The following is a 70,122-nucleotide window of genomic DNA, read 5'->3' on the forward strand; positions in this document are numbered from 1 at the left end:
TTGATGAAAGAATCATTTAATTCTGCTTCTCAATCTTTAGCTAACTAACTGGGAATAAAATTTTTCCTGAATCCATTTTCTTTTTCTCATATCTGGAAAATGTTAAAAGCTATCTCCACATTTTCCCAGAATTCAATACAAAGTAAAGGAGCCCGATTGATATTTATAGTTGAATTATTTAGAAAAAAGGACAAAAACCTCACGACAGAGTGAAAAATTTACATTTTATGACCTGAAACAAAGAGAAGTGCAGAAGCTACATTTTTACAAACCTCTCCATCAGCAAGAGGCCCAGAGCTCATTTTGCTGATACAGAAGGCCTTCTTCTTTGTGTGAGTGCTGTACACACGCATCACTCTGACACACAAACAGAAAATAAGAAGGAGTAATCCATTACTTACATAAAATCAGTCTGGTTGTCACCATATTATTACTGCACACACATGCATCGAGTAGTCTTAAAAACATTACTTCCTGTTCTACCTGTCACAGCTGAGCGTGGCGACATACTGCCCCTGAGGATCCCAGGTCACCCCCTGCACATAGCTCTTGTGGTCATTCAACATACACAGCTTCTGTCCTAAACACAGAACCAGAAAAAAAAAAAAGAAGAAAAATCATCAACGTGCATCACTGATGTAGCTCGTTTAAATGTTTGCACCATACACAGCTGAGGCCGCACACCTTTGCTGATGTCCCACATAATAGCAGTGTTGTCAACAGATCCAGAAATCATGAAGTTTCCATCTCGTGTCCAGCAGATGTCATACACGTCCTCTAAATGTCCTCTGGGGACAAAACAGAAAATATAACAGTTTCAGTAGATAATTTGGGAAAGTTTTGATCAAACACAGTTGGTTAAAATCAAGCTTTGATACAATTATCAACATTGGAACAAGGTTTAAAACGTCATGAAACATCACAAATAGAGCAAAAAAATAAAAATAAGGTGCAGTCAATCAACAGAGAGGCAGCTTCTTCATCATCGGTCTGCGCTGCAGTCTGCACAGCTGGAAGATGTAAACGTGAAGCTGTCCTAGTTAAGCCACTGCAGTGAGTGTTTGAAGCCAGAATAATTATTACACAGCGGACATCAAGAAAAATATATTTCTAGAAGACAACAACAAAACCATGTGCATCTTTATATAGCAGACAAGTCCACTTTCTGTTCTTATGTACCTGAGTGTTTTGACCACAGACCAGCTCTCTTTGTTGAGCTGAGCATCTTCTTCATCCTGAAACACAGTAGCCTGTTCCGGCTCCTTGGAGTCGTTGAGCTTCCACAGAAGAATAGCTGCATCTGTATGCAAGAAAAAAAAACAAGACACAGGACATGTCTCTGTTCTAAATGTATTAATGAAACAAAAGTAGTGACACAGAAACAAAGAGAACTTTATTTTGCGGGACATACCGTCTCCCCCTGAAGCGAGCAGCTCTCCGTTAGGGCTAAAGCGAACCACGTTGACCGCCTTGCTGTGTCTGGCCAGGTTAGACAAAAACTCCACCGCGGCCTTCCCATCTGGACCTTGCTCCACCCGCCACAGCTGCGTAAACAATTGGGGAAAATGAGGCGAATTCGTCATGAACATTCACAGCTTTCCACTTTGAAAGCCGATGCAATGCCATGAAATAATTAGGAGTTATGACATAGCTCATAACTCCTGGATGCTATTTTTAGTGTGTGCTGGACACTACAAAAGACAATTTTCTTTGGCTTTTGGAGGGTGGAAAGAAGGAAAGCTATTAGCAAGAGCAGACACAAAGAAGAAAGAAAGCACAACATTTAGACAAACTCATAAAAAAATACCTGGAAAATAGTGAAATCCAATGTTAACTTTTTCAGAATTTTCCAGACTGCAGATGCAATGAGACTGAATGCCACTTTGCCTCAAAAATCTGGATTTGCAATGATTCTGCAATTATTTTTTTTGAGCTCACTCCACGGAGTGGTGTTTCATAAAGGAAGAATAGCCACAATATTACTCATTTAAAATATATTTTACTGCCTTTTAACCATGTAGCAGAGACTGATCCTCCCACATACACTCAAAATACCTTTATTTATTCTTTTGTTATAGCTGTAATATGCCAAAAACTTAAAGAGGTATGCAGACTTTTGGACGGCACAGTGCACCATCAACACATTATGAGACTGTTGAACGCATCATGGTTATAGATGAGTGGCAGGCATAAGGAAAAAGTATATTTATCACTGGTACTGTCAGCTTCTGGATCCCACTTAAGATGTCTCTTACCGTTGTTTTAAACAGAAGAGGTTTTGAGCCCTGCTTTTTAATCAAGTATTAAATTGTAACTTCAGCGGATGTTTCCTCTCCACTCACCCTGACTGTGGTGTCCACTCCAGCTGTGGCCAGTCTATGAAAACGTCCCTCTGAGTTGTGCTGGAAGTCCAGACTGTACACCGGCTCCTTGTTGTGCCAGGCTATCTCACAAGTCACCACCTTCATTTTTAACCCCTTTATAGAGGAAACACATGCAACACTAGCTTGTATACAAGAGAGTTTAAATGACTTTGAATATAGTGCAAATAAATAGCGCGTCCATAAACAGCAAAGGTGGACCCTATGTTATAAATTACCCCAAAAAATATATTTTGAAACTGTTACCAGATACTTCAACCGAATGCTAAGGTTAGCTCTTAATGTTAGCACCAAACTGAGCGGGTTATCTAGGCATTTCACTCAAAAGCCAGTCGCCACATACATTACTGTGTTTATCTAACGTTATTAGATGCTATAAAGCATATTGTGACATAGACAAACTCGACCTTTTTCCTCATTAGCTAACTAATATTACTTTTAATGAGTGTGTACTTTACCTCCTCTGTCGTTGAGCAGCAAAAATATTAACAATTTCCCGCGTACGTTTCGCTCAAAACTTCCGGCCAAGCATAGGGGACTGATTGGACGAAAGAGTGGAAGGGGTGGAGTTAGTTTGCAGCTTTTGACAACGGGTCCATTCCTTAACAGTGCGCCGGTGGGTGACACGGGTGGGAGTGGAGATGAAGAGAAGAAGGTGGAGTTTTAGCGTAAACAGCAGGTTATTAAGGAAGAGTATAACTTCTTAGTGCAGAGCACATGTCATCAACTACAACCAGCTTAAAAGAGCAACAGTGTAAATATTAAATTCAGTTCCCTGAGATTATAGGACTTAACTTTATTCCATAGTACTTCGCTTTGGTAGCTAAACAACTCCAACGTTGTTATATGTCACATAATCAAAGTGAGTCATTTAGCTTTTGGATCTGGAGCATCATAGATTTTGACTGAGACATCATTTGATATTTTATGTCGCATATTCCGCACTTTTTTTTTTCACCTCAAATGAGTAATGGTGCACACCCTTTTTTTAATCCATCGTTCATACAGCTGAGCTCCAGAATAAAATTGGATGTCTTTTTAATAAATAATACAGCCATTTCAGAAAGGTACCTTTGGTCTGTTTCATTTACAATATTGCACTGACCTGTTTACACCTGCTTTGTGATGTTTGTATGTCTGCGTGATACCGTGTGTTTGTGTTATGTTGAGCAATACAACATTGCATATTTTTTTATTCTGTATTGATCCACTTGAGAAATACTAGTTGGCTTCAGCTAGTGGTATTCTTCAAAATGGGAAAGACGAGACCAAATACTGTTTATGAAACGTGAGTTTCAATCTTTGAACAGAATCTTTTTTTTTTATTATTTAAATGAATGTGTATGATCCAATATTTGATCCAGTTTTTCTTGCAACTAGAAAAAATAAGAGGCATACAATGACTCTATATGAGTTTTCCTTTTTGGATAGAATTACTAAAATAAAGAAACTTTACAATATTCTAGTTTGCCGAAATGCACTTTAACACACCAGAAAAAAATTTTACTACAAGGAATTATGTTTCTAAAATCTCTTTAGTTGCAATAAACGACATTCAGATTCAGTTCGCCATAGCTCTTAGTTGCAGTTTGAACAAAACCAGCCACAGAAACGTGAAGCTTAAGTTCAATTGGCAATATCCAGAAATGTACTGCAAGGCTTATTGCTGGAACTTCACAATATCTGTCAAAATTAGAGAACAAATGATTTACACAGAACATAGGGAGTATGAAAATAGATTTAACATTATATACATGTTTGGGGAAAAAAAAAAAAAGGAAGTAGTGTGACACTTAGACGGGTCAAAAACAGTAAGCATGAAATAAAATAACTAAAATCTTCCGATTAAAATGTAAAAAACCTCCTTTATTAATTTAAAAGATGCTAAAATTAAGTAAAATCACAAAAAAAAGTGAACGGCTGAAAACCGTTCACTCTGGGTCGTTTTGGCGTGCTTTGTGGAGTGACAACCTGGCTCCTTTTCCCCCTGCAGCGCAAAAACAACCATGTATTCATGACCATTCAGATGAGTTAAGATTCCTGATTTTGCAAGTCTAAGCAGGAGAATCTGGAAGGATTTGTATAAAACTGGTAACGACGACGGATGTCCAGATTTTACACAAGCCAGACTATGAAACAGGAAGACGGTGAGAGGCGCAGGACAGAACGCGACCTTCCATAATTTAGGAACAATGCATGGGAACAAACATCACACAGATTCTCTTTAAAGCAGATCTGTAACTGAGACACACTTAAAAAAAAAAAAAAAAAAGAGATCATAAAATGTGAACATTTTAAATAAATAAACCTCAGACATTCATTTGACTCCCTGAAAATGTTCTTCAGAAGCCCAACAGTTTACAATCCATTTTGGAAACCGGTCAGGTTTGGACCTGTTCCAGATCCGAGAGTCAGCAGGAAGACCTTAATTCAGCGGAGGTGATTTTCCAAACCGAGCGCAGCCTTTCAGCCTGGGAATTAGAAGTCTGTGCCTGTAAGAACCTGCTCGAGGATCTCATCGATGACGTTGCATTCGAAATTAACCTGCGCCAGGTCCAGCGCCGGCACCCGGGAGACGAGGAGGCGGCCGACGTTCTGACGGAGCTCGATCAAGCTGAAAAGAGGAATAGAGGAAAAAACATGAACCAGAGAGAGATTAAGATTCCTGTCTCGGTGGTTTCATAGAAACACATTAGGGGGTTTTCTGCAGTCCTACCAACTGGAGGCGTCTGAGTTTGTGCCAGAGGTGCGGGACCCTGCTGAAGACCGAGCATTTTCTCTTTGCTGCTGCATTCTCAACTTGAGCTCCTCACACTGGGCTGCCAAAGTCGACTTCTCCTCCTCCAGATTATCCAGCTGTCGGAAAAAATAGAGAATTCACATCAGGATAACAAAAATGTACAAATAAAATGTTTGAACTATGAAGTCCCAGTTAAACGACGTTTAACTGAAGTCCTAAAAGGGGTGCAGGTTTTAATGTTTTTATCTTTCTTAATCTTTTTTTTTTTTCAAAATCTTTCTCTTTCTCACTGTTTATTCAATGTCACTTGCTGTTTTTATTTGAATTATGTAAAGCACTTTGAAATGCCTTGCTAGCCAAAATGTGCTATACAAATAAAATTTGATTGATATGAAATGTTTCAGCTTTAGAAATCAAGTGATTTCAGATATTTTTTGTTCTGACTCCTTTATATTTTAATTTATTTGTGTTTGAGCAAAAACACAAATTAATTAAAATATTAGGCGACTTCTATTCTGTTCTCCCCACTCTTCCAGACTCCATGATCTTGATTTCAAAGTAAATGAAAGTTAACATTTCATTTGTAAACTTTCATTTGCACCTTAGAGCAACAGTCCAGTCCTTTTGTCCTAACATCAGGTCTGATATTCCTCAACTGATGTTACTGAATTGAATTACTAGTGTGGGCCATAACATGATATGTCTATATTAATCTACCTTTTATAAAAAAAATTACTTTGGACTTTCTGTCATCCATAATCCATTTGATCAGAAGTACTCTCAAACTATATCCCACTGTGCATAGTGCATCTCTACAAGTTTCACTTTTTGAACTGAATTACTGGAATACATTACCCTTTCAGTGGTACCCTGATTTAGTGAGATGTGCTTTTACCGTCTGGTTGTTCATTTTCAATATGTCACCTTCCTAAAATAATGGCTAAAGTCTTTAGACACTGATCGCTATGTCAGCTCTTTTCTCGTGGCTTTATAGGGAGTTAAAATTATATGCGTAATGTAAAAAGAATATTTTGGATGGCATACTGACCTGAAGGCGCAGTTCTTCTCTTTCCTTGTTCCTCTCGTCTAGTTCATGGACCAAACGGCTGACTTTAAGCGAAATCTCCTCAATGTCATTTTCCTCATCTTGGCCACAGTTTGGATTGCTCTTGCTCTCGTTAGCTGCCAATAAAGCCTCTTTGTCCCTTATTAAATCATTTATTTTCTGTTTGGCCCTCTCAAAAAGGCCCTTGTAGTCTGTCTGAGTGTCAGTCTGGCAGGCTTGGTGTGAGGACTCCTTTACCTTGGCCTGAGGCTGTTGCTGCAGTCGGCTCTGCACATCCTCCAGCTGAGAGGTGAGAAGTTTCAGCTGCTCTCTCAAGGCGTCTCTCTCCTGGGCCGTTTCCTGCATCAGCTCCACGAGCTTATCTTGTTGTTTCTGAACTTCATCGATATTGGGGTACTGCAGAACAGAAGAAGAAGGACCAGCACCTTCATCACTCTCCATATGTGCCGCTCCGTTGCTCAAGGATTCCCCTTGGTGGTTCTGAACCCCGTCACTGCTCTCCAGCTTAATTTCTCTTTCAATGGGCAGATCTGGATTTGACCCGGTCCTACTCGCCGTTTCGTAGCTCCCTTCAGTTTGATTCTGCTGTTCCTTCTTCACTTCTCTTTCAACGGGCAGATCTGGAGTTGAACCACTCCTACTAGCCGTTTCGCCGTTCCCCTCAATCTGAATCTGACTCTGTTGTTCCTCCTTCACTTCAAAAGCGGCGGTCTGGGTGGTGGCGCTGGCCACTGCTGCAGGTGGGCAGGTTTCGGCTTCGGCCGTCGCCTCGGAGGTCTCGTCCACAGCAGCGTCGTCGGTGCACTCTAGCACCATCGGGATTTGATTTTCACTCTCCTCTTTCTCTTGCTTCACTTTCCTTAAAGTACCAATGGGCTGTTTGGGTTTGGGCGTACTTGCAGTTTCCAAGATGACAATGTCATCATCGGTCTCATCTGTGTCGCTGCTGTCAATGCGCACGGATACGGGGGTGTCAGAGGCGCCCGGCTGAAAACCGTTCACTCTGGGTCGTTTTGGCGTGCTTTGTGGAGTGACAACCTGGCTCCTTTTCCCCCTGCAGAGCAAAAACAACCAAGTATTCATGACCATTCATCACTGTGAAATAATCAGTGTCTTGCAAATGTGTTCCCAACCCTCTACCTTTTGCAACCTTTGCTAATTTCATCTTATTTTGGGGACTGACTGTTATAGCCCAACACAAAGTAGAGTATAATTGTGAAACTGAAGAAAACGGTTTTAAAAATAAACACATTCTTAAAATGTGACATGCTGAGTTGTACATTATTAGTTGAACTACGACGTATTGGTTTATTGTGTAAAATCCCAATTACAAAAAAAAAAAAAAAAGAAAAGAAAAAAAAAGAAGAAAAAATACAGTTTGTAGTTGTGGATGTCACAAAAATGTGAGAGAATACATTTTCAGGGCACTGCACCCTCGTACCTCAGGGTTGCTGATGCCGCTGAGAGCGAGCAAACGTTGGTGATCACTAGAGGAGAGTCGCTGCTGGGAGGGCTGCTGGCTGCAGAGGATAGAAAACAAGTTCATCTCAATCACCTTTCTTTTTTTGTTGGTTTGCATTTTGCTAACCTGCTGAAGAAATCATGTCCTTACGAGCTTGTGAAATGTTTGAGGACATCCGCAGGGTGGAATCAGCCCTACTCGTCGGGTAATTAGCAGACTGCAGAGAGAACGACAATATTTTTAAAATCAATCATTTTCTGAAACCACATTTTTTTGTGAAATTTGAATCTAAGTCAGCAGGGAACCTAATATTAAGTTCTGACTTGAAAATATCTGTTTTGTTTTCCAAAAGAACCAAGTAAAATTCTGTTTGACAGAACTTCCTCATGTTACAGGATTTAATCAAAAGGAAATCATGGAAATTCTTTTACAACATTTCTTGCACAAAAACATGTTTAGTTGTTTGCGACATGTTGGCTTCATGCAACAAATCGTTGGTTTTGAGTTGAACTGATAAATGGTGAGCAAAAACTACAAAATGTGCTTTCTACAGTCTGCTTCAATGTGAAGAGATACCTGCTTTACATTCAGGCTGCAAAAGAGCGGGAGAGAGCAAGATTTCCAGCAAATAACATGAATGTTAAATGTGTTACAAAAGGTTCTTTTTAATCTTTCTGAGTACCGAACCCATGTCTGCTATCTGCTAGTTAACATGTTGGATTCGGAAATGCTGGCAGTACTTTGAGTGTTGTTCCTATACCTTCTGATATTGCTTTTTTTTTTTTAAATGGCAGCAGGTCAAAACTTTACCAAAAACAGAATTCTGTGTGAATATCTGGTTGAACTTGGGTGTAAAATTTGAACTTCTTTCAGTATTTTTTCAATTTGAACAGGCTTTTCCCAAAGTTCCTTCTTAAAGCCAGATTCTTCAAACATGTAAGAACATGAAATCCCACAGCCTAATAAAAATCTTCAATCTGTCTTTTGAAGTTTAGGAGAGAAAGATATGCTTAGTCTGTTGCTAACCAGTAAAAATAGGTGACAAACTCAAAGCTCATCCATGTATGTTGTAATGCAATTCTCTTATATCAACTCAAAAATAATAATAAAAGCACTTCAGTTTATCCAAATGCCAAGGCTGAGTTTTAAGCATAAATTGTAAAACTTGACCAGATTCTAAATTTGCTTAAGAGTTTTGGAATTGACAGAAATTTTGCCGGGCGCATTTTCACACCTTTTGCTTTATGGTAACACCTGCACTGAGCCTGGGAGGATTTTCAATGATATCAGAGAAATATTAATTTAAATACTAATAATTTTAAGTAAATTTTTTCAGCCTTTTGACAAAATGACATGCTAGCATCACTCCGATGAGCTCAGGCTGAAGTGTTTATAAGGAAAGCTGATATTCAGTCATTCTGATTAGATTAGAGAAGCAGAATGATTGTTTTTTTTTTTTTGTTAAAATATGGTGAGTCTTGAAACCTTTCTTCTTTTATTAATTATCCAGCTTTGGATCAAAAGGGCTTCAGAGTAAAGGCTGCACCTGAATTAATTTAAGGAGTCATCGAGAACTTCAAGGGAAGAGATTCAGCTGCTTTGAAGAAAAAGAAAATTGGGCATTTAAGACGGTCATCAAGCGTCTTCCTTCAGCTCTGCACTGCTGACGCTCTGGAGCAGCCGGCAGCTGTGTGCGACTTTCCCCTCAGACACGGTGGAAGAAACCTAGCCTGGTGTCCAGCAGGACAGCAAGAAGAACGTCCAAGATAAAAATGGACTCTTTGGAACATCTGCACTGTCCAGAGGAGAAAAGATGAGCACCACCATGACTCTTGTATCATGAGGGATGTAAAGCACCCTGTGTACATACATTTCTTTTCCAAAACACATGCCCATGGATATAAACTGGAACAACGACATTCAGGCAACTTTTCCCAGCAATTCAGGAGCAGCGTTTTTAATACTTGATCTGTTAAAAGGACTTTTAACAGATCAAGTGTTGAACATCAAAATTTCAAGGATTAAATCAAATTTTGGCTCATGACCAACAAAGTACTCAGATCTTAAGTCACGCTGAGAACATCTGGTCACTTTCCAATAATTGGCTAAACAAAATAATGTCACAAAATCTTGGCCATGGAAAAACAAAAATGAGTGACCATCAGTGAGGGGGATGCCAGGGGGATTTGCTGAAATCTTGAAACCAAAATGAGGACAAAGTAAATGCTGAAACTTTTCAGACTTTAAGCTTTTTTCCCCATAATTTTTTTCCTTTTTGAAAAGCATTAAATGTTTATTACTGACACCAAATAAACATTTATCTGAACTGGCTCTCCTTGCGTCAGCCTTGGAATGCTGGCAACCTCGATTTCTCCTGCATGTTATGTAAACAAGACGCTCTGCTCCCACTAACTGGCTCCCTTTCCCACATGACATGTGCGGACCAGAATCGGAGCGTTTCTGCTGAGGCCGGCTGAAACGCTTCCCTCAGCACCCTGTTCCCACATGTTTGAGTGTTGTCTGCAAGTTGCTTTTTTGTGCAAAGATCATTTTGTTTGTTGGTAATTTCACACTGTGTCCTGTTACAAACACATTTCTGTGATATGATTTTTTTCCCTCCTCTTTTATAGTGTTCCTTCCCCCCCTCATCAAATGAAAGGGCAGCGCCTCCCAGGGCTGCCGCCTCAGACACCTGTTTACTCATGTCTTATGTTGTTTGTTTGGTTTTTGTTCTTTTGGATGGGCTGCATTAAAATGTCAATGTCCCCACTGGGGTACTAATAAATTTAATATATCCTATTCAGTTGAGACTTATGTTTGTGAACAAACATAAGTGAAAAACTACATTTCTGTCAGTGTTAAACCACAAATATACGGTAGAAAGCCAATTACTGTATGTCTGTCCCTCGACTTCTTAAATGCAGAAGTTTCCTGCAAAATCTGGTAGTATGAAGCATCCAGCAACACAAAGTGCTAAGAAACCAACTTTATTTATAAATGCCATTTTCTCTGCACTTAAACAGTGCAGAACTCAAGCAATCTCAGGTTTTGCGGGATGCTTAAAGTTGAATAGAAACACAAGAGTAGGACATCTAAATTCACAGAATGCTTCAAATGAATAGAGTCAAAATTACAAACCATAACTTAAGCGTATTTAAATTACGCACCACTTGTTGAAGCTGCCGGGTAAGCTTATTGTGCTGTCGTTTAAAAGCTTTGGACTCTCTATCCAATTTCTCCAAATCCAAATACCGCTCTTCTTCATCCTAGGAGAGAATAGGAATAAATAGTAAACACACTGCTAACCTGGTAATTATATATATATACACATTTAAAGAAGGTAAGCTTCATACCTGTTCAAATTTCTGTCCTTGTTTCTTTTTGTTCTCCCTCTCTCTGTTACAAATAAGATGAAGAAAAAAAATAAACTCATGCTTCTGGTGTCAAACATGTTCACATTATGGATGACATTATGAACAGGCATGGGAGAAACAATGTACACCCTCTTACAGTCCTAGGGTTTTCATGCATCAGGACATAATAAAAGTGATTTGGTCTTCAGCTGCTTCTAAAAATCTTAAAAACAGGCCTGACTATTGGTAGGAATGTTTTACGGGCTGTGCGTTTCGGGCCGTTATCATGCTACTAACCCAGCCATAAACCATCTTCAGTCTCCTTACTGATGGGCAGAGATGTTGAAGTCTAATTGATTTAGAGTGTGGCCACGTGTCTTGGTAACACTTTATTTGGAAGGGTGTCCATAAGACTGACATGGCACTGTCATAAACATGACATAACTCCTGTCGTGAACATAAAGAAGTCTTTATGAATGTTTATGACAGTTGTCATAAAGTGTCATTCAGTAAATAATGACACTTTTAATGCAAAGTTGCTCTAAAAGCTGCATTAAAAGTCCATTAAAAATGCCAACTTTGCATGATTTTGTAAATTACAATAATTTAATGCAAAGTTGGCATTTTTAATGGGCTTTTAATGCCATTTTTAGAGCAACTTTGCATTAAAAGTGTCATTATTTACCGAATGACACTTCATGACCACTGTCATAAACATTTAGGCCTGTCACGATAACAAATTTTGCTGGACGATTAATTGTCTAAAGAAATTATTGCAATAAACAATAATATTGTTTCAAGACCTTTTGACACTGATTTAAAGGAAATGACTAATAATACATGCGATTTCCTGATATTTATTTTCAAAATAACACGTAACACTGAAACTGATAAACTAAATAAACAACCAAAAACAAAAATAAAATGGATTCTCAGTCTCCATTAACAAAAAACATACTTGAATAAAAACTAAACAATATAAAGCCAAAGTGGAAATAAATACTGCATTCAACCAAAAGAGTGCAGATTATGAAGTCTGTATTGCCCTTCAGTAATCTCTAGATTTAAATGGAGAAAACGGGCACATCTGACTACCTAATGCAATAGTTCACACTACACCATTTTTTGCCCCTATTTTCCCCTTATGACAATCTTAAATCGTTGGCCGATCTAACCGATCATCCTGCAGTGTGTGGTGTGTTATGGTAGATTGTCGTGGCTGCTCTGATCTAAATTAGGGGTTTTTCCAGACTGGGAGCTTAACGCTGAATGTGACAGGTAGCCAATCAGAGCGCGGATTCTCCTCCTGCTTTCTGAGGGGAAATAGGAGAAATTACGGAGGGGAATCCCAAACAGCTGACACAGCGCAACCCGAAGTCCAGCGGACATGAGAGATGATATGTGGAAACAATATTAATATTTATTTAACGTTTCGTGCAAAGAATATAGGAATGACAAGGGGAGGAGTTGGAGCCAAATTGGTACCTCAGTTGAAAAACATAGTAGGTTTTCAGCTGTTCTTCGTTAACGTGACATAAATAGGTTATAATGATTTTCATTCAGTCAGGACTTTATGCTGACTCTATAGCCACATGCAACACAGGTAGATTCTAGTAAAGCATTGATTAATGCCTGATTTTAAAATTAGTTAACTGGACTTGCAGCCGTTATTTTGTGCCCATGTGGCTGGACATCACACGGCACGACGAACCCGATCGAACCGTTATACCTAGGATTTCTGTCGGCTAATGTGTCTCTCAGGGTTTGAAAATGGGCCGACAACTCGTGTAATGTGCGCTGGACATTAGACTAAGGAAATGAGGAAGGGAGGGTCAGTGCAGAGCACCGGAGCTGAGCGTTTTTCATTCAACGTCGTCAACAGAAAGAAAAAAAGGCAGGAAGAGACGATAAAGACGATAATTAAAATTATCTCGATAGGTTTTTTTATCGTCCGATTAATTGATTTATCGTTTATCGCGACAGGCCTATAAACATTCATAAAGACTTCTCTATGTTCACGACAGGAGTTATGTCATGTTTATGACATAACTCCTGTCGTGTTATGTCATAACACGACACGACACATAACACGATGTTTTGTTTTACTACAATGTAGCAACAGATCTGTAGCACACACTGAATTTTATGTGCTAATGTTCAACCCTTCTTTACTCTGATGAATGCACACCCCTTCAAATAAAGTGTTACCAGTGCCTTTTATACAGGAAAGGAGTTCAAACAGGTGCAATTCATACAAGTAATGAGTGGAGGATGGGACGGGTTCTTGAGAGCTAGAATAATTTCTGATATAAAAATCACACAACGTGACTTTCTGGATTTTTTAAAATCACAGTTGAGGTGCAACTACAATAACAATCGCAGACCTCTCCATTCTTTGAAAGTGGAGAAACTTGATAAACCTGTTGCATATCAAATATTTATTTTCCCCACTGACAACTCTGGGATTTTTCAGCATAATGTTCAAACTATATTTACTGACTGTTGTTTGTAGGTCTTCCGGTACGACGGCTGATCATCATCGGAGTCCTCAGGCTCTTCTTCTACCTTGCAGCTCCTACACGGTAAAACATACAGAGAGTGTTTAGATGAGACTTTAAGTTGATAAAAATAATTGTATTACCGATCGGCTATCATTCTTGCCAGTCTCTATGCCTTTGTTGCCAAATTATCCTAAGTGAATGCTGCTGCCAATACTGTGTTTTAGCACAGGAAAAAACTGGAGTATTTTCATCAGGAGTGCTTTATTTTAGTAGTAAACAAGAAAACAAACGCAGAAGAGTTTAGATTATGTAATTTATTTCTATGTTTTCATTTAAAATGATCCTAAAAAGCTCTGTTACCTGAACTGTGGATCGGGGTTTAACAAGCAGTACCACTTATCCGGCAGCTTGTTGACGTCGATCCCGTCCGGGAGTTTACGCCACTGCAAACAGCCGTCGCACTGCACCCAGTTCTGATCCGGTCGCTTCCTAAAGAGTCACACTGGTTAAACTAAAACAAATTACAATATTTCACGTCTCTCTCTTGACTGTGTACCAACATGGTATCTTCCACTGGCACGGTGCTGTTTGGGTCTTCTTTGGTCATTCTGTAACGGATCTCGTTCCAGTACTCCTCCAGTTTAGTCCCCAAACTGTTGATGGTTTTTCTGTTCAAATCCAAAAAATAAACCCGACGTATTTTTTGAGAATTCAAGAATACCAAATAAATTTGTAACAGTTTATGATAATCCTGAGTGCATCATTGACATTATTACCTGTACTTATCAGTCTCGTTGAAGCTCTGCTTGTTGTGGGTAGGATCCAGAAAGTTACATTCGATCACCCCGATGACTCCAACACCTTTAATGTTGGCCTGTTGAACGAAAGGATTTAGAAGATTCAAACACAGTTTAACCCAGATATTTACATACATGTAAACAGACATATGGCTTTTTTTAACTTATTGTCTGACAATAAATTAGATTTCTTGGTTTTAATCACTGCTAGAAAATGCTTTTAACTTCAAATCCAGATGTTTGCCTTTGAACTGTGACTTGGGTCTGATGTTTTGGATTTCCTGTCACAAGCAACGGTAACTTTCTGGAGTTTTGGCCCATTCCTTTTGACAAACCTGCTGTTAGTGAGTCAGGGTTGTAGGTCAGTTCCCTTGGACAAGCCTAATCAGATCTTCTCAGATTTTCTATAGGACTGAGATCAAGGCTTTGTGATGCCCATCCCTAAACATTTGACTTTGTTGTCCTTCAGACTTAAGATTATCTTCCATTTGGAAGACCTTGAATCCATGCTTTTTTCAATTTTAGTTTCATCAGACCATATGACAGAGCTCCAAAATTCAAACTCTTTGGTTGTTAACATATGCATTAAAACAAGTTCTTCTCTGCTCACAGAAACCCACAATCTTCCTGAATAATAAGATGGCTGACCATTCCCATGGTGGTTTATACTTGCATAAATTGTTAAAAAAAAAAGGAACATGACACTTTTAAACTTATGGAAAATAGAGCAACCAGGTTTATGGAGGTCCTTATAACTTCTCATTTGATGTCACAGCATCATAGGGCAGTTATATGGCAAGAGTCTTTAAACATCTATCACTTTTTCTTGGAAACTGGCAAATAAAACTTTTTTAAAAATCCTGACTGACCTAAACAAAGAAAAGTTCAGTTTTGGTTTTCAATAAAAAGAAGGTCATAAACAAAACCCACCTTAAGCTGGCAGCCCACACGTTCATATGCTTTGATGAGCCTGTTCTTGTGATACATCATGATACCATACTGGTCTTTACTTTTGGTGTTATACCCAAAAATAATAGGTATGCGTTTGTCCTAGAGTGATAAGGGGAAAAAAAAAAAACTAAATTCAGGAACTATAAGAAAAAAATAACACTTCTAAACTCCTGTCAAATCTCAATTAAAGAAATACCAGAAAATTGGGCTTGTAGTGGTCCTTTCTAATGCAGGCCAGGCTCTTAGCGATGAGCTGAGACTTCACCTTTTGTCCCCGTACCATGACCTGCATGCGTGGCTTCAGGTATAGAATGCTACAATACACCTACAACACAGAGACACAAAGGGAATCAAGGTTTAACAAAGAGGTAATTACCAGGACAAAAAGAAAGAAACAGCAAGAAGCTTGTGGTGAACACCAAGAACTTGGGTAAGCTGTTTATATGAATGCAGTTGACGTTTTAAATTAAGAAGGCAAACGAATTAGTGTAAAAAAAAAAAAAGAGCATTTCATGAAAATAAATTTGATGCCCTGCCCTTTACCGCTTCTTACCCGCAGTGAAATCACACTCTCAGGAACATAAGATGTACTCCTGTTCGAAGGCTGAGATGGATCGCTTAATTCTTCGTAAACCTCTGAGGGAATGCGGATGTCGTATCGATCGCGGTTAAAATCAAACTCTGTTGATCCGGAAGATGTCCTAAAAATAAGACAATGATGAAATGAATGAAAACAGTTTACTCAGTACAAATGAGATACAGGCAATCCAAGAGCTGAGCTCAAGTGAAACAATACACAACCCCCTCCGAGCGAAACCGAGTAAAAGAAGTGAATTCTTCACTGACATACTGCTCTTCTGTCTTCTGTTCAGTGACAGTCACTAAGTGACACTGTGGCTTCATTCAACGCAATGCCCAAAATGTTGCCCACAAATATTTTTTTGAACCGAATATCAACCATGTTCTGATTTGGCAACTGTGTTTGTATTTGAAGAATTGAATGGATTTTGACTACATGCATAAGGACTAAAAGAGATCAGTGAAGACATCCAACTCAACATGTGTTTTATGTGTGAGCTTCCAGCTATTCGTTCTCAAAGTGCATGCAGTCCTGCACTCTGCTCAGATCCACTTAATGTCTGATGTGGATGATAAAAGTGAATTTTAGATGGGGGTTTCTGATTGAGATCAAGGCTTTGTGATGCCCATCCCTAAACATTTGACTTTGTTGTCCTTCAGACTTAAGAAGGACAACAACGGGGTCATTTAACATCACTATGCATACAATGGACATAAATACTAGAGAAATTGTCACTATTTTCTATCGCAGGTTGAAATTGAATGTTAGAAAAACAGATTTGAGACTGAAAACATAAAATCTAAAACTGACAAAAAAATTCTAACTATTAAAAAGTCTAAGAAAAAAAACCGGAAGTGAATTAATTTTTTTTTTAACTGAGAAATTCTTCCAATTCTTATTTTGAACCTATTCTTTCCAATTACAACTTCAGAATGGACATTCAGTTTCAACTAGTTTTTTTAATTATTTTTGCTTTGTCAAATCATAATATTGGACTAAATCTCTAAGTTATTCTTTGCAGGTATAATGTACTAAACCTGCACAGCATGAACGTATAAAAGTGAAAATGAAAATCAGTATTCTGTGGCTCTCGACTAAATATTTAAACTAATGGCATTACAACACATCAAAATGAGTGATTGAGTGATTACCAGGGAAATGTTATCCGAAAGGAGCATTTAGTTACGAGTGTGGTGATCTCATTAAAATATTAAAAATTACAGATTGGGATTCATGTGGAGCACGTGCAGGAACCTACAAACCATCGCATGAAGCTCTACAGGTTGGTGGTTGTGTGTGTGTAGGTGTGTGTGCGTGTGAGTGTGTGGTCTACAAACAGACCTGCGGAGATTCCAGATGATGATCCGGGTGCCTGTTTTAGCTGAGGACAAGGTTGAAGTGATGGCATCGATCTCAGCGAGAAGTTCCTCATGAGACTTAAAAAGGGAGTATTGCAGGATGTCCCTCAGACTTGCTTCTTGTTTTTCTTTGACGGAGAGTGAAGCCACGGTTAAGGAAAACTGATGACAAACCATTCCTCAAAACATTTAGGGGACAACTTTTAAAACGTTCACTGAACGTGGTTAAAGGATATTTCTGTTTGATTTCTTATTTTCAAAGGAAATAATAGGAATAATTATTTGCTTGGCTCCAATCTTCTCCAGGTAGGTTTGAGAAAGCATCCCAATGCACGATATGCTCTTTGACTTGGAGAAGACAATCGCATCTTTGCCGAGACGCATGGATCCGGACTTGAAGCCGTTACCATAGATACCAATGGGCTCCAGTCCATTTACTGCTATCTTGTCGCTGTACCCAAAGCTGAAATAAAGAAGTACAGAAGCTCACTATCATAATTTTCTATTATAATATACTCTCAAAGCAATGCATTACAATGGTTTAACTTCTTAAATAAAAAAAAAAAAAATCTTAATTCTGTATTACATACGAGGTTCCTATACGTCAAGACGTGTCTATTTTCATTTCAACTAGTCGTTGTAGGTATTTAAACAAAAGCTCACTATAAATGTAAAGTACATATTTCTACAAAGGCATTAAATGTTAAACCTAAAAGAAAAACTGAATGAAGGGAAGAAAAACATGGAGGACAGAAAGATCGTAGACACAGAACGTAACTTTTCTTTTAGCAAATAAAGAGGAAATCTAAATATTTTTTATGCTTCTCCAGACCTGAAAAAATACCTCAATTGACAAACTTCTCCAGGCCACTTAGGAACTATACAGCAACTTATAACTCTTTCTAATTTCTAGTCCTTTCTTCACTGAAAACAATTTTTTTTCTTGCAAGTTTGCTATTTTACCCTTGGCTTACCGTTTTGAGATTTCTTTTAGATTAACTCAAGTCCAGGGAGGATTTTCTTTAGCCCCTCTCAAAACATCTTTTCTTTCTATGACCAAACGTCCTTTAATAACTGAATTGTTAATAGCTTGGGGCGAAGAGGCTTGAAAATGGAACATTACTTGAAAACGGAGTAAAGAACAATACCAAAACCCTGGAGATACGTTGCACAAAATGATTATAGATTAAAAGCGATTGCTCTAGAAGCAACATATAAAAATAAATGGTGGTTTTTAATGTTTTCAAAAGCCTACAGAAACATCTGTGGAGTTTGTACCTAAGCATTTTGTGCATAGTTTCATGGTCGAGGCCGTTTCCGTTATCCATGAAGCTCAGGCACACCTCTCCTTTAACCACAGTTTTATCAATCCAGAACTGCTTGGCACTGACATCTGGGTCATAGGCATTGTCTGTCAAGAAAACAGAAACATAAGAAAGCAAAAACTTTATTTAAAGTAGAATAAGTCTGACAGGAGCAACGGATCTCATTTGGGGAAGGATTTTAAACTACATTCTCACAAAACAAAATAAATTATAAGAACGTGCACAGGATACCATGAAAGACTGCTACTTCCAGTGTTCCAGTGGTTTTATGCTTCTGGGTCCTCAAAGGTAGATTCAGAGTTAACAACAGTCACTCTTTAATAACAAAATCTGTTTAATTGGGAGCTCTGCCAGTTTGAACCTGATTTGTGTTCAACTTGTGCTGTTGCCTGCCACCACAACAATTCAAGAAAACTGAAAAACGAGTTACAATATCTTATCTAGATCATCTACAATTTTGAATCTATAACCCTATGGACTGCACTCTATGCCGAGGAAGGAGGATCGGAAACTAGCTTGACTGACAACTTTGAAGCTCCAGCAACATGGACAAAAATGCAGAATCTGAACCTGGTGAGTGAAACTGTGAATTTTGTTTTCCCTCCCCGTTTCATATTTTAATCATGCAAGTCTTTGATTTTTCTAACTTATAGCCTATGATGAGTTAGCATCAGCACAAGTTGGTTATAGTAAACAGTGTTATGCAGTGTTGATTGCATTTTAACACCTTCCTAGAGAAGAAAATCTAATCAAAAGATTTTAAACAAATTTTAGGGGGCTTATGAACATTTCAAATTGCCGGATGAAAAGGTGCTTCAATCAGATGCTCTAAGTGACGTGCAGACAGGATGAAACTGTTACTCAGAAGGGGGTCGTTTAATAAACTGAATTATGGGCTGTGGCTGCAATATGGGCCTCTGTTTTGATAAACAAGAGAAAATTCAAGAAGTATGCGAGGGGTAAAATGTTTGCAGGTGGTTACGTAAATAACAAATGATCTATAAAAAAACACTGTGTAAACAGAAAACACTCTGGTGATGATCAGATGACCTAAATGACTCACCTATGAGTTCAGCGATAGCGCTGAAGGGCCAGGTGTGGCTGGTGGAGTTGGTGTGCAGGAACTTTGGCGAAAGCTGAAAGTGAAACAAACATCTGAGCAAACCTACTAGAGAAATTGTCACTTTTTTCTATCGCAGGTTGAAATTGAATGTTGGAAAAACTGACAAAAAAATTCTATTAAAAAGTCTAAGAAAAAAAATAAACAGAAGTGAATTTAAGTTTTTTTTTTTAAACTGAAATTCTTCCAATTCTTATTTTGAATCTATTCTTTCCAATTGCAACTTCAGAATGGACATTCAGTTTCAACTAGTTTTTTAAATTATTATTTTTGCTTTGTCAAATCATAATATTGGACTAAATCTCCCAAGTTATTCTTTGCAGGTATAATGTACTAAACCTGCACAGCATGAACGTATAAAAGTCAAAATGAAAATCAGTATTCTGTGGCTCTCGATTAAATATTTAAACTAATGGCATTACAACACATCAAAATGATTCTATAGCTCCATGAATAAAAATACATTCAAAATAAACAGTCATAACTTGGGTTTGAATAAGTAAAACTGCAAATATCAGATGTAGTAAGAAAGATGGATGGATATGTATGGATTAAAGGAAAGACAGATCTAAAGACCGATGGATGAAGAGAAAGATGCATAGAAGGATGAACTCAATGATGGACAGCCGGACGGATATCTTAAACACTAACAGGGAATCTTTTCACATATCCAGACCTAGAAAATACCTAAAGCGATGTGTAGAAATCACGTAGCGTGGATATATGCAAAACAAGCTGCAACATTTTCATAGGATCAAGTTAAAACTGAATTGACTCCAAAACAACTCCTCCACAGAGTAATATTCTAGTTTCTTTAAGAATAATTTAAATTTAGCAGCGTAGTGGTGACCCCGTGTCCCCTTCCGCCCCAATTAGCAGTTATCATTGTGCAGTTTTAGGGAAATAAGGGGAAACTTGTCTGGAAACCGAAACTCAGCGCTCTCCGTATCATAACACAGCCACATAAAATTTTCTTAACAGCCTAAAATACTTCCGATTCAGACAAAACATTTATCTGCCGGGTTATTCGTTTTTAAACAGAGATTGTACATTAGTGACCAACTAGCCGCAAACATCACCAGGCAGGACACTACACTGAACACAGCAAGCTTAATTGTTAATATATTGGCATAAATCATATTCCTGCGCACACGAAAGGAGTGTAATGTCTTTATGTGCAAAGTCTTTGGAATCCAACATGAAAAATGTGATGCAAAGTTCGATAAACAAGGAGATAAAGTCTGCTCACCGTACTGAGAGGCACGCCACGGTCTGTTTGTGCCGCCATTTTTGCAGGAACAGGCGACTATGGGCGGAGCTTAGCCTCGCTACTTCATGACATCAGCAGTTCCGGTAAAAACAAAATAGCTAAGCAAATACATTACAACTGTTGAATGAATGAATATATCGTCTGTGTTGTTAACTTGTTAGAGTATAATTCATACAGTTAAATGCACTGTTAAATGTTTCTCAGGATGGAAGCATGTTCAATCACTTCCGGTTTTGTATTTCAAAGAATAAAAGTGAATTGATTAAAAAAAAAACAAAACAGTAGATTCATTTTTTTTTCTTGATAAAAGTGTCACTTCTATAGTTAATGTATCCTCCCATCTAAGCACCAATAACACTTTCCTGTAATGGACTGATGAAGACCTATGAGGGAGTCCTCCACCATCCACACCACAAGGTGAGGTCTACATTAGATCCACTGCAGTTTGCCTACCAGCAGATGTTATGAGGGGCCGTTTAGGACAAAATCTATGTTTAGTCTCTCACACACTACAAGAAACTCACGCACACTCAAAAAAACATCACGCACACCCAAAAAAACATCACGCACACTCCAAAAAAACATCACGCACACTCAAAAAAACATCACGCACACTCAAAAAACATCACGCACACTCAAAAAAACATCACGCACACTCCAAAAAAACATCACGCACACTCAAAAAAACATCACGCACACTCAAAAAACATCACGCACACTCAAAAAAACATCAAGCACACTCCAAAAAAACATCACGCACACTCAAAAAAACATCACGCACACTCAAAAAACATCACGCACACTCAAAAAAACATCACGCACACTCCAAAAAAACATCACGCACACTAAAAAAAACATCACGCACACTCCAAAAAAACATCACGCACACTCTAAAAAACATCACGCACACTCAAAAAATACTCAAATTGCGTATACATACTACTAAAATGTCTCACGCACACACATTTTATCTTTCTTGCACACATACACTGAACTAACAACTCGCACACGCACACAAATGCTATCTTTCTCGCTCACATACACACTACTAACATCACGCACACACACACAAAAGCTATCTTTCTCGCACACACACACAAATGCTATCTTTCTCGCACACATACACACTACTAACATGTCGCGCACACACACAAATGCTATCTTTCTCGCACACATACACGGTACTAACTTGCACACACACACAAACGCTCTTTCTCGCACACATACACAAACGCTATCTTTCTCGCACACATACACGGTACTGACTCGCACACACACACAAATGCTATCTTTCTCGCACACGTACATAAATGCTACCTTTCTCGCACACATACACTGTACTAACAACTCGCACACAAATGTTTCTCTCACATACACAAGACTAAAGTTGCGCGCGCACACTCACATACACTCGTTTTATGTATGTGTGAGAGCGAGACTTTTTTTGAATGTGTGAGAATTGTCACGGAAGAGGCGGGGCATAATTTTTTGATCAACTGCGCATGCGTTGATCCTAAACTATAAGCTTCGATTGTTGACTCACTGTATGTTCTATTACTTAGTATATTTGTGCTTTTAAATATATATAGAACTTTAAACTTTCTTGTAACTTAAATGTACTATAGAAATAAATAAATCTGATTGATTGATTAGAAATAGCAAAATTGCTGTAGTACAATCTGTCCACTGGGTGCCAGCATTACAGGAATTATTAACCGGCGCCAACTAGTGCCGAAGAAGAAAGAGTAAACCTTGGTGCGCTGCGGCCGGGAGTTGTGGAGAACCCGCGGCCGACATTAGCGTTCATAAATCGGATCAACCTTGTGCTAAACGCCCATAGTCCCCGGAGCTCGAATATCGAATATCCAACTTGAAACTAAAAAAAAAATCGTTTACACGATCGTTGTCGTGTAAACGCCCCCTTAGGGGATCCAACGAAAACGGCACTTTTGTTCCGTTTTTGTTGGATCGTTTACACGATAACGTTCTAATTACGATCTGTGTTTACACAGTAAAGGTACACATCGAAAACGTGTAATGCTCTTGCTGCGCCTAGTTGGTGCAAGGTTCTTTGAAACTTTGAAAGTGCGCATGTGTTTAAAAAACAGTTGTACTTGAAGGCATGTGGATTTGCCAAGAAAACATGCATTGTGTGCGTCTGATTAGGGCGCATGCAGTTGGAAAAAGTGGGATAACTTTGAGCTTTCACGGTGTCTGTAGCGGGCCCCGGACTGGAAGCTGTTTATTGTTTTTACCTTGGAATGGCCAACAGTCTGTTATTCCTATATCAATTTGATAAAATAGGAGTTCCCGCACTTCCCATATCCGTGTCCTCTGTTACCTTTTTCAGCAGTTAAAACAGTTTAATCCGTTGCTAACAAGTCGTAACTTGTTTTTCCGAGCCGCCTTCAAACGCAACATGAAAGCTGAGACGCTCACGCTGGGTTTACACCTGTGAGGCAGCGAAGGAGACCTGCTGCTGCTGCGCAGGTGTGTGTTAGAATCATGGCAGCAAACCAGCAACACGTAAATAACTGCACAGTTTTTTTCCAGAACTAACCGACTGAGTTGAGTAAAGCTGTTGGATGCAGGTGATGATAGCTAAAAGATGACTAGCTAATATCAACACAGCACGTTAAGCTTGTTAACAAGTAGCCTGTATGCTACTGGTGTTGTCTATGTTCAGCAACATAGATTCATTTTGACCCCCAAAATAAGTCGATGCCCCCCCTGTTAAACTCGTCTGGAGCCGGGGCTGATCCTGGTCCGTAGTTCTCTAGATAAGAGCGTATTTTGCCTCCTGGGCTGTGCGGAGCGGTGAAGAGACGCTGAGGGAACCGTATCTGATGGGGAAACAAGTAACACCAGCATTGTGAGTAGTTTCTTCTTCTTCTGTGGATTGTAGGAAGCAGCTATGTTTTGCGTCATACTATGCATGAGCTGGGGATTCTCTGGAAGAAAAGATCCGTTTTCTAGGTTTACACGACAACGGAAAACGTTATGTATCAGAAACATCACACTCTGGAACCCGTTTTCAATCTGTGCAACATTCGGTGGTTTCGTGTAAATGCACGCTACAAACGCAACAAAACTCTTCCGTTTTCCCCCGAAATCGTTGTCGTGTGAACGGGGCCACTTCACTGCGGTCCAATGGGCTCTTTGCACCTCAGCTTCCGTGTTCGGGTTAAAGCGGCTCGGTTTTTTCCGGTCTATTACAAATGTCATTTTACAGTAGGTGTTTGCAGGATTTGCCAAAGCTAACAATTAACGATGTACATCGTATTTGTAAGGCTGGATCCAAAGCCCCATCAAGCAAATTGGAAAAAGGTTTTAAGATGTATGTCTCGTCATATATCCATGGATATGAAGGTGAGTCCTACTTTAAAGTTCTTTAAACTCCGTGGCTAACATTAGCTATGCTAATGCTAGTTAGCAATATTCTCGGACATTTTACTTATACAATTGTGCTATTTAATCATCTAAACATTATTGTTCTTTCTAACGGACAATGTTCTTACGTTATTTTGTGTTTATTTTTAAGTGTATTGCTTTACTATGTGCTCGTTGTCGTTAGTGTCAAACAGAGACCAAGTAACGGGGGAGATTACGGTTCGGGCTTTTTGCTTCCGAAGCATGAGGAAGCACGAGAAGCCCCATAACTTAAAAGTAGGGCAGCACTGGTAATTTGTTTGAGTTTGAGTTCAGCTGAATGTTGAGGTTCAAAGTTGTTAATTTGATAAATATATGGCCGTGTTCCTTAAGGCGTCCGTATTATTTCGTTTGCATGCTTCTTGTTAAGAGCTCAAATGGGATTGTGTTTACAGCCTCTTCACATTTTTAATTATCTTTTTCATTATAACATTAAAACAAGACCAGCTCCGTATTGTTTTAATATTGATTGTGAATCAGTTTGTCGTTTTATGTCTGTAGAAGCTGGTCTGTAAAGTTTCTTTAAAGTTTCACTTAGTAAATATGGGAAGTATTTCTAAAATATCAAAGTTTATCACCAAATGTACAGTCATAGTCAACAAATGTAATATTCAAAAGTTCATTAATGTCAGTAGTTTGATTCACTAAATAAAATGCATTTTATAAGTTCATTTGTTTTGCAAAAAATTGGTTAAGCTTTTATTTCTGTTAATTATAATAATTTACAGAAATAAGTTACAGCTGACAAAATATTATTGTATTACATCATGTTAATATGGCAAACTGATAAATCTCATAAACAGATCTCATCAAAAGCATATTCTGATTTATTGATTATGACTGTTATTACTTCCTGTACAGATAAAACACGAATTCCATTTGAGCACAATATTTTTAACAGTTTAAAGGAGGGCACTCCATTTTGTGCCAACAGTTTGAAAGCAAAGTCTTAATAAAATGTAATGACTGAAAATAATCTCTCAACAGGTAGTTCTCAGAGATGCAGTTCCAGTCATCATGGTGACATGCAGTTGTTCCTGTGTGGCTGGTACTGCATTGTGCAACCATATAGTGGCTCTGCTGTTCCAGACTGCCCACTTCTCCCAGCTCAGTGTCCCAGTCGTTCCTCCAGTTCATAGCTGTACTGAAACAGAACAGCAATGGCACAAACCCAGAACTGCTGTAAGTTTTAAAACTGCACATGCATGCCATGTTTCATCAAAAATATTTCAGTGAGATATCTGTGTTGCAGTAAAGCTTAGCAACTAATTATGTTTTTATAGTCCTTATATATAATGACTTTAAAAATGCAAAAATTATTTTGTAGGTTTATTTAAAAATAAAGTACAAAATATTTTTTTGGTAATTTTCTAAACTATTTAGTAAACTGAAGTGTATACTATATAAAAATACGATATAATATATAACGTTGTACATTTTAAGTACAGCATTAAAATGTAAGTTGCACTTGACGTTGACTTGAGAACACATGATGAAGACTGTTATAAACACTATGTCTCTATTTTTCTATTTCAAAGGGTGTAAAACCTGGTCCAGTTGGCAAGATGGTGATAGTGAAGCCTGTACAGGGCCGACTGTCTAAAGGAGGATTAAGGTAAATAATGTTCATAATACTTAATTTTCATGTCTTGCTGCCTTATATATTTTAGCCCTGAGTTAAATACATGTGTGTTTTTTTTTTTTGTTTTTGTTTTTTTCTCACTTAAAGGAGTACACTCTTCAGGGGAATGACTGGCCCTCTTCCTGACCTGTCTGTGCTTCGAGTGGCAGAGACGTACAGCGATTTGGATTCCCGGGAGAAGCCACTGGTGACAACCATGGGGATGAGTGTGGAGAAGCCGCTTGTAGATTCTGAATTTGGACTTGTGCAAAAAGGAAGTGTACTGTCCTATCAGCAACCCAAACTCTTAACCCGATGTATAGAGTTACATCACCATGCTCCACCTTCTCCTTCTCTTCCACTTTGTAGTCATCATCTGTCACCATCAGAGTGTGCCTGGGTTTGCACTTTAGAGGAACATTTTCATTTGCAGAGTTTGCAGTTATCATTTGATATGGCTGACAGAATTCAGACATCAACACGAGACCAGAGCTGTGTTCATGAGTGGCACATGCTGCGACAATCAAGAATAACCTCGTCAAGATTTAGGGAAGTGTGTTATGTGAGAGGTCCCACCACTGCTGAATCTCTGGCAGAGCGAATAATCAGGGGTACCAAAGAAACAGCTGAAATGCGAAGAGGTTCTGACATGGAGTTTCAGGCAGCAAAAGAATACGCCCACCGCTGTAATGTGAATTATTCACCTTGTGGGCTAGTAATTCACCCTGAAGCCCCATGGTTAGGTGCCTCTCCTGATGGCCTCGTTTATGACCCCAAGGAAACACCATCATTTGGCTTGGTTGAAATTAAATGCCCAAATGTAAGAAGTTATGTTGACTGCAAGTACTTGCAGATGTCAGATGGAGTTTTCAAATTAAAGAAAACTCATGCTTACTATTGGCAAGTACAAGGCCAGCTTCTTGTTACTGGTCTTATGTGGTGTGACTTCTTTGTTTGGGCACAGGAGGATTTCTTTGTGCAGCGACTGGATCCCGACATGGAAGTTCAAAACGTAATCAGACAGAGATGTGACCACTTCTATTTCAACATTTACATGCAAAAGTATCTCTCAATGAAACGTGCAGCACATGACGTGTGACATTGTCATTCTGTGATAGTGGTAAATGTTTGGCTACGCAGGCAAATTTTCCACCTGCATTCATTTGTTTTTGTCTTTTGATTGTAGGCCACTCAAAATCATTCTGTGGTTTGAGCATCAATGTTCATTGAGAGACTAACAGTCCATCTGTGCCTTTTTATTTATTTTAGTAAATGTCATTGTATCCTTGCAAGTTCTTGCAATTTTCTTTTAGACATACCTTTTTTTTTTGCAAAAAAGTAAGGTTTCACTAAATGCAAAAAATAAACAAATATCAAGTTGCACTATTGTCAATACTGTCAATTTAATTTTGCTTTAGCTTTAACAGGTTTACATGAGAAAAATGCTTATTTACAATCACATTTATAAAATTTGATAACATTCAATCAACACATAATAGAAATACAAATACATTTGACTGCTTCTGTGATAACGTATTCCTTTTACAAAACTTACACATCTGAGAAAATACAATTTTGTTAGGTAACACTATTTGACGGTATGCATAAGATTGACATACCATCATAAATATGACATATCACCTGTCATGGACATAAAATAGTCTTTATGAATGTCTGACTTTTGTCATGAAGTGTTATTCGGTAAATAATGACACTTTTAATGCAAAATTTATCTGAAAGTTGCAATCAAAGTTCATTAAAAGTGCAAACTGTATTTTGTAAATGACACAGTAATGCAAAGTTATTACTTTTAACAGGCTTTCATTGCAACTGAGAAGTTTTCCATTAAAAGTGTTATTAAACAAATGAAAATTCATGACAACATTCATAAAGACTCTTATGTTCACGACAGGTTATCTCAGTCTTATGCACATCCCATCAAAATAAAATGTTTCAGTTTCTCCAATTTATCATCTGCTTACTGATTTTGATAAATAACAGCCATTTGCTGAACAATCAGGGAAATGTGCCTTTAGGACAAGGATTGGGAAACACCTAAAGTGGACTACACATTCGTTCACTTTATGTAGCCCATGCCCTGACCAGAGGTTTGTTTTGATAATTGATAAGGAGGCAAGCCACTGCAAAAAGTTCATTAATGGAGCCAACTATAGATAAAGGGATAATTGAATCAAAGAGTTTGTTTTCTTTAACTCTTCGGATTACCCGTTCAATGTGCACTCGGAGACGTGCAATTTTCTGAGTCTGAAGAACATTTTGAGCTGGCATCTGCCTTTTCTTGCTGAGAAAAGGTGGACAGTATACCTTGCACTTCACATACTCAGAGATGAGGAATCCTTTATCTACCATTATGGCCATGTCCTCAGTAAGAAGATTAGCCAACCCTGACCTCATAAACAACTCTTTGTCACTTATTGACCCCTCATAGAGTGAAGAAACAAAGGTCACTGCACCATGGGGAGCCATTCTGATCAGACCTTTCATTGTGCAGTGAGATTTGTATTTGGAAAACATCTCACTTTGGAGGAGAGGAGAAGCAGGAGATTGGCATTTGAGCTCAGTGCAATCTACTATCACTTGAATGTCAGGAAAATCTTTGAAGTCACCAGGGAGTTGAGCTCGGATGTCCTCTGTATCAATCCAGATACATAGTGAACCCAAAAGAGTGTACAAGTAATTGGTCCATGAACAAATAATGCGGCTTACAGTAGAAATGTGAATATTAAACCGGTTTGCTAGGTCTCTTTCCTTAAGCCCTGCAGCCAGGTACATCTGGAACAGGAACAGCTCATCAATGGGTTGCAAGGAATGCCTCTGATAAAAGAAAAAGCAAAAATACATTCAAAATGTATAAAAATCCATATTTATTTACTTATGTACTTCAAAGAGGTTATCATAAACAATAGTAACCAGTAGAACAAGAGAAAATATGTGTATATATAACAAAGAACAGAATAATTATCTTACCACTACTTTTCAGTTTGTTCATTTCTTCCTACTCATTTTCACTTATTTAACCCTTATCTCAGTTTAATGAAATATATTACATACTGACTCAATAATTATCAGAAATTTGTGATGATATGCAAGCAGCACTTTCTGAAGATAACATATTCCTCTATAATCTGTAGTAAAAGTTCTTATTGCATATACAAAGTGTACTTGTGGAAGCTACCAACCATGTGTGCTGCTCTGACAGCAGTTATTGCTTCGCCGCTTCCCTCCACAGCTCTGACTCTTGATGAGCGAATCATTTTGTGGACAGAAGGTTCAATAAGCCCCCAAAACAACATGAAGTGACGATAACTTGAAAATCTGTTGGTACACAACATAGTAACATTTCAGATTATTTTTAATAATACAAAAGTAAAGTAAAGGATAAAGTAACCACAACTTTTACTTATTCAATAAACCCAAACCCAAACACCCAATAAATTAAATTTAAAAAGTTAAAAATCTTTTGAAACTACAGCAGTAGATTGTATTAATTCTAATATTTAATGTTAGAAAAATGCAAAATACTTTCAGTAACATTACATACTTTTTATTTTCACTTGATATATGTAGCATAGCAGGTTCAGCAAATACAAAACACTTCTGAAAATTGACACTTGTGACCTAACAAGTGTGACTTTAACACGAAATGTAAGTGTGTTTATTGTATTTTTGAATTAAGACACATTTAATAATAAATTAAAAAATCAAAGGTGGGGCAAGTAACCCACATTTTAAAAAGGAAAAGGTTCGTTGCAGTGTACAAGCTTACCTTGTGTAAAATCGGATGTCATCATCGGACCCTGCGAACCGCTGTAATCCAAAGGTAGATTGAATTTTCAGTTCTTCGATCTGGGTTGTTAGGGCTTTTATTTCTTCTTTTAATTTATCGTTTTCATTTATTGCCATGTCCAGGCCAGCTGGTTCTGGGACGGAGCAATAATCGTGATCGGCAGAAGTGCATTGCACAGGCGGATCAGTTTCAATGCTGTCTGGCTCTGGTCTGCTCACTCGTTCCCATACACTCGCTCTTTCAGGCTGAACACAGAAGTTGTTCCATTGAAATAACTCAGGGACAGCTCCTTTATTTACCTTTCTTCTCCCTCCGGCAGTTTTAGGTTGAAGAAGCTGATCCGGAGTGAAGTGAAGGCTGCAAACTTTGCTATGTGTTGTTAGCTTGAATTTGTCGCGACGAATATTTACTAGCCATCGTCTTCTTAAGTCAGGATCGCATGGAAATCCATGAAAACTTAAACGGCCGTTATATTTGGAAGACGCTGTGCACCGGGGAACACAACAGTGTTCATGGTATTGCTTAGATTGTTTTTGAAATACGATTTTGTCTTTCCTTGCGGTCATGGTCACTCAAAGCGGAAGGAAATGAGCCGCACTACGCGCATGCGGGTGTGACGTCAGCGCCTTAGGTGCAAAGAGCCCATACCGCCTCCTTTTGATTTAGAGTTAGCCATGTTCGGTATAGCAGACTCTTTCTTCTTCGGCACTAGTTGGCGCCGGTTAATAATTCCTGTAACGCTGGCACCCAGTGGACAGATTGTACTACAGCAATTTTGCTATTTCTAATCAATCAATCAGATTTATTGATTTCTATAGTACATTTAAGTTACAAGAAAGTTTAAAGTTCTATATATATTTAAAAGCACAAATATACTAAGTAATAGAACATACAGTGAGTCAACAATCGAAGCTTATAGTTTAGGATCAACGCATGCGCAGTTGATCAAAAAATTATGCCCCGCCTCTTCCGTGACAATTCTCACACATTCAAAAAAAGAGTCTCGCTCTCTCACACATACATAAAACGAGTGTGTGTGAGTGTGTGCGCGCAACTTTAGTCTTGTGTATGTGAGAGAAACATTTGTGTGCGAGAAAGATAGCATTTGTGTGCGTGTGCAAGTTAGTAGTGTATGTGTGCGAGAAAGATAGCGTTTGTGTGTGCGACATGTTAGTAGAGTATGTGTGCGAGAAAGATAGCATTTGTGTGTGTGTGCGAGAAAGATAGCTTTTGTGTGTGTGTGCGACATGTTAGTAGTGTGTATGTGAGCGAGAAAGATAGCATTTGTGTGCGTGTGCGAGTTGTTAGTTCAGTGTATGTGAGCGAGAAAGATAAAATGTGTGTGCGTGAGACATTTTAGTAGTATGTATACGCAATTTGAGTATTTTTTGAGTGTGCGTGATGTTTTTTTGAGTGTGCATGATGTTTTTTTGGAGTGTGCGTGATGTTTTTTTGAGTGTGCGTGATGTTTTTTTGAGTGTGCGTGATGTTTTTTTGGAGTGTGCGTGATGTTTTTTTGAGTGTGCGTGAGTTTCTTGTAGTGTGTGAGAGACAAAACATAGATTTTGTCCTAAACGGCCCCTCACAAGATGTTGCCATCGCCTACCTCCTGCATTGAGCTTTGACCCACTTGGAGAAGCCTGGAAGCAGTGCGAGGATCATCTTTGATTTAATGTCATCCAGTCAATACTTATGAGGGACAAGCTGGAGACTCACTGGTCACTCACAAGGTCTTGTCTCTGACAGGCTGGTCAGCAGGATGGGGGCCCCACAGGAAGTGTGCTGGCACTGTTCTTCATCACTCTCTGCATTGCAAACTTATCCATCAACTCCTCATCTTCAGAAGTCCTCTGATGACTTTGCCATAGTGCAGACATAAATCTCATTATTTTGTAGACTAATGTCACCCTGTTTAAATTTTTTTTAACTTTTTGTAAATAGTCTATTATATTGTACTTTTTTTTTTACAGTCTTCATGTTCAGTTGCACATTTCTTACAAATACATTTTTACTTTCTTATGCTTTTTCTATGGTTTGCCTGTTAATTTGGTGTTGGTCATTCGTCTCATTACTAAGTATGTGAAAGTACATATAGATTAATAATAAATTACGTAATCATTTTATTCAAGCAACAGTTTCGGGTGAGTTTTCACTTAGACTTAAGCGACATGTCCTTGTCTTTCATAGAAATGAGTCACAACGCAGAGAAATTGTTAAAACTGATGAGTTTTCAGTGCATAATAGCTGAAGGTCAATGGAAATAAAAACAACTCACATCAGATTTAAAGATAATTTAATAATTACAGTTGAGACCGATTTCTCTTTTAAAATATATTTTAGTGAAGTGCAATAGCTTGAGCCAAGATCAGTTTAGAAATTGGGCTTAAACCCACTAAATGTCTTAAAAGCACAATATAAAAACAAAATATTCGTTTATAAACTGGTGGGAAAGCAATAAAACAAAACAAAAAAATCTGAAGTGAAATGCTGTGTTTAATTTAATGACTTGTTTTTTTTTCCCTACTGCATCAAAATTTGATGTGGTCCTTTTAAAGATAAATAACTTACAGGAACATTCAGATGTGCAGAAAAATACAGACAACAGTAGCTGTAAAAACTATGCTGGAGTGAAAACTAGGAAAGGATCATTTCCCTTGGTCACCAAAAACTCAAAGCATGTAATATGTTGATGCACAGCCGTTGTTTTAAGAGTTTTCCCCAATGCACGCAAAGCACATTCCTTACATTATTAATAAAAAATGTTAGCATAAATTAAGGTAAATCTAAGAGTTTATACATTCTTAAGACAGATTGTTACACCTGAAGAAACAAACTGCAGTTCAGGAAAATAAAACACTAGAGGTGCCTAATGCAGTACTTCACAGTAAGTTTTCTATGTGCTTCACTAAAATCTATTGACTCTACTACCACGGCCATAAGGTGCATGCCTTGCTTGGACAATAAGTAACCTGAATCGAGAATACCTGTCTGTTTTTATTGTCGCTGAAAGCAGTAAGTTAGTGACTTTTAGCTGCATTAATACCTCATCTTTGGACGGAAAGTAAACTGCATTCCTTCATATTTTTTCACATTAAAAGTCATGTGGAAATAAGTACCATGGATTCCCTTTGTTTTTTTTCTAGTTAAAGCAGTACAGAAGTACATGTACAGACGTAGTCAAAACGATTACTACATAAAAGAAAAGCACATTTCCAAAACCATTCCTTCACTAGAACTCCACAATACAACAAAAATCACTGGTTGTGCCCATTCTAGGTCTTTTTTTTTATATGCCTGCAACTAAGACAGCTCAGTCTTTAACTCTCCGTGGAGTCCAGGAACTCGTTCTCAATGATGCCCTCTAGTCTGCTCAGAACAATGTGCGAACTGGCTGCAGGGTATTCGGCTACGGGGAAGTGGGCGGCAGGCTGGCTGGAGAGGGGAGGGGCCTGGAAGGAGCAGCAAAGGGTGCGAAGGAAAGGCAGCAGCTGGGTGATGGAGGACAGGGAGCTCTGAGTGAGGAGGGGGAACTCCAAGCTATCCGTGGAGGACTCCTCAGTCAGTCCGTTCAGTGCCTGAAAAAAAACAGAACACAGAGAGATTTGTGTCGTTTCAAAGCTCGACTTCATGTTTTTATCCCCAACAAACACAAGCAATAAATACAACTTTAGCGACAAACAGAGCTTTGAAGTACGAGTCCGCTCTGAAATACAGCGCCGCCTCGCAAAGACATCCCACACACATTCATCATGTTATTACCACAACAGACTAGCATATATGGAAAAAGAAAATACAATCTGGATTTTAATTATATAAAACAAAAACAAAAAATCATCCTTAAAAAACGTGTCATGCACATTCTGTCTCTCGGAGTCACTACTTTGCAGAACAACGTTTCCATGCAATTACAGATGAAAGTCTTGTTTATAAACTCAACTTCAGTCCCATTGGATTAAGTGAAGCTGCCAACAGCAAGTCTTGCCACAGATTCTCATTTGGATTTAGATCTGGACTTTGATTAGTCCACTATATGCTGAAGCTCTGGCTGTATGTTCAGGGTTGTTGTGGTGCTGGAAAGTGAACTTCCACCCAAATCTTAACCTTCGACAGGTTTTATTCTAGGATTTCTTTTTATTAACATGTTGTAGAACATGTTGGTTTCAACATCATCCCCACAGAATGATGTTGAAGTCAACATCATTCTGTGGGGATGTTTTTTTTTTATTTTTATGGAAGCTGCTTGGAATTGAAGGTGGGATAAATGGAGCCAAGTTGTAGAACATGTTTGGTCTACAACTAAACGTGTTTGGTCTATAACATGCTTGCATGTATTCCAAACATGCAAACATGTTTGGTCTACATGCAAACATAGCGTTTGCATGTAGACCAAAAAGTTCAAACTGGTCTCATGTGGTCAATGTGTTTGCTGTGTCCCATGTAAAGCTAACGACAAACTTTTGACAAAACCTCTCATGGATTTCTTTCAACAGAAAGGTTTTATATTTGTCATTCTCCCATAAGGAGCAGATTTGTGAAATTCTCGAGTAGTTATTTTGTCGTGTTGATAGATTTTGCTAGATGAGTTGTGGATCTCTGCAGTACTCTTTATGTTGGTCTTTAAAATAAAACTAATTGAAGTTTGTGATTGTAACTAAGGAAAATGTGAAAAAGTTATTTTCTCCAGACACCTCCTGGAGTAAATAACTCTTATGATTTGTGACTGTTCTTCCAAATCTGCTAAATACCACATCAATACGTTTGGTGATTTATACAATTGCAGTGGAAGTAACTAGGCCTAAAAAAATCTTATGATGAGACAGCATTTGACTATGGACGACTCTCCATAGTCAGATGCTTAATTTATTGTAGTCGCCACTTTATTCACACAAATGTTTTGGGAATAAGATCCAATCAGGTGCTGATGAAAGAGTAGCTCTGTAACTCACCCCATAGCGTTGCTGTATCCCTTCCAGCACTCTGACGACATGTGGCGTGCATTCCTGTTCACCCTCAATCAGCGCATTTTCTGGACCACTGTAGCGGCTCACGTCCACCTCCGGGACAAATGCCCAACGATACCTGGGGGATAATCAATTAGATGCTTTCGAAACCAATATCTCTGCTCAACGTATCGCTGATGTTACAATGAAAGCATGCTTTCCAGCTCCCTACATCTGAAAGAGGGGCATCTTCTCTGGAGGAAAGGCCAAGGAAGTGTCCAGAAACTTGCAGGCTGACAGGTACATGTCCAACTCTGCATTGGAGAAGTTTACTGGTCCATTTTTGTCAAGTGCCCCACGCACCACTTTGGTCAACCTAAGTTGGAAACAAAGACACAGGACTTATAACATGCAAGTTTTAGTGCATTTGTGAAACACAGATGATAAAAAAAAAAACTCACTTTGAGACGTCTTTCTCTGGCTGCAGAGATTTCTCTAAACGTGCAAATATCCGTATCTGAAAAAAACGAGTTAAAGACAACAGCTTCGTACAACCACAATTCTTTAGCTCATACATGGCCCTCTCAGGAAGGTAACTCACAAGTTCTGTGACCATTATAGGCCAGAGCGACGTCAGGTGCTGGGAGGAGATCCGCAGCAGGAGAACTCGGAACATCAGGAACATCTGGGCCGAGACTGCAGGGCTCGAGTTCATTCTTAAAGTCTCCGTGAGGCGCTCTGAAAGGGACCGGTTGGTTTTTAACTTGGCTTTATTTGATCCTAGTTTGAACATGCGTACATAAGCCTACACCGATGTCTAAAACAAAAGAAGCCCACCTTGAATAAGTGGAAGGTAGAGGTGGTACTGGTCGAGTTCGCCGCTGAACATCGCAAAAGCCTGCCGCTTCAGCAGCATGGGTTTCTGGTCGGCACTGGGGAACAACTTCAGGGAGCTGCTCTGCATACCTGTTGTGCAAATAAATACAATGAGTTTCAATTTGTTTCTTTCATTAAGTAAGAAGTTACAAATCCACAATACACATCCGATAATCTTTCGTCATCAGTTCTTTTTAACATTTATGTTAGCGGTTTGGATAGCTGCCCATTTTCTCAGTTTCAGAAAGAGTCTCAATGATACTCACCCATCAGGTCCTTAAACATGGTCTTCTCATGAGTCAGTAGATGGTCAATGATTGATTTCCAACTATGAAATAATAATAATAATAAAAAAGCAGAATTAGAACTGCAGACATAACAGATAATTGGAATTAAATGTGATGCAAATTAGGAGAGTAAATAGTTTAAAGATGTCCATGCAGCCATTTTCTGTCATTTGTGCTTCCACCATATGCTCACACCCACCTGTGTGCACAGGAGGCATCCATGGTGAAGAACAGGGGGTCCATGAAAAGCTCAAACACCTCCTTCTTCCAGGCCCGTTTGGTGCAGGCGTACCCACTCAGGCTACTCAGCAGCTGGGCGCCTGCTGCAAAGCTGGGCATGTTGTAGGCACTGCAGGACAGGAGCCCGACATAAAGGAGTCAGGTAACCCCAGTGACAGTGAGGCTTGCAGGCAATAACGTGATTCAGCATCAGTTTTTGTTTTACCTGTGATTCTTGAGGTAGGGGAAAACATAATACAGGAGACGTGAGATGAGGGGAACAGCTTTTTCCTTCTCGTCGCTACGGTAGACCATGTCCAGAAGGGGCGCCAAGATCTACAAGAGGAGAAAAAGACAGCAATATGCTTTAATAGGACAGAGTGAAATGAAAAGCCACAGTCCAATTTGCCTAAAATGTAAATAGATAATCCTGTGTACATAAAACCCCACCTCTGCAAGCAATGTGAGGGCCTGCACACTGTACACCGACGGAGCGGAGGACGACACCATGGCATTAGCCTGAGTTAGTGACTCTGGATGAAAAAGAAAGGAAAAATCAACATGTGAATATTATGTAAAGCTTCAGTCAAATGTTAACATGCACGAATCATTGACACAAATGTTTGACAAACTTTGGGCTTTTAATAATTTCTCTCTTAGTCTGGGTTAATCCTTGGAGAATAAAACCTGGGTAACACTTTATTTGACAGGGTGTGCATAAGTCTGACATGACACTGTCATAAACATGACAGAACACATGTCATTCGGTAAATAATGACACTTTTAATGCAAAGTTGCTTTAAAGGTTGCACTGAGAGTCCATTAAAAGTGCCAAGTTTGCATTAAAGTGTCATTATTTACAAAATAATACAAAGTTGGCACTCCATCATGAATGGACTTTTAAAGCAACTTTGCATAAAAAGTGTCATTATTTGCCAGTCACATTTTATGACTGATAACAGTCATAAACATCCATAAAGACTCCTTCATGTTCATGACAGGTGTTACATGTTTATGAAGGTGTCGTGTCAGTCTTTTGCACACATCGTCAAATAAAGTGTTGCCAAAACCGGCTTCGACCAGAAAGCATTTGTTTTGTTCATGTGAGCAGTTTCACTCAAACTTGAAGGCGTCCATTTTGTAGAAGGAGCTTCTTTCTTGATCTCTCAATCCATGTTGGTGCAAAACTGGCTTTACTGTGGACAGAGACACTAATGTCCTGCCAGCTACCAGTTTATGAAGGACTTAAGCCTTGGTAGCTTTTGAAGGTTTTCCTTAATCTTCTGACCAATTTTTGTTTGATCTGGGGATTACACTTTGTGTCTGATCATGAACAGTCAGACACAAACTGTCAGACAATTTGGGTCCATTGGAAAAAGTGCTCTCAGAATCAAAAAACTTGCTTGCACTCATAATAATATTACGTTTGAAGCATCGAAAAATTACCACAGTGATCCCCGTCCACCTCTGTGTCATCCGGTTCTTCAGCTTCTACGCAGACCTGTGGCTGAACTTTGACCTCAAGGCTTCGGCTGAGCCAGCTGGTCTGCTCCAGAGAAGAGCCTGCGATCCCACCCACCGTCTCCAGGATCCGCTGAGTCACCTCCTGCTCAAAAGTTTCATCAACAAAGGCATCTTACCTTCACCTGCCTGTGACCTAAGCAGAGCACTAGCTGCCTGCAGGTCTGTGAGAATAACAAAGACTGCTGGTTCTTACTTGCAGATCTTTAGAGTCTTTCTTATTGTCCAGGTTTGGGAGACGGTTGACAAAGTCATTTAGGATTCTGTAAGATAAAAAAAAAAAATAAAGATTCGAGATCATTCATGAATTACTCTAAAACCTCCAAAGGGCAGATGAAATTAAAAAATGTAGCGTGCATAATTGGGAACTGACCCCAGCAGGAGGAAATGTCCAGGTGGCGCCAGGTTGAGCTGAACAGACTCCCTCAGCAGGCCGAGGAGAGGCACGACGTTGTCCTGCAGAGCCGCAGCTGAAATGCTTCAAACAGATAAAACAGATTATTGTGAAAATGAGCAAAAAAGAGAAGAATATTAGTTTTTTTCTTTGATACCAAGATTCATCCTCACCTCTGGACATAGGCATAGCTGAACTGCAGCATGGGAATATCGACCAGCATTGCCTTCTGGTGGGAAGAAATCAGAACCTTTAAGTTGTAAATCACCCAAGGTAAAAAAAAAAGTCTTTAAAATCTGTATACGTACCTGTTCTCCTTTGATCTGATGCGGTCTCTTCACAACCTCTTTGACCAAGTGGAGGACAGTTTCTATATTCAAGGTGTGAAGTGATTTTATAAGCTCCACGATGACCAGACGAGCCTCACTGGCCACTGGTAAAACCTAAAAAGAAACCCAGAAAGTCAATCAGAGCACTGAACGTAAGACCTTAGTTTTCCACGCAGTTCGGGTCTTACTTTGTTTTTGTGTCTCCTTTTGCTCTTCCTGTTGCTCCACACTACTCCTACTGAAGCCATCAGCTGGACCCCATAATGTCCGGTTAGAGGGAGCAGAAACTGCAAGATCCGCTGCCGCAAGATCTAATTAAACACACGTCACAACATTTATTCTAGAATAAAGATGTTACGAAGTTATGGAGTCAGAAAACAGACGATGCACGAGAATCTCAACAATATGGCAGTGGCCCACCTTGGAGCTCTTGAAATACACGGAGGTAGAAGGATGTTTGCTGCTGTGGCCGGAGTCAGACGCACGTCTCTGAAACTCCTCCCTCATGACAACGCCCCACAGCAGCGCCATGCTGCTGAGCATTTGCGGCAGCGCCTCCAGCACGGCGTTGCGCGCGTTACGGACGTCCACGGGATCACAAGCCACCAGAGACTGACGAGAGAGGGGACAAAGTGCAAGAATTCGACATTAAATGATGGTAGATCACACAGCAGGTAGATAGGTCGCAGTAAGCCTGCCGTACCTTTTTGTTGTCAAGGAGACAGTAATGTGTGATGGTGGTCAGGCCTTCAAGCAGAGTTAAAGGGTAGTCCGGAGCGATGTTCTCCTTCCTGTTGGTTACACTGACAAAAAAAATTTATAAAATATTTCAGAGGAAATTCAAGCAAAAACAAAAATTCTGAAGAGCAACTGTTTTAGTCTTTAAAATAAATGTTAAAATATATTGTATATGTACCTTAAGGATCATTGAGATATGTTCTAATTGGTTCCCTTAGTTTGTTTTTAACAAATTCACATTTTACTAAAATAACATCTTTTGACCTAAAGAGCTCCAAAATAACAGTTTCTGAATGTTTTATTAGAAAAATGGCCACATGTATAACAGAACTATGAATTATTGTTTCATTCAAAGAGAAATTTAGCCTCAACAATCTAAACGGGAAGATTTTACAATAAATCAGAAATCAGGAAACATAATTAGCTGAAGTAATTCGCCAGCGCTCTCATGCGTCTCTGTCGTCATGACGTCTTCACCGCTCTCCATGATGGTTACCACCTCGGCCACTAAAACAGGCACTACAGTGAACCTCCATCCAGTCGGCCAGGTATATCTAAGCTTACTGACCTTCCAAATTTTGCATCCAAGCTGCCTTTTTGATACGCACACTGATATTGCTATGACAACCATTTTTAATACTTTTAAATTGCATAACAGTCGTAGAAACGGGCTTGTTCGTTTAAAGCTACCTGTGGTTTGCCTTCCCTCCCTCGTGTTCGTGGAGCTTCACCAGATCGTCCATGTTCTTGCAGATCTGACTGATGAGCGGCGACATGATGATCCCCAAGGAGCGCCCCAGGTACGGCAGAGAGGAGCACAGCAGCGACACCCAGTGGGGGTGCATGGCGTAGCCGTACTGAGGCTGCAGGGCTCTTGCTGCCGCGGAAACAAACATCCCCTGCGCCGTGATGGGGTGGCTCTGGACGTACTGCGCCGCTTTGATGGACTGCTGGAAGAGCACAGCGGTCTGCCACTCCCGGGCCAGCGGGGTGGAGGCCGGTGAGGATTCACGGGGGTCTCCAGACTGGCCTGAGGCGCCGCTCACTGCAGATGCGACCCCACCTGGCCACACATGGTACTCCAGCACTATCAGAGCCTGGAGCAACTTTAGTAGCTCTATTTGTAAGGGGCACTGCTCTTGGCCCCCGCCTCCCGCACCCAAGTTCACCAAACTCTCCTCTGACAGGCCTTCTGCCTCATCCAGCAGTTCGGCTCCCTTGGATGCTCCCTTATCTGCCGGCTTCTGGCTGACGTACATGGAGGCCGACAGTGAGAGCAGGGCGTACTGCTGTACTTTACAGCAGGTCAGGAGTCTGTGGATGGATTCCAGAGTGGCTTTGCTGCACTCCTGTCCTCGCACCGTGAAGCAGAGCTGGTTCACGATCCGAGTGAGCACAGTCACGCTCTTCACCTGGACCTCCATGTTGCCCTGCAGGTCCAGGGGAGTCAAGCTCAGGTAGGACGGGTAGTGAGAGCGCAGGATTTGCAGGCAGAGCGACACAAGCAGTTCGACAAGCAGCGACGGGGGCGAGGTGGGGGAGGAGGTGGGAGACAGCAGGCAGCCGTAAAAGCACCTTCCGTCCTGAGCCTGCTGGTGGCGCTGCAGGAGGTTGGAGACCAGGTTTAAGTGCGCAGCAGAGCTGGTGTCCAGCGACGTGCAGCACAGGGCGTCCACCAGGTGGCACTCGGGGCTGCTGCGCAGCAGGCTGTCGAGCAGCGACAGGCCCTGGAGGAGGCGGCGCCAGCCGCCTGCCGCCGCCGGGTACAGCAGAACATAGCGGAACAGAGAGTCGATGGCTTCCCTTTTCTCTCGCTCCTGCTTCAACAGGCGAGACCTGGCCATGGCCTCCAGCTCAAAGTCCTCCTCTTCTTCGCTCGACAGCGAATCGGACGCCTGCGTGTGCTCGGATTCCACCCTCCGCAAGCCGTTCACCAAACCCCCCTCCTCGACACTGCTGGGCGGAACAGAACCGGAACTGGAGTTCTCCGTAGAAACCGGGGTGGCGCTGGTGTCTGCCGACTCGGTGTGTTCACTCTCAGCCTCCTCTTCTTCCTCCTCTTTGACCTCATCTTCCTCTGTACCCTCACTCTCGCTCCTTGACGCGGGTAAAGCCTCTTCGGGTTTTTCCGGCTCCGGCCCACTTTCCAACTCGGCCCACAGAGCTTCTCGGTCCACAACATCCAGACTGCTTAATGTCGCCACATCAGATGCCACCATGTCTGCCGGTGTCCGAGAGGTTTTAATCAAACTCCTTCTGCTGTTTAGCAGCTTCAGGTTACCTTGAAAACAACAATCACATCAAGTCAATGACACAGACATATTGAATCGAGAGAAACTCCTCCAAGGCAGAGATGAATTTGCGTACCGGCCGTGAGATTCTGCTTAACCCTCTGGATGGAGCAGCGCTGGGTGGACGGGTGAAGCAGCAGCAGCAGAATGGGCTCCAGGATTCGGATCACATCGTTCAGGGACAGAGCTCTGACCAGCCAGCACTGAGCGGCCGCACTTATTGAGCCATCGGCCGAGGTCAGGCTGTCCACCACAACACACAAAGACCTGAAACACCACAGAGGATTTGAGAGCGAAGAAATTACATTTAAAACAAAGTAAGACCTCTCTGCATGTGTTCAGTATAATCACAGGGCCTTAAGCATGTGTTCATAGAAAAATATGACATTTTTCAGATTTAATCAAGTTGTCTGGATCTTATGCAACACACCAAAAACAGTTAGCACAGGATGGTGAAGTCAAAGAAATATTAGGCGTGATTTTCTAAATAATATACAAATGCAAAAGAAAAATGCTGCATGCTTATTCAGTCATCCTTGGTTGAGTCACCATTAATTTGAAAGCTCTGTACACAACAGAGGCTGCAAGTGACGATGTCCCTTTATGCAAGGCACAAAATCACAAGTTGTCCGCTGAAGTACATTTTATAGCCTAACTTTGCTGTAAACGTCTCCACAACCCGACTCGTCTTCTGTCTGGTTCTGTTCCATAATGTTCTCTAACTATCCTCCGATGTATTTGAAGAACAGAGGTAAACTCTACCAATCAGGTAGATAAGATAAATATACACATACATGTCAGATATGTGCAGATTTGGCGGTTATGAACTGTGTTGGTCATGGCTGCTTGACTTTTGTCCCCATCTGTTGTTTTATTCTACTTAAGTGTTTTTATTTTAACACTTAAAACCTCCTAAGAAATTTTTTTTTAATTTAGAGTACTTATTGAACTTCTTTTTGCTTCATGAACAAAATCGGGGGTGAACCGACCGGTCAAAGGATCGACTTAGAGACATGGTCCTGTTGCACTGAGTCTCCCGGGTCAGGTGCCACAGCACGGTGAAGCGGTGCAGAGCTTCCAGCCGGATCGCCTGGGAAACAAAAAACACACAAACTTTCAGCTTTTCTTATCATATTTACAACTCTTCTTCTGTCAGTTCTGACTTTCCATCCAGCCATCAATGATATTCAGAGAGTGGGAAAACAAAAATAAAAAACAACAACTGTGTGAACCTTGTCTTTGTGCAGCAGTGCCTGGCAGATGATGTCCTCACAGACGGAAGCCGAGGGAGCCAAACAATGCAGCCTGTAAAACAGATCCACACAGGAAACGTGCTGCTCTCTCTGCTCGGTGTCCAGTTGACTCCACAGGACCCGGGATAACCTCTGGGTTACAGCAAACACACCACCTTAAATACGGCCTTCTCCAAACGGCTTCAGTCACACCAATAGTTCCCCTTTTGACAATCTGACCTGAAAGAAGTCTGTGTGTTCCTCTATGGCTCGGTGCAGGACTGGGTAGATGGGCGGCACGCTGACCATCTGCAGCCGCCCGCTCAGAGGGTTGTTGTCAGAGCTCTGGTAGCGCATGTGCTTGTCCTCAATGACCAGGGCTAAAGACTGGGAGTGGTTGACGAGCTCCAGCAGGGAGGCCACGGCGGTGTGCTGAATGTTGGAATCCCTTGACATGCAGCACAGAATCATCAGGGACCTCAACCACACCGGGAGGTCGTCCACGTCACTGCCTGAAATGAGTGGGAAGAAAAACAACAACAATATTTCATCACTTATTTGTGGGTCAAAGCATTTTAAAATAGTGGTGATTTACAATGCTTTGCAAAAGTATTCATTCGGCCTGAAGTTTTCCGCATTTTGCCTGTTACAAAAATATCAAGAAAATGCATTGAAATGTTTGATTTTAACACCACAAAATGTAAAATAAAAGCAAAAAAAAAAAGAACACTCAAAGTGTATACATAATTTTGTTAGGCAGCGCCTCTGTCCACATGCTGACCTGAGTCTCCAAACATGTCTGTGTAAAGTGCCAGCATCTCCTCCTCGCTCAGGTACATGGGAAAGGTGGTGCTCTCCAGCAGCAGGTGGCAGGTGGCAACAAAGGTCTGTCGACATGCCTCAGAGATCTCAGCTTTTCCTCGAGGCATGTAACCAGCTGCCCAGTCCAAACACACCGAGGAGCCACGCTCCTTTTTCTTCTCTGTTGGCGACGCCGGGAGCTGAGTATCAGGCGAGACGCTGGCTTTGCGTTTGTTTGGAGTAAACAGCTCGGACAGCTTGTGTTTAATTTCACGCCCCCTTGACAGAGACTTCTGATCCCCGGAGTTGGTGCTTTGGTCACGCTGAGGCTCTGGATCCGGATCTGCGACATCCTCCACCTGCACCATCAGGTATCTGAAATCAAGGCGGAAGAGTAAAAATGTTTAGATGACTAGCACAGATGTTACAAGCATCTTCATCTGGCTCTGAAGTTTACCTTGTGGTTATGAAGGCCAGGATATCCTGCAGACTCTGTGTCATGGCTTCTACACTCCCTCCCCTCCTCCAAACTCCATCGCCGGTTTTGCAGGTTTCGTTTCGCTCGGTTTCCGTGGCCATTCCCAGCTGCAGGTGCTGCTCTGAGGGGGAAGCGCTGACGCCCAGCCCGCTGTCTTCCGACCTCAGGGTTGAGTAAACCCCGTCTGTAGGCTCGGCTTCACTTCCTTGATCCCGCGTTTCCCGCTCATCTTCCTGATGTCCGTTAACGCTTCCATTTTTCTCCCCCTCATTCTGTGCATCCTTGATAAGAAATTCTTTATAAGCTTTTTAAAACACCCTAAATTGCCGCTTACTCACTAAAAATAAATAATAAAAAAAAAATCCTCACGTTTGTGGTTTCCTCCTCTGGTGAAGCCGATTCCTTCTCCTCCGTGTTCGCTCCTGCATCAACATCCATGTAAGCTACAGGCATCTGGATCTTACTCAGGACCTTGAAGCACACTCGCAGCCCATGTGTGATGTCATCAAGGGAAATGGAGTCCATGTGGCGGTGCAGGCTCTGCAGCATGGTGCCCAGCATGTTGGGAAGGAACAGTGACTGGATGTTGGCATAAAGCTCCTGTGAGAAAACACAAACATGCTGCAGCATGAGAAGCTTCTACAACGTTAAATAGTCAGGTGATCAGTATTTATGGGTAAAAAAAACCCCCAAAGAAATATGAAACAAAGAGGAGGCAAATGACTGAGAAATGCTTTTAATTTTGTCTGAATTTGGAAATTTATTTATTTAGCTACTCTTGAAAACGTGTATTAATCACCAGAGGAAGAACATCCAGAAGGAAAATGATGAGGTTGGACATTTCCGTGACGGAGGGAGCCGGCTGACCGTAGTCCTGCTCCGGAGGGGTTGGCGGATCATCTTTTTCACTTTGACCAAAAACACAAAACTGGGATTTATGACACTTCATTTCTCTGTACATTAAAATGCTGAAAACACAAGCTGACACATTGCTCGGTCTCATTTTATGCTTCAGTTAGCACACAATTCCTATCAAAATACAAATGTAAAATTCTAAATATTATTAGAAAGGTAATCTTTCACACTGAAAAATGTGTCTTGAAATTATTATTGTGATATTTCAGTAAAGCCTCTGCATACGAGGCACACCGGGAAGCGCAAGCTGGAACTGACAGAATAGGATTTCAGATTAACGGAGTCAGATCGCACTGTAGGTTCTGAACAAATTCAGATCAATGTGTCGACAAGAGGAATTCAAACTCATACTGTGCAAATATACATAAATACATCCAAAAACTACCACCTCCTTGTTTAACTTTGAAACAGAACAAAAAAAAGATACAATGAAGAGCTAAGATTTTATTAATATTTTCTGACTCTATGTTATGGTGTAACTCAAAAACACTTGTTTCTCCAAACGCAGCATTTCTTAGACACTGTCCACATACTTGACTTTCTGAACGATTGGTCTGAATCATGTGTTGTGAATTGGAGCTATATAAACATGCTCCCTAACTGAAACTGAACTGAAACTATAAGTCTATATATTTTATTTTTGTTTACAGTGAAGGAATTCTGATTGCGAAGAAAGATTTAGCGTGACTGACAAACCTGAGAGACGTGCAAAAGCGCTGAGTCATGTACTCCCAAAGATATTCGCTGTTCAGGGAGCTCACGAGCATGTTCACCGTCTTTATGATCTCTGACGCATTCTTGTTCTCTTTTATTTTACTGTCAAAACAAAGACAGAAGAGAACATCTCTTTTCATATTAGTTGCCACAAAAACTTATAATTTCATTCTTAAAAGGAAGCGTGTTCATTTCATTGCTCATTTCTCTCACCAAGCTAGCTGGTTGGCCGAGCTTCCCGACTTTGGGATGTTTTCCTCTCCAAGCATCTCCAGACAGTAGCGCTGGAAAGCTCGGACCACCTCCAACAACACGCAGCTCAAGACAACTGGACCTAGAGCGCCAAAAAAAAAAAGTCACGTCAGCAAAATTAGGTTGGAAACCATTAAGCATAATAAGGCGCTTCTGCTCAGCTCCGTACCTATCTCGGGTTTATCCAGCAGACTGATGATGATGCGAAAGGGTCTGAGGTACGAGATGACACTCTCTGGGTCGATGTCCACTTCCTTCTGTTTGAGGATGTTGATCAGAGCCTGCAAACAGAAACCATAATAAATCTACTGGTGTATTTTGGTTTATCTTATTTTAGATTTTTGTACTGTAAAATAGTTCTGAACAAATGAGATCAGGAGAAACAACTGTTGAGGGTTCATCTAGATAATATACTTTAAAATATTGCACCTGATAATGCAAAAACTGTATATATATTTAAATGTTGCTTTTTAAAAAAAAATACGTTTAACATAACATGCGCTTTTAAATTAGTCTGGTTAATTTAGGATAGAGAATTCATTCGTTTTTTTCTTTACCAGCCATACATTTAGCCTTACGAAAGTCATGAGCCTTGGTCTTAAGTTACATCTTATATGTCTACTAAATAAATCAAACCTTCACAAGATAATCTTTCGAGTAAGTGTTGAAGTAGAATGAGGTGTGCTCCTCCACGGTGGTGGAGAGAGTGGGATGTGGCGCCACCATCCCTCCTTTAATGTCGGTGCCTGAAGACACAAACACAGCGACACAAACGTCAACGTGAACAAATAAAATATTTTCCTTTGGCAAACAGCGACGCGATTCATGACTAGTTTATATTCTTAGCTTGAGGACCTAGGAGCCAGGCGTAGAGGCGTCTGTTGAGGGACATGTCTCTCCTGAGCAGAGTGAGTAAAGCTGCAGACGCCACGGTGATCATGTCTTCAGCACTCAGAGCCACGCTGGGCTCTGCCGGGTCCTAAACCAACAATGCACAGAGTTAGCTGGGGAGCAGTAAAGGATTTCTGGAAAACACCCAGACATATGCTGAAATATGTGGGTTTTATTAGAAGCATATCCACAAAACATAAAGAGAACTAAGTACGCTACTTGAGTCAGCGGGATTCAAGAAAAAGAGATTAGAATCAGTTCCTCTGGAGACCATGATGCTTCAGTGTTGAACAACATGTAGAAACTCCACTCTGGGTTCCCATAGTCAGGAGCTGTTTTTAACTCATTAATTCACACATGAAGTGTGAATTAATGAGTTATTTTAATTTGCTTTAATTCAACAAACCCAATTTAGCTACTAATAAATGCTCATTTAGGTTTAGGGTAAACAGTGTGACAGCAAATGTTTTAAAGGATTTTTGGAATAGAGGACAACTGAAAGTTCATCCTGCAAATGAAACCATGGATGGATGAAGAGTCACCCAGGTTAATCAGGTGTAGTTGATTAACTTATCCGTAAACAGAGAGAGCACCTCTAGAGAGGCTAACCGATGTAAATCAATACAATGGCAGAAGTACTTGCCTATCAAAACCAATGAATAGAAACAAAAAATTTCTCTGAATGAAGAAAAAAAAATAGATTTAAGTAATTAAGGATATTTAATATTTTGATCAAAAATGAAAAATGAAACAATATTTATTTTCTGACATACTCTTTGCTATGATAATTCATTAAATTAATAATGTTGAAGCCCTCAAGATGCCAGCCAAAATCTTCTAAAAAAAACCTTTGGATATATTTGTAACACACACAGAGAGAAACGAAGGAGATTCACTTTGGTGACCAACATTCTTTACCTACCAGACATGTTGCAAAGGGGAAAAAGTAGAGGAGGACTTCAAGCATGTTCCTCTGCACCAACACATTTGAGTCTTGCAGAGAAAGACAGACCGACTTTATCTGGAGAAGCAGAGAGAAACATAAAACTTAAACCAGTGACTGTCAGGGAATCAAACATCCACTGAAGGAGGACAAACATGGACACTCACCACTGCGTGATGGCCGTAGCCCAACATGTAGGTCTGCTGACTCAGCGGGGCCATGCGGTCAAAATGTGTGACCACAAAGACTGAGGCGGGCAGCCGCACCATCGGGGTGACCAGCATGCTTCCCCACAGGGCTCCGAAGAAGACCTGCTGACCCACCAACAGCGACAGCTTGACCAGCAGAGCATCAGTCCTGAACAGAGGCAGAGACCATAAACAACAGAATGTGACTATATTAATACTAAAAAGGATGAATTCAATTCAGATGGGTTTCCATAATTCAGGAACTAACTAAAGCAGCTTAGAAGATGCAAATGTTTAGTTTCTATTAGCCTCATTTTTCTCTCATCTTTTTATACAAGTACATTTAGCACAAAATATCAAACTCAATGCACCTTTATCATGCTTTATCATTAGGAATCATTTCTTTAAGAAATTGTTAAGAGGAAGTTTGTGTTGCATTCAGTGAATAACCCTTTGTGGTATAAATATGATTTTAGATTGTGATACTGGTATGTCCATTGCCTTGAATAGAAGGGTTTCTGGTTCTACTGGGCTCTAAAAGAAGCCTGGACTACATCAGGGGTCAGTCTCCGCCTCAAGCAGAAAACATCTTGACATCTTGTTCATTAGTAATGGCAGGAAATGGGCAGATGGAATTTATTTGTTTGATCCATTTATTTTAGAGGGAAAAAAAAATGTAAAAGTGTTTTTATGGACCTGTCGTAGACCTCCAGTCCTTCTTCCAGACCAGGTAAGAGTCCAGTTATGAAAGCTTGCAGACTGGGAAGCAAAGCCCTCTGCAGTGGGAGATAGTAACGCTCATACAGCGCCAGCAGAACTGGCTTAACTGCCATGGCTGCATGACCCAGCAGCGGGAACAAGCCGGAGCTGAAGAAGAAAACAAAATGCGTGAAACAAGTCAGAGTGAGAGCGGTTCATAACAAGGCTTGGATTCTTCTTGCTGAAGATAATTTTATCCGGTTCTGTCACCTGTAAATAAACAGATCCTTGGCCAGCCATTTTGTGCCAATGATTTTGAAGATGACCTCGTATGTCTCCAGAGCCTTCAGGTGCACGCCGCTGGGCAGAGCCGGGTGCAGGCACTGGGCCAGACGCTTCCCTATGATCAGCCTTCTGGGCAAGAGCGAATAGCGAAGGTTACTCTGCAGGGCCTGGGGGAAAAAAAGAAAGAAAAGAAACCGAGCACATAAACTTTTTTACTTAAAAAACTTAAAAATCTAAGTTTTATTTAAAAGATTGAACATCTCTCTTCCTCGTGGTTTTTTTTTTAAGCTTGAACACACATGGACACTCCAAAGTCAATATTTGATTTACAAGGAAAAGAAATAAAGAAAAAAAAAAAACAAGTGCACCTTTATTCTTCATAAGAAATCATATGAAGACTTATAAACAAAAAGAGGATGTGACAACACAAAAGCAAACCTCATCCATGACCTCACAGAACTGAAACAGATCTAAGCAAAACACCAAAGAGGAACCTGTACCTTCTGAGTTAATGCAATAAAATGGACCCGTTAAAATTCAGAGTAATGGATCCACACTGCACCTTATTGAGCTTTCCCAGGGACGAGATGAGATCCGCCCACTCACTGGACGACTCGAAGTTTCGCAGCGCCTTCTCGATGACCGCCGCGTAGTTACGGTATCGGTAGTCATTCTGCAGCTCGAGCTCCTCGGGATCCATGTTGCACCGGTTTGATCACAGCATGTTGTTAGAATACATCTGAGGGCGGATAAGGCAGGAGACAGAAAGTCAGCGACGTAACCCGCCTGTCTGAAACTTGCCTGATTGCCCTCTGTCTGCAAGGCTGGCTTAATACAAATAAAATTAGCTAATTAGCTCTGAGGCAGCGGACATAAAGGCACTTATTCATGACTGGTTGCTGGATAGCCGACTGACCCGTCAGTCAGTCCCCGGACGAGGGAATCCCAACAGAAACTGAGAGGCAAACACTCAGAATAGTACTTGTCAGGCAAAAACCAAGAATAGACTTTTTCATTTGCATGTCCGACATCTTTCAGTCTTCCTCATATTTTAGCTGTGGCATATTTACAGGCTTCACAACCACAACAATACCTCTAAATTACGACAAGAAGCTCATTGATGGTGTGCTGAAATCTCCAACAGGTCGTTCTCTGTGGGCTGATCAGCATCTGCATCCACATTAACAATGCAAACATATAAGCTTAACTGTGCATCTAAGGAGTGTATTTTAGGAGTGAGGCTCAGGGAGGTAGGATTAAAGAGACGCAGACATCTGGAGTCTGAAGGCTTTACAGCTGAGAGGAAGAGCAGCACATGGTCAGGATAAAGCTGAGCAGCATGGTAATGATATTCATTGCTGGTCATTTTCTGTAATGATGTCCTACAGTTTTTGTATTTCTTAAATCATGTTTGAATACTGTGAAATCATCATACTATAGAATTTTTACATCAGATTATCATATTGTGAGAATGTTATAGCAACCCCTGACTTTACAAGGGTCGTATTTCTTAAGAGTCAATGCCCACAAACAAGAATCATAACCACAATCAAAAGAAATGGTGCGTCATAAGGAAATGATATCCAATTACTTTAAATTATATAGGAGATTTGAGCATGATTAGATTAGTCCAAAAACTACTAGAATAAACAAATTGATGTTCAATGGAAAATAAATAGAAAATAGTTTGCTGAAAAGTAGGAAATGGAAGCAGATAGATTAAATGACTATAAAAATTAGGGAAAAGGACCATAATTATATGAAGATGCCAAATCTTACCTGCTTAACCTGAACATACGCTTCCACAAGAAAGCAGCAAGAAATAAACTAAAACGAAAATTGTAAATACACTCTCTTTCTGATGGTTTCTTACTGAAAGGTAATGTAATTGTCCAGCCTCAGATTCAATTAGAATAATGCGACGCCTAAAGTCTGGGGTGAATCTTAACCTAATCTAAAGATCATTGCTCTGTATGTTGAGAAACTTTGCCTTAGATGTCAACAGGAGACTTTGACATCAGCATAGCTTTCCTCTATTGACAAAGACACACGAGAGGTTTTCCACTATTGCTTAGGTAAGAAGTAAGTCAATAATACAAAAAACAAACTGGCAATGACGTTAAATGCATAGGTAATGAGCATTATACTCAAGCAGTGAAAATGTGAAGTGCAGTTAATCTGGGGTTTGTGAATGACACATCTATGGAAAACCAGCAGCAACTTATGTAAGTGTGTTAAGATACAAGGGGTCAATCTAAAGACGGAGCTCAATGGTCGGGGCTTGTAAAAGTGGATGCAAGCTTAGAAAACTGTCTATTCCACTTTGGTTAGCTTAGCTTTCCACCTCTTGCGCTAGGTTGACCTTTCTATTACATGTGAAGGTCTGTCATTGCTTCAAAGAAAACAGCAAACAGATAATGTAAGTGATTAGGCGTATCTTCCAACTGACACAATCTGGTATTCAGGCACTTCATGTTTTTAGGTTTTACTGAACAGTTTCAGATACACAAAAGTGCTTGACGTAAGAGCAGAGATGTGAATAATCCCTTACTTGTCGTCATATAGTTTTGATCGCAATGCGTCTAGTTTTTATTCGTCAGAAAATGAGCAGCACACACGAATAAAATGCTTATTCACAGGTGGCAGCTTGATAAGCAAATGGTGTTGGCCTTGGCGGAACAAGATGTGCATTCTCACTTCCCTTACCGGATCTAACAGCAGAACTGACTTGAAACCAGTCCCTTCTACGTTGCATTGTACAAATATTGATATTAAAGCCCAGTGTATTTTGTTAGGATTTACTGTGACAGAGCTGAACAGAGTATTACATGGCAGTGACTTTCAGTTTTTGTTTGCTTGTTTTTTTCCTTTTACACAGACAAAAACTTAAAAAATTATGTCCCATATTTATAAATCCACCACAAGATCAACTCAGGGGGGCTGAATTGATAAAAAAAAAAAAAAAAAAAAGTGACTACCACAATTTTCAGATTTTTTTAAATTTAAAATAGTATCCTTTTCCTACCGCTGCACAACTGTACGCTGCTTGGCCTGTCACGTAACATCTCAACATTGTTACATGTGGTTGTAACGTGGGAAAAATATGAAGTGAGAATACTTGTGCAAGGTGCCGTTCACGCAGCTGTGAGGAATTGGACTGTGTGCTTTGAGGGTGGACACGGAGCAGCCGTGTCACCTGACTGACACCACCACTACAGCAGGCTTAAAGTGCTGGCGGATGCGGCCAAATAACAGCTGGCCAGAGAGTACAGTACCATCAATGAAGGATGCTATTATGTAACATTTCACAAGCACTGAGCGAAGACATTAGTAGTCAAATTCATTTTGACATAGAGCTAGCTTGTGCTACTGATTAAAGTTGGGAAGGCACAATGTAAGCCAGTTTCTTTGTTTCTAAAAAAAAAAGAAATGGCAGCTTTCTAGCTACAACACACACTGCTTACTGCTAACAGCCAGCGTCGTAAACAAACGCAGTATAGCAATCAGGTGCATCATGACTCACCGACAACGGAGAGAAAAAATAAGGAGGCTTCACAGCAGGACCGGAATTCTCGTTTTTGGTGGGGTCATCCTCCAAACCAACTCCCGGCTCAAAGAGGACTGCTATCCGTGGGGTTAAGCATCCGTGGAGAACCAAGGTGGATGCTAGTCATAGCGGGGCGGTGATCCTCCAACTGCTCAGTTGATCCTGAACCTTCCGCGGCCCGCACGGTTCTCTCTTTCACACTGACAGCTGGGGGGGTGACTTAAGAATGTTTTGATCAATAAAGTAACTATTTGTGTTCTAGCTTCTATTATAAACCAACTTTTCACATTTTAAAGTATATAATATAGCAAAACAAAACCAATTGGAATTACCGTGGCTTTAAAAACAGAGGCAGAAATAGGTTATCACAAACCTGCCACCCCTCCAACTTTGGTATGTTCCAGGATGTGCCATGTTGACAAACCTCTCACCTTACCGTCAGAAATTTCATCATAAAATTGTACAGCAATGTGCAACAAAAATATTAAGAGTATACAGCTATCATAAATGATTAAAAATGGGTTCCTTTATATTTATGTAAGCTTAGAATTTTACATGACAATCAATAAATAGAGAGACATCACAATGTTTGTTCACACAATGTTGTTTTTTGACATAAAACTTTTCCTCGTCTTTCTGGATTATTGAATGTATATGCTCATAATTTTTATGTCTCCTTCTTCTCCTCATCATTAAAATGTTTCCTCAGTCCTCATAATCGTTATTATCTATGCATTTCTGTATGTCTACTCTTTCCCAGAGGTAGTAAGTGTGTATTTACTTGAGAAGCTTTTTGAAACAAATTTACTTATATAAGTGGTTTTGCTAAACCATACTTTTTATTCCTACTTAATTACAAATTTTTTTAAGTCCGGCTCTCGAGTACATCTTCTGGTGACTCTGGACACCTGTAGGTACTTTACTGAATGTAAAACAAGGATATTTAAACAAACAAACAAAAAAATTACCATATACAACTACACAATTTATGGTAAAGACTTATTTTTTTGCCCCCACAAACTTTATTTATTGCTATAATATTGTGTTTTGAGCCTGTGATGTCATTTAGATTGACAAGTAATAGGTTGTAACTGGCAGAACTTTACACTGTTTTAATATGTACAGAAGCTTATTGATACCAGCAGCTTTATATAGTGAAAAAAAATTAACTTGAAAACATGTGTACATTATTTTTCTGGATTTGTTATTTTTCATGCATTCATTCATTCATTCATTCGTTCGTTCGTTCATTCATTCATTCATTCATTCATTCATTCATTCATTCATTCATTCATTCATTTAATTTTCTATTTTTATTCTATATATATATATATATATATATATATATATATATATATATATATATATACATTTTTTTCTTTTGTGTGTGTGTGTTTCTGATTAAATAATGTTGTGATAAACTACTTTGTACTTGAGTAACCTTTTTTAACCAGTAGTTTTTATTTTCACTTCTTCTTGAATGATTACTTGTTACTTCTACTTGAGAAGAAAATACACTGAAGCTGTTGTTTTTCAATAACTTTTGTTTTTTTTTATATGATGCAAAGTGCTTTCTGTTGACATGTAAACTCAAAGCAGAAAGAACTCAGGCCAGGATTGGAACCAAGGATCATATTGCTTCAAGGCAACCATGCTACAAACTGTGTCACTATGCAGGCACAATAAATGGCTCATAAAAGTCAATCATAAATTCTTAGCCGCTCTGGCCAGCTTCCTGGTTCCTCCTTTAATCAGTGATGTGCATATTAATTATTAATCAAATATGAATGCTCATGCGTGCATTAGCTAATTGAATCTCATTGTTTGCGATTTTATACAATGTTTGACATGTTGACCTGCAAACAATGCTTAAAAGACGGTAGGTAGTATGTCAACTAAGCAAAACTCTGTAAAATAACTAATAACTTTGGATTAGATATAAGCAGTCTGACAAAAAAAAAAAACTAATCTGGAAATTATAAATTAATTACTATAGTCCCATAAATAGTACCAAGTAACAGCTTAGCAACTATTACATATTACATAACTATTAGAGTTACACTGGGTGTAACTGTTAAATCTGTGTCATACGTAAGCAACTAGAAACAAAAATCCATATTTTTCCTAGAATTATAATTTAAGCACCTCCAACATTAACTCATTAATAGTCGGTGAAACAATACCTTTTAGTTCCAGAGAACTGAAACGTATTGTTTCTTCTGTTTCTTCTTAATTTATGTTTGATTTTCTTGTTGGTTGTGTTTGAGTCCCACTAATGGTTTCTTTTCAGAAAACCCATCGCTGCTTTCCTCTTCCACTAAACATATTTCATTTGAAGAAGTAGCAGAAGTCAGTGGTCTTCATAGGGTGCTTGGTTCCTTCCTAGAAATCAGGTGAGAAGATGTGTAAGGTCGGATTAGAGCTACTGCTCCACTGTATCAAGAGAGTCTGCTGAGGTGGTTTAAGACATCTGCCTCCTTTCCTCTAGGTCCTATATCTGCACTTGCCCTTGACATGTCATTGAAATGCCTGTTATGGAGCTGGATAGTGTCACAAGGCTTTCCAATAAGAGGAGAAAATTAGATAGATACAAGAACTAATATTTTCTTATTTCTAGTCCTTCTTTAAATTAAGTCAAGACTCAGACCCAGAACTAAAAAAAAAGCCAAAATAAAAAACAAAAAACAACTGCTGACAGTATTAGAGTTTGTTAGATGCACATATTAATGATAAATTCTTAGCTTCAATAAGCACATGATATTTTTCTATTATTTAACATGCAGGTGTCGTCAAAGGTGTCCACTTTTTTACTTTTCAAAACAATCATCCTGGCACATGTTGAGAAAATGTGAGATTTCATTTGATCTAGAATTGCAATGGAACCTAAATTGAGAAAACAACAACTTGGAATACAAATATCTCACTGGTTATTATTGCTTCATTACACCCTCTGTTGTTTAGTATTTTACATGACTGCAAACGTATGACAAAATCCCCTTTTATTATTTAAACCAAAATGTGCTGAGCATTACATAATAAGACTTGATGGAAAACGTATCTAGTTATATAATAGATTGACAGTACATCCTTGCACAGAAAATAATCTGCATGTTCAGGTTTACTCCTGTAGATGGAGCCACTGCAGTTAAAAAACATTCTGTGCTTGTTCTCATCGAAAATGTCTGGGCTCACAAAGAATGAACTTAGAATGTGAGGATGTAGTCAGTGATGAAAAAATACGTAGGATAAAAAAAAAATACACTGGTACAAATGTAATCATCTAAGAAAATAAAAAAGAAAGAAAATATTAAACAGAGAAGCACCAACACTTTGGCGTGCTTGTTCCTTTGCTTGTAAAAAACATCTGACGCCAATGAACCAGTTCAATCAAATTTAGACATAGCTGCAAGTCTTCTCAAGTTCATTCAATGATCAACTCCTTTACATGTATTATTCCAAGCTTGGTCTTTAAACTTTATCTTTATCTCCTAACTTATTGTTATTAGAAAACTAGAAAATGTGTTTGCTCTTGAGAAGTCCACTAAGTGCTGCGAAAACCTTAAGCTCTTATGTGCAAGGTAACTTGTTTATTTAAAATGTCTTTATTCCTCTACAAGATTTTCAACTTTTATTTATATTTGCAGTTTTGCAATATAAAATAAAGAACAATGCATTCTTAGACAAAACTATCTCAAACACATTTTTTTTTAAACACTTTTTTTTTTAAACAGAAATGTCCATCAATTCAGTATAAGTTACATGCAGGCTGAGTGGGTTCAGATGTTTGTTGTTTTTTATGCACACATTTATACACAGTCTATAAAACGCAACATTCTGTTGAATAAAAGATTTCAATAACTTTATTCTCTTCAGCTTATTGTTTGTACCCATCTTAACCCTCTGATCCATGACTTATTGACTATACAGCCTTCCATGAATGGGTCTTTTTGGACCCGTGTTTAAAATCAATGCGTTTTTTGTCATTGTGATTCAAAATAATGTTTAGTATGACACTTTCTGCTGTGTTTTATTTCACACAAGTTATTTCATGTTTGAAGTATTTACATTTTTCACTCTTTTAAGCATTTTTAGAACTAATTGTAGAACATTTGTGACGATTTGTAGAACCTTTTTAAAACGAAATGACAACATCAGCAATTTTACAACAGCAATATTGGAACAATGTCAACGTCCATTATGTGTGTGCGGGGTGTGTGTGTGTGTGTGGGATAGAAAGAGCACGTTTCTTGAAACTAGCTAGCTAATCAAGCTAGCTAACATTACTGTCTGTATTCTATTGTGCTGTGTGTATCATGCAATCATGCATGTGAGTGTGTGTCCATCCATCCATCCATCCATCCATCCATCCATCCATCCATCCATCCATCCATCCATCCATCCATCCATCCATCCATCCATCCATCCATCCATCCATCCATCCATCCATCCATCCATCCATCCATCCATCCATCCATCCATCCATCCATCCATCCATTTTCTTCCTTTTATCCAGGGTCAGGTTGTGGGGTCAGCAGCCTAAATAAGGAGGCCCAGACTTCCCTCTCCCCTGCCACTTGTTCCAGCTTTTCTGGGAGAATCCCAAGGCATTATACATTAACTTGTTCAAGTTGAATCCATGCAAAAAAGTTGAAAGTGGTGGGAAATTTGGATTGTAAAAGGCTTAATGCTTAACGTTCAGGACTCGTCCAGACATTACTTGACATTATTCTGCTCACGCAAACCTGCAAACTGAAGAGAAAGTTTTTAACTTTTGTTCAACTGATTTTTGTGTTGAAAAATATGCCTCTTCCTGGAAGGTTCCCAACAGGTTCATGTTTCCGCCATTTGTGAATAAGAGCTTTCCCCGTGGTTGGTGAAATCCAAAAGCCTTACAAATGGCTTTGTAAGGCTACAATTCATGTTACTGTGGAAAGTGACACTAATGTCCCATAAGCATCCGGGTTATGAATTGCTTCTACCTCGAAGGTGTCTGGGTCTTTCTTGAACTTTTTAACTATTTTGATCTGGGAGTTACAGTTTATGTCACATAGTCAGAAAAAGGATTATGCACTGACACTAATAACAATTCAGACACGAACTGACACAGTTCAGACACGAACAGACATCCATATTGGTATGTGTGGCCCTCATTATTTCAAGCTTTGTCAATAAGCAGCTTCAAGATTCGTGTTGTTATGATGTCACAGACAACTTTTCTTTAAATTCTCAAAATTAGATTTTGATGCTTATTTTTCTTCAACTCAATCTAAATTCTTGTTCAGACATATAAAAAAAACCCTGAAACTTAAATGGGATCTGTCCTGGTTGATTAATCCAAGTAAACTCAGTTGAAATACTAAGTAACATTTAAGACTGACGGCATCTTGTTTTATGGTCGTTACCTTTTTTTTTTTTATTTAGACTGCATCTTTGACAGAGTTGCTTGTGTAAGGTGCAACTGTCAAACAGTATCCAGTAACACATATGTTTATTCAACTTTGCACAGTATCAGTTTAAAATAAGTTGTCTGACTGGTCTGTACTATCACGCATGGATTTCCAAGCTACCAGTTGTGACTTCATCCCTCCAAACTAAATAAAGTTGCAAAAACCGCTCTGTTTACTGTAAATGACATGGATGCGTTAAGAGGAAACCTGCCACATCTCCATTTAAACTAAACAACAAACTTTTTTATTTAGAGTATTTTGTGTTTAACTTTAACTTTCTTGTAAAACATCACACTCGTGACAAAGACACAAAGCTTTCATTTAACTCTTGGGCCAACTCTTCAAAAGGGAAACAAATCTTCATTGGTTGCATGTTGTAAGCATTTCAACAACAAATACTGTTTCTGCTTAGAAGGGCTTCTACCTTAATACATGAGTCAATAAATCATCTAGTGGAGGGGATTACTTTAAATCTGAACCTCCATCTGCATTATGGTGATTAACTTTTGCCAAAAATAAAATACTGTGGATTAGGTGATTTGTGCACAATCATTCTGGAAGCTCATTAAATTAAATTGATCTATTGACGTAAATTTATTGGTTTTGGTTCTTAGGGATGTTCTGAGAGTAATTTAATAAAATAAAAAAGATGAAATTACAAAAGTAAAACAAGAGGTGATACAAACCAACAGAGAAGAACCCTAAAAAGACTTTGAGTGCAGAAGAGGGATAAAAAAATTACAGTAATTTCTAGGACAATAAATTTTGAGAAGAGGCTTATACAGGGACAGGGAACAGGTGAGTGTGATGATGAATTGTGGAACAGCTGTGAAGGGAGCATGAATTGGAGAGGTCTCTGCAAAGCCACAGTGTGGCTATAACTGAAAATGATTAACACAGAAAAAAATTAGATATGAGTGAAAAAGACACAAACAGAAGATGACAAAACACAAAGTAACCCGAAATGCAAAAAGATGAAAATTTAAAATGCAAAATAATATAAAACTGAAAACCAAAGTGACTAGTGAAACTTAAGTCCCAAGGATAAGAATAGATAATGCATTAAGATCTGCCTTGGTTGTAAAATTAAAACAACCTACGGACCCTGCACTAGTTTCTCACCTCGTGCCATTTGTGTTTGATTGCAGCAACATGAAGGCTGTACCTCTGTGACCTTTTACCTGCAAACCCACTCAGTAGCTATAAAGAAGATTATAAACACTGAAAGCGATACACTAATTGGGCAATTAACTTTACAAGATTAAGCAAAATGCTTTACAACTTAACACAGACACAAAATTTGCCTTGCTCATACAAAACAAGGCATTTCATGTGTGTAATATAGACTTGGGGTAATAAGCAAAGCACACGCTGCCGTCTGGCTTTGTCGAGTGCTCTAAATCAAGCTGGAGAACCAACAGCTATTTATATTTATTGATACACAATAAAAATTAACAGAAGAGCTGGTCTTAGTCTTTTGTATTAAAAACATAAAATGCAATCAGTAAGGAACATCCAAAGTCAGGCCAGGACATTTCTTCAAGGAAATTTAGTGTGTACTTTTCCATCTCAGTCTGTCAGTAGAGAGGTTTCCTCCCCGAAGGACTAATCACTAACTGAAAAACGTGAGACATTTACTGTGATCCTGCTGACAAACACAACAATAATCTTGCCAGAGGAGATAAAATATTTTTGAGGTTAGCTCATACTAATAACTCCCATAGTGTGATAACGTGAGTTTAGTTACCACCTGTTATGTTTGTTTAATGTTTTTTTTTTTAAATCAACAGCAGCATTACGTAAGTCTCAATTTAATTCCCCAGTAATTAGTGATATCGCTAATGCTAAATGTTTGGAACTTCATTTCAACCAAATAATCATTGTTTGGTGGACATTTAAATATATTTTTTTTATCTTGCTTTAATATGCTGTAATATACTGGTGGGCTGTCTCGGGTGTGGAATGACACAATATTGGGTGAAAAATGTTTTGTTACAACTGGCTCAAGGTCATAACAAAAACGGGAGACCACGCAGGGGTTAAAGTGTAGAAAAATGAATATTTATTAACAAAAACAACAATGGATTGTGGATATCAGTATCAGTGGTGTAATGCAAATGCTTGGATGTGTATGAGTGCATATGCAAGTGTTGAAGTGCCAAAACAAAGACAAACTCAAATGTGCAAAAAGGGGCGTTATGTCATGTTTATGAAAGTGTCATGTCAGTCTTATTCACCCCCTTTCAAAGAAAGTGTTACCAAATGGTTTTATATATTTCATCAAAATTAAAATGTTTGTCTAAAAAAGCCTTAACATCATAAAGTTTTATCATGTTCTACAGTTGATCATTTTAAGGCAAACAGAAAAACCCTCCATTTTAATTAAAATATTAGTAGTGCAGATTATCCTTTTAACTTTTAAATTGAAAACCTAATTTATCCTGGTCCTCATACATACCCAAAGCCTTTTGTGTTGTATCAATCTAGGTCCGGATCTATTATATTTTTTCTACCCCAGTTCGAGTTAGTAAAATTGATTTTAAATGCTTTTGACGTAGAAAACTTGATAATTAGAAAAAGAAACTCATTGTAGCTATTTCCTCATAGCAAAGATGGACTGAGTCAAAGAAATCTTTGCCTGCTTCTCACAGATCTTCCGCAACACACAAACGCCTGTATACACAAGAGTAAAATAAATTTACTAAATACACTTACTTACACTTACGATACAAATAAAGAACTTAAATCTTTTATCCAGAACTAGGTTTATTTGTATAGCAAACCCACAAGAGAATTACTATTCAGAGATTAAAAATGTAAACAAGTCAAAATACAATGGACTGAAATCCACAGTGAAATAAGCCTAAAGCTCTAAGGATATGTCAAAGCAAACAGAAAATCCAGTGAATGAATGAATTCACTTCCTGTTAGACTCACAGCGTGATCATTCACTTACCACCCACCTCCTACACAAATACCCAACAGCCTCTGCCCCGCAAGGCATGCTGGGAGATGATGTTTCGCGGGAGATGGAAATTTCCAAGATATCCGTATAGAGTAGTGAGTGGAAATTTACCCTGCCCTCTTGCTCCTTTTATATGAATAACCATGCCTTCCTTTGCAGGCTTTTCAGTGAAAGTCACCATATTTTACCATCATTTTATTTGTCAATTGAGAAAATTTGATAATATTAATGTCACGTTAAAATAGATAAAGCAGCAATGTTTCTTGTGTTTATGAGCGTAATTAGTTTATAACCACATCAGAATGAACTGTAGTTGTAGCAGCTGTGGTAGCAGGGCAAGAAGACCTAGAGTAGTTTGATTGGCTTTCATTCAATTTATTGGCAGCCTTACTGGCATACTTTTAAGTATCCAAGCAGCAAAAATATCTGATATATTTCACACTAATGCATGCAATAACAATATATAATGCAAATATATGTATATATTCAAAATGTTCACATTACAACACAAAATAGGATTTTTTTAAAATTCAAGTTTGAAAGCAGTTATTTTACAAAGCACCAAATACACATTGCTTATCATAAATGATGCACTGAAAGGACATGAGTGCTAGTTTTTTTTTTTTTACAGTGACAGGTATACTTTATGTGGATCACAAGTGAGATTTCTATGGAAGACTGCTTTGTAAAAAACAAAAAAAAAACCAGATATTCCTTAAAAAGTATATTTTCCGATTGGCATGGGCAACATTATTATTATGTGACAAAACCTCAAAAAATCCAAATGAGATTGAGGAGCTGCTGTATTAATCTATTAATAAAACATGCAATAATTACCTAGAATTTTCCAGGATTAAAATCTAAACCCAAATTAGATTAAGTGTCAGACTTCTGTAGCCAGAAAGAGCAGGTGTTTCTGTAACTTCAAGAGGCTCAGAGATTTACTATTATTACTGTGTTATCGTCAGATAAGCAGCTACCTTTGTGTCTAAGTGTGGGGCTGCATGCTTTGAAAAATGATTTAGTAGTACTCTACAGTTTGCTTGAAGGCCAATAAAAAGTTGGACAATTCTGTGCATTGACAAGGAATTACAGAATATTTCCACAAGACAGCAAATGCAAGTGACGTTCATTTTAAAGACACAAGTGACCAGATATGGGATAAGACCCAAATAAAACGCACCTGGCCTGGTTCTATCAATTTATAAGCATGTGGGATAATACCGGTAATTAGCTGAAACAACTTCTAGGCACTTTTGGTGCATCCCTTTAATACGTCACGGGTCCACGTGTGGGGCGTGGATTTGTATTGGTTCCTATAAGGAGTACGACGCTGATAGGTTATCGTTGTCTGACGGAGCATCACAGTTGAAGCGGAACTCTTTTCTTCAGCGGGGAAAGCCGACTTATCCGGGCCGTATCTACACACTACGAGAAAACAACCTCTCTCCCTGGGCGGACGGAGTATATTCTTCTTCCTGTTCATCGACTTCAAGGGGCGTGGAGTGGCGTGTTGAAGCGCGTCTACTGAGTGATATTTGTTGCAGCACAACCGGTGAGTGTAATCCACGTCTTTAAGTTGATCCCATTTAAAATGTACCGACTGAATATCACTATTAACCCGCTAGGGGTGTGTTTCCAATAAATGACGCGCTCTCTCTCTCTCTCTTTTATCAGCGATTGTTTTTTAGTAAACCTCGTACGACAACATCCCAATGCTGACGTCAGTGTATGAAAGCATTCGTTATCTTAAAGAAAAGACCCGCTTAGCGCCATAATTCGGCTTTGCGAGCGCAGGCAAATGTCCCAGCTATGCCGGAGTGGTTATGAATGACAGCTGTAATGTTAGGATGCGCGGCATTTTCACGCGAATGAATGAGCGGCTTTTCTAGAATTTTCTTGCCACCTGATAGGTGGATCCGTGTCTGCTCGTGCACTGGTGTCGCCTCCTCTTTGTATTCATGGGGCAGTCTGCGGCTGTCATCCGCATCTGGACGTCAATTAAAGCCCCATTGTTCGTGTCATAGCGACACTCTTGCGTCTCGTTTTATTTTTGCTCCAAGGCTCTAGAGGAGTTATAGAGTCTCACCTGTGACTAAACAAACAGCATCACACCCCGGTTCATGCTCTCCATAAGCTGTTTCAATGGGATTAAATTGTATCACGGGCTGATAGTAACCAAATGACTTAGGTTGTACAATTTAGCCGTTCGGTGTTCTGCTGCGTTTTGTTTAGGCTTTTGAAGACAGAAATTCAAACACAACTGGAAGGTAATTGTTAGCCTGGGATTTAAACTGACAGGAGGAGGAAGAGCAGACGAGTTGCACCTGTGGTTTGTTGTTATACCTGTTTTATGACGCAGCCTTGTCGTGTCTCTGTGCCACCTGACAATGTCAATGCCATCTTTCAAGCTAAGTTGAGACCCTTTAAATGCATCGTATAACACCAGTGGAGTTATTTAATGTAACTGCAAATAAAACGCTTTTGCATTTTGGATTAACTCTGGAGTTTAATGCATTTTTTTTTTAAATTGTGTGCCTGTGCACCTTTCCGTCGTATGGGTGTGTTCTTTTTTTAACCTTTTTCAAGGTAGCATGGGTCTGCGAGGCCAGACATTTTTTGGCACCATCATAGATAGGCTGGCTTGCAAAGACTTGTCCCATAATCCAAACAGAATCAGTTCATTTTCTATCAATGATCTTTCTTTGTGAAACATATTTAGAATGTTAGATAAAGGGTTTCTGAACAGAGCGATTGTCCAATATCAGTTTAAAATGATGCAATACAGTTGTGAAATAATTTTTTATTTCTCTTTATGCTGCCTTACTTATGTTAGTAATTCTGACTGAAAGCTCTTTACATGCTTTATTCTGTGCACATGTGTGCAAATAATCATCTGCTTCTTTAGAAATAACCACCTAAACCAAACATGACAACCATTTAAATATTGTTTGGATAAACTGTGATGATGTTTTGTGTATTTGAAGTTATTTTTAGACTTGACTCCTCTTACACTAGTGGTTATCTTCAGACTTCTGGACCAACTCGTTATACTAAATTAAGTTAAAAGCTTGATTCTTTCTCCGTGCAGGTTAACTATTATTTAATTCTTAAAATAATTCAACAAGAACGGTTTCAATAAAATGTGAGCTAGCACATGCATAGAACTGTTACTCTGGCACTGGGGCTGAGTGAGTCGGTCCTGGCAGCATTGGGAAAAATAGTGATTATGTTTTAATCCCGTATTATGTAACTTTGCAAATCAAAAATAAAAAATGTATTTACTGAAAAATGTCCCAGTGTTTCTGAGCCAGGGTCTCCTAGGAAGTTTATGGCAACCACATGGAGAAAAAGGCCTTGTTGGTGACTTAATAAAACTGAAAACAAAGACTTCTTTTATTGAGAGAGATGCTTTTGCATAGAGCATGGTTGTGAAAAAGAAAGCGTGGGGGTTATTTTCTGCTATGTATGGCAGGGTGAAACCTCAGGAGAGGCCAAACATTCAAGTGTTTGTGAGGATAGGAAATATGCTCAAACTTCCCCCAAATGTTTTCCTTTTTGTTGACTCTGGATTTTTATTTGATCCATCTGATTGTCTGTCTGAATATGTATTGTTTGCCAAATATTCACCCTACAGGAGAAATTTAGACCTGGCATCTCTGTTGAGTGGATGGTCAGTTTAAGAGCATTAGCTACAGCCATTCATGGAAATCCTCCACAAAAATCGCGTTTGGATTCATTTTTGTCCCGTTTGAAGCAAATAAGTCTGAGATTTATATGTCAAAGTACTACTTATGCAATTCTTTAAGTCCTACTGGAGAGTGAAGAAATAAAAACCCGGGGTAAGATATGTCACCTTTTGCAGAATCTGAGCATCGAGCTGCACATCTCTTGATATCTAAACAACATTCACTGTAATCATAAAGCAGGTAATGTACTACAATTTGAGATGCTAATTCTGTAATACATTAGTTTGAACACAAATGTATATAAAACATGAAGAACAATCAATTCATTGGTCACACACAAATGGAACCTGTCTGACAACATGCACTAGGCTGTAAGATCTTAAGAAGCAATGCATCATGATTTAAAAAAAACATAAGAAAATCAACATAAGAAAAACCAATCCATTGCAACATTTCCCTATAAATCCTATAAATACACAATAATGCATAATCCTAATAGCGGTTCAGCAACTTTTTTTAGATCCCGTCACTATATTCCCCAGGACTGTTGTTTGTTATGTTGTAGCTGAGGTAACAAATTGACACTGAGATGCTCTGAAGAATATTGTGACAGCCCCGGTTTTGGGGGGCAAAATGAATCTACGTAGCTGAACATAAACAACATCGGTAGCCTGCAGGCTACTTGTTAACAAGCTTAAGGTGCTGTATTGTTATTAGCTAGTCATCTTTTGGCTAACATTACCTGTTTCCAACAGCTTTACTCAACTCAGTAGGTTAGTTTGGGGGAAAACTATGCAAAGGTTTTTGCGTTTTGCTGGTTTGCTGCCATGATTCTAATACACCTCCGTAGCTCTGCACAGCAGCAGCAGGTCTCCGTCGCTGCCGCACAGGTGTAAACCCAGCGCGAGCGTCTCAGCGTTCATGTTGGGTTTGAAGGCGGCTCGGAAAAACAGGTTACGAAATGTTAACAACGGATTAAACAGTTTTAACTGCTGAAAAAAGGGACAGAGGCAGGGGCGGATCTAGAAAAATATTCATGGGGTGGCAAGAGGGGGGCAGGGATTTTTTCAGGGGTGGCAGCATATGCCAGTATAAATAAAACGTCTCATTGTCATGTTTAGCTTACACAGACCTAACATTGGATTTAATTTACTTGATTTACTTGTTGCAAAATATTGTTTTTAACTAGCATTGCTTCAAAATGAGCTTCATGTAGTACTGTGGATTAAATATATTTTCTTAATATAGTATAGTTAATTATTTTTTATGTCTTTCATACTCCTCCTAATTGATATGTATTGGATTAGACAGCGCCTATTAGTCACTATGTGATTCATTGAGTTATGTCCAGAAAACCATTTTATCCCAATGCAGGACAAGCAGAAACCTGTCACAAAAATATTTGTAGCGCCATCATTTGTTATCAGATACTGATGTTTAATAAATTCTCTGTGATACAAATCTATAAACAATTTTGTTTCTGTTAGTTCTGTCAAGATGCAAGAAGGGGCAAATTTATCTTATATTGGTCAATTGTTTTATTTTAAATATGCTGTAGGAGCTGTAGTTTGATGATTAGTTCAGTTTTTGTCGCTTGTTTAACTTTTAGGAATTGCAGCGGCTGCAGACAGCGCGCCATAATAAAGCTGATAAACAGGTGAAGAACCAAACACCACTTCTATTCTGTCTTTTCTCGCTCTGTGTTGGCTTAACACGGACCCGTTGTCATGGCAACCGACAGACAACAGCTCAACGAGCAGATGGAGTAGAGATTACCGATCAGGGGAATCAACACCAAAAAACAAACATTTCCCACACAAAAAAGTAGCAAAAACACCAAAACACAACATTCAGTCTGTTACATTATGCTGTCAGGCTTGATGCCTATATTGTCATTATTAATAAGTTTTCGCCTGAGCACAGCGGTGGTTGATTTAAACACCTGCTCTACTGATGACTTGGTGTGCGGGTTGACCTGTTTTAGTGCTAACCGAACCAAAACACACCGAACTGCGCAGCACATGTTAAGGTTATCAAAGTCAATAGAAGGCTAGCAACAGTTAGGCTAGAATACCTGACCCACTGCTCACTTGTTCAATGTTTTCTTTAAGTTAAAACTTTTTCCTCACCTGTTAAATCTGAAGCCCTTGTTATCTAATTCATAGGGTTGAATAAACCACTAAATATTGCGTCCATTTTCAGATTCTTTGCGTGACTGTGGTAATTTCCTGACCACCCCTAATGTTGACTCAATGGACAGCAATGGCGCAGGTGTGGCGCACGATAAGTCACGTAATGTCCAGTCCAGTAATTTATATCCATCCATATTAATGCTGCTGCCTCGCGCTCGGTCCTTCTCTCGCACTTCGCGCTACTCAGCAGTAGGTGTCAGGTTACATTGTGTTGCATTCAATGTTGTCGGACAAAAGAGATTCGTGCGCTTAATGTCCGATTTCCCATAACTATTCATTGAATTCATAGTCGCCAGCTGGAGTGGCAACAGGGGTGGCAAGGCTCTCATTTGGGGTGGCAACTGCCATCCCATACCACCCCAGTAGATCCGCCCCTGGACAGACGGCACAGATATGGGAAATGCGGAAGCTCCTTCCTATATGTTATAGAAATAACAGTTTGCCACTCTGAGGAAACAGCTTCCAGTCCAAGGAAGCTGACTCTGTGCCCGCCCATTCCACCGGGCCTGTATTGTGAGAATACATGTAGGGAGCTAACATTGGTGTGCAGCAGTGTCTTGAAAAATGTGCAGAAAGTTGTTCACAGTCTCAGTCACACAATGTTGTAGAAAATGCTGCACTGGTAAACGCTCGCCACAACCACAAGAATGTACACCCCTGATTATTTTAATGGTACATCCCAATGAGTGGCGTTTATCTCTAGAGACAGCTAAGACCAACTGAAATTCATATAAGAAATCAGATGACTCAATTTCTGTAACTGATGGTGATATTAATAAGATTTGTTGATAGTAATTTGAATATTACTGTAAAAGATAATTTTTGGTACTGAGTCTTGTAGTGACAATCTTTATTTCAGTGAAGTCTGAATAAAGATTGTCACTGATGGAGGCATGTTTATTTAAAAAGAGGCATTTGGAGGAGCTGTCCAAAAATAAAGGTACAAAAATAATTAGATGTTCTAGATCTAATTAAAATAATGTATTTGTTGTGTATCTGTGGGATTTTCTAAGCGTAGGCATGTTCTTAATCCAATAAGGAGTTGCATGACACTTTAGAGGACACCAACATGGCCTCATATTAGGGTGTGTAGGAACTGTCTAGCTGTTGCCAGCGGCGTTTTGAGCTTTCTTGACTTGGCTTACATAATATTTCAGCTCTAGCATGGCTCAAGGTTAGTTGTATTTGAACAGATTAGGAAGAAAATCTTGGGAAAGGTAAATCCCGGGTTAGTAGTCCGGGTGGCACTAGAAAAATACAACAGAAGCAAATCCCAGTTCACAGAAGGTGCAAGTCTTGTTTTTTTTATGTTTGACATTTCACTATTTATTTTCCTAGTCATTTTTAATATACGTTTTGCTGTGACCTTGAATTTGGTGTCAGTACACATTACTCAATGTTTCTCCTGTTGTGAGTTCTAACATGTTTGTGTTCAGTGTTTTTTCCAAGTAAAAGTCATAATACTAATGATGTGTTTCTCTTTCTGTCTTACAGGAGTATTTAATCTTGGCTTTTCTAAACTGGTGACCTACAACGCCCTGCTCAGCCGCCAACAAACCCTGAGCCGACAGACTACCTCGTTAAGCTTTTTTGACCTGGCAGTGGATCAGTCCCCAGCTTTTGTTTTGACTGAAAACCAAAGCAGCAAAATAAAAAAAAAAATATTTCTGCTATTTTTTAAAATAAATCACACTTATAACTCTAAGAACACTTGGACATTTGCTTCTTTTTAAGCTTTAAAGGAATTAATTTGTAAAAATGCATGCCAGGATGGAAGCAGCGGACATTTCAGTGGTCGCACTGTATTTTGTCCTGGTGCTGGCCATCGGGCTTTTGGCCATGTGGAAGGCCAATCGCAGCACCGTGAGTGGCTACTTCCTCGCTGGACGCTCCATGAACTGGGTAGTAATAGGGGCGTCCCTCTTTGTCAGCAACATTGGCAGCGAACACTTCATAGGTCTGGCTGGGTCGGGTGCAGCAAGCGGCTTTGCTGTAGGAGCCTGGGAATTCAATGCAATCCTTCTTCTGCAGCTGCTCGGCTGGGTGTTTATCCCTGTCTACATCTACTCTGGAGTTTACACCATGCCAGCGTACCTGTCGAAACGTTTCGGTGGGAACAGGCTGAAGGTTTACTTCGCCTGCCTGTCTGTGCTGCTCTACATCTTCACCAAACTCTCTGTGGACCTGTATGCCGGCGCTCTCTTTATTCAGGAGTCCTTGGGGTGGAACCTTTATCTTTCAATTCTTCTGCTCATCAGTATGACTGCTCTGCTCACCATCACTGGTGGACTGGTTGCAGTGCTCTACACAGATACTCTTCAGGCAGTGCTGATGATTGGTGGAGCCCTGACCTTAACCATCATGAGCCTAATCAAAGTTGGTGGACTAGAAGGGGTCAGAACTAAGTATATGCAAGCCATTCCAAATGTCACCGCAATAACGGCTGCTGGAAATTACACATATTCACCATCTTGTCACATTGAACCAAAGCCAAACTCACTGCGCATCCTTCGTGGCCCTCTAGATGAGGATATTCCTTGGCCAGGTTTCATTCTGGGGCAAACCCCTGCATCCATTTGGTACTGGTGTGCAGACCAGGTCATCGTGCAGAGAGTCTTAGCTGCTAAGAACATTGCTCACGCTAAGTGCTCAACACTCATGGCTGGATTTCTCAAGATCCTGCCTATGTTCGTGATGGTCATTCCAGGAATGATCTCCCGCATCTTATTTGCAGATGAGATCATCTGCATCGGGCCAGAGCACTGCATGGCCGTGTGCGGTTCCCAGGCTGGGTGCTCGAACATCGCTTACCCACGCCTGGTGATGGCAGTGATGCCGGTGGGACTGAGGGGTCTTATGATGGCTGTTATGATTGCTGCTTTGATGAGTGACCTTGACTCAATCTTCAACAGCGCAAGCACTATCTTCACCCTGGACATCTACCAGTCTCTCCGGAAGACAGCTTCGCAACGCGAGCTGCTGATTGTAGGCCGCATGTTTGTTGTGGTCATGGTGGTAATCAGCATCGCTTGGGTTCCTGTAATCATTGAGATGCAAGGTGGACAGACATACATATACATTCAGGAAGTTGCTGGCTATCTCACCCCACCAATAGCTGCCCTTTTCCTGCTCGGTGTGTTCTGGAAGAGGTGTAACGAGATGGGTGCCTTCTGGGGAGGCATGACGGGTTTTGTGCTCGGTACCATACGGCTGATCCTGGCCTTCTTTTACCGCCAGCCTCGCTGTGACCAGCCAGACAACAGACCCTTCTTCATCATCCACATTCACTACATGTACTTTGCGGCTTTACTCTTCTGGATTTCAGGGTTGGTTGCTGTGGTGGTCAGTCTTTGTACCTCTGCACCGGATGATGAACGGGTGCGCACAACCACATTCTGGGGGCTCCGCAAGCTGGAAAAGGTTCCCCCGAAGGACAGAACTGAAAAGTACGGTCTCAGAGAGAATAACCAATGCAACGGCAGTGAAGTCTACTATAAAGACATTCCTGCAGATGTCAAGATGGAGAG

At 39.6% G+C, this 70,122-nt stretch overlaps 5 protein-coding genes and 1 long non-coding RNA gene across 10 annotated transcripts in view; 2 read left to right on the forward strand and 4 right to left on the reverse strand.

Annotated features, from left to right (window-relative positions):
* Window positions 1-3,316, reverse strand: part of chaf1b (chromatin assembly factor 1, subunit B) — a 10,254-nt gene extending 6,938 nt beyond the window's left edge. Inside the window, exons 1-7 of the mRNA XM_008401021.3 lie at window positions 2,840-3,316; window positions 2,343-2,477; window positions 1,412-1,544; window positions 1,180-1,300; window positions 685-788; window positions 484-580; window positions 273-357 (exon numbers count right to left, since the gene is read on the reverse strand). Coding sequence (XP_008399243.1) covers window positions 273-357; window positions 484-580; window positions 685-788; window positions 1,180-1,300; window positions 1,412-1,544; window positions 2,343-2,468 — 666 coding nt within the window. The 5' untranslated portion in view covers window positions 2,469-2,477; window positions 2,840-3,316. The remainder of the gene's footprint in view (window positions 1-272; window positions 358-483; window positions 581-684; window positions 789-1,179; window positions 1,301-1,411; window positions 1,545-2,342; window positions 2,478-2,839) is intronic.
* A 581-nt stretch (window positions 3,317-3,897) lies between these two features.
* On the reverse strand, window positions 3,898-21,582 carry morc3a (MORC family CW-type zinc finger 3a). Of its 2 annotated transcripts, none has more exons than XM_008401000.3 (19): window positions 20,884-21,582; window positions 19,578-19,650; window positions 18,468-18,600; window positions 17,426-17,652; window positions 17,173-17,329; window positions 15,805-15,952; window positions 15,448-15,576; window positions 15,231-15,350; window positions 14,280-14,377; window positions 14,064-14,171; window positions 13,864-13,992; window positions 13,503-13,577; window positions 11,003-11,045; window positions 10,817-10,915; window positions 7,776-7,866; window positions 7,629-7,707; window positions 6,170-7,241; window positions 5,098-5,237; window positions 3,898-4,995 (listed from the first exon to the last, which is right to left on the reverse strand). In XM_008401000.3, the coding sequence occupies exons 1-19, from the start codon at window positions 20,920-20,922 to the stop codon at window positions 4,860-4,862; spliced, it is 3,096 nt and encodes a 1,031-aa protein (XP_008399222.1). In that variant the 5' UTR covers window positions 20,923-21,582; the 3' UTR covers window positions 3,898-4,859. The 2 variants fall into 2 exon arrangements, with proteins under 2 accessions (XP_008399222.1, XP_008399230.1); XM_008401008.3 differs by having other exon boundaries at window positions 7,800-7,866; window positions 20,884-21,580.
* A 1,856-nt stretch (window positions 21,583-23,438) lies between these two features.
* On the forward strand, window positions 23,439-27,256 carry LOC145549769 (uncharacterized). 3 transcript variants are annotated; one of them, XM_081602541.1, is made up of 5 exons: window positions 23,439-24,273; window positions 24,479-24,570; window positions 25,321-25,515; window positions 25,872-25,948; window positions 26,063-27,256. In XM_081602541.1, exons 1-5 carry the CDS (start codon window positions 24,123-24,125, stop codon window positions 27,051-27,053), a joined length of 1,506 nt encoding a protein of 501 aa, XP_081458667.1. In that variant the 5' UTR covers window positions 23,439-24,122; the 3' UTR covers window positions 27,054-27,256. The 3 variants fall into 3 exon arrangements, with proteins under 3 accessions (XP_081458667.1, XP_081458672.1, XP_081458683.1); XM_081602546.1 differs by having other exon boundaries at window positions 23,440-24,570; XM_081602557.1 differs by lacking the exon at window positions 24,479-24,570 and having other exon boundaries at window positions 23,440-24,273.
* An 82-nt stretch (window positions 27,257-27,338) lies between these two features.
* On the reverse strand, window positions 27,339-30,423 carry LOC103481082 (uncharacterized). The gene is made up of 3 exons (XR_014085619.1): window positions 29,742-30,423; window positions 29,155-29,290; window positions 27,339-28,789 (listed from the first exon to the last, which is right to left on the reverse strand). It is a non-coding gene; the product is annotated as an uncharacterized LOC103481082 (long non-coding RNA).
* Window positions 30,424-32,038: 1,615 nt separating this feature from the next.
* Window positions 32,039-52,498, reverse strand: dop1b (DOP1 leucine zipper like protein B). 2 transcript variants are annotated; one of them, XM_008400985.3, is made up of 38 exons: window positions 52,279-52,498; window positions 49,318-49,494; window positions 48,741-48,922; window positions 48,468-48,638; window positions 47,751-47,940; window positions 47,563-47,661; window positions 46,605-46,728; window positions 46,386-46,495; window positions 45,919-46,030; window positions 45,711-45,831; window positions 45,480-45,599; window positions 44,668-44,776; window positions 44,238-44,468; window positions 43,848-44,149; window positions 43,371-43,765; window positions 42,830-43,101; window positions 42,590-42,742; window positions 42,347-42,447; window positions 41,434-41,624; window positions 39,757-41,347; window positions 39,032-39,131; window positions 38,749-38,940; window positions 38,517-38,639; window positions 38,308-38,442; window positions 38,173-38,228; window positions 37,979-38,083; window positions 37,802-37,868; window positions 37,531-37,690; window positions 36,535-36,617; window positions 36,311-36,420; window positions 36,065-36,214; window positions 35,845-35,906; window positions 35,540-35,668; window positions 35,304-35,440; window positions 35,164-35,219; window positions 34,935-35,078; window positions 34,709-34,841; window positions 32,039-33,337 (listed from the first exon to the last, which is right to left on the reverse strand). In XM_008400985.3, exons 2-38 carry the CDS (start codon window positions 49,453-49,455, stop codon window positions 33,080-33,082), a joined length of 6,912 nt encoding a protein of 2,303 aa, XP_008399207.1. In that variant the 5' UTR covers window positions 49,456-49,494; window positions 52,279-52,498; the 3' UTR covers window positions 32,039-33,079. The 2 variants fall into 2 exon arrangements, with proteins under 2 accessions (XP_008399207.1, XP_008399199.1); XM_008400977.3 differs by having other exon boundaries at window positions 37,531-37,693.
* Window positions 52,499-62,015: 9,517 nt separating this feature from the next.
* Window positions 62,016-70,122, forward strand: part of slc5a3b (solute carrier family 5 member 3b) — a 9,889-nt gene continuing 1,782 nt past the window's right edge. The window contains exons 1-2 of the mRNA XM_008400965.3: window positions 62,016-62,269; window positions 68,090-70,122. The exon at window positions 68,090-70,122 is cut by the window's right edge and continues 1,782 nt beyond it. Coding sequence (XP_008399187.1) covers window positions 68,354-70,122 — 1,769 coding nt within the window. The 5' untranslated portion in view covers window positions 62,016-62,269; window positions 68,090-68,353. The remainder of the gene's footprint in view (window positions 62,270-68,089) is intronic.

Source organism: Poecilia reticulata, chromosome 2 (assembly GCF_904066995.2).
Source record: "Poecilia reticulata chromosome 2, P_reticulata-male-v2, whole genome shotgun sequence".
NCBI lineage: Eukaryota > Metazoa > Chordata > Actinopteri > Cyprinodontiformes > Poeciliidae > Poecilia > Poecilia reticulata.

Coding starts and splice junctions, on each gene's coding strand:
- dop1b (XM_008400977.3), bottom strand. CDS start 49,455: ATGGATCCCGAGGAGCTCGAGCTGCAGAATGACTACCGATACCGTAAC. Junction 39,132..39,756: donor GGAGGGAAGGCAAACCACAG/GTAGCTTTAAAC, acceptor TTTTTTTGTCAG/TGTAACCAACAGGAAGGAGA. Junction 35,441..35,539: donor CTACCTTCCACTTATTCAAG/GTGGGCTTCTTT, acceptor GGTCCCTTTCAG/AGCGCCTCACGGAGACTTTA.
- morc3a (XM_008401000.3), bottom strand. CDS start 20,922: ATGGCGGCACAAACAGACCGTGGCGTGCCTCTCAGTACG. Junction 17,330..17,425: donor AAATAAGAAATCAAACAGAA/ATATCCTTTAAC, acceptor CCGTGGCTTCAC/TCTCCGTCAAAGAAAAACAA. Junction 15,351..15,447: donor ACTACAAGCCCAATTTTCTG/GTATTTCTTTAA, acceptor TTATCACTCTAG/GACAAACGCATACCTATTAT.
- LOC145549769 (XM_081602541.1), top strand. CDS start 24,123: ATGTCATTTTACAGTAGGTGTTTGCAGGATTTGCCAAAGCTAACAATT. Junction 24,274..24,478: donor ATATATCCATGGATATGAAG/GTGAGTCCTACT, acceptor CGTTGTCGTTAG/TGTCAAACAGAGACCAAGTA. Junction 25,949..26,062: donor CTGTCTAAAGGAGGATTAAG/GTAAATAATGTT, acceptor TCTCACTTAAAG/GAGTACACTCTTCAGGGGAA.